This window comes from Rhamphochromis longiceps, linkage group LG13 (assembly GCF_057381845.1).
Source record: "Rhamphochromis longiceps isolate RC_006_pf linkage group LG13, R_longiceps_female_GT1.1, whole genome shotgun sequence".
Classification (NCBI taxonomy): Eukaryota; Metazoa; Chordata; class Actinopteri; order Cichliformes; family Cichlidae; genus Rhamphochromis; species Rhamphochromis longiceps.
Genome location: NC_140569.1, coordinates 33,419,905 through 33,491,993, shown reverse-complemented (window position 1 = coordinate 33,491,993; position 72,089 = coordinate 33,419,905).

Genomic DNA, 72,089 nt, shown 5'->3' with positions numbered 1-72,089 from the left:
AAGCGTTTTTGTACAACTTCATAGAAATAGCTGTAACTTTTGATAGAAGACTCGGATACACATGTTTATGGCTTTATCTTATAGAACTCAAGGTTCCCGTGCTGGGAAAACAGGTTTTGCAGCTGTTTGAGCTAAGATTTCCAAGTTATTCACATAATGAAAACCTATACTTTGTTTCGGTCGAGTTCCCCATTCAAATGCATGTAACAGTGAGAAACGCACTGTCTTGGCGAAAGAAAGCGTTTTTGTACAACTTCATAGAAATAGCTGTAACTTTTGATAGAAAACTCGGATACACATGTTTATGGCTTTATCTTATAGAACTCAAGGTTCCCGTGCTGGGAAAACAGGTTTTGCAGCTGTTTGAGCTAAGATTTCCAAGTTATTCACATAATGAAAACCTATACTTTGTTTCGGTCGAGTTCCCCATTCAAATGCATGTAACAGTGAGAAACGCACTGTCTTGGCGAAAGAAAGCGTTTTTGTACAACTTCATAGAAATAGCTGTAACTTTTGATAGAAGACTCAGACAAACATGTTTATGGCCTTATATTATAGAACTCAAGGTCCCCGTGCTGGGAAAACAGGTTTTGCAGCTGTTTGAGCTAAGATTTTCAAGTTATTCACATAATGAAAACCTATACTTTGTTTCGGTCGAGTTCCCCATTCAAATGCATGTAACAGTGAGAAACGCACTGTCTTGGCGAAAGAAAGCGTTTTTGTACAACTTCATAGAAATAGCTGTAACTTTTGATAGAAGACTCAGACAAACATGTTTATGGCCTTATATTATAGAACTCAAGGTCTCCGTGCTGGGAAAACAGGTTTTGCAGCTGTTTGAGCTAAGATTTCCAAGTTATTCACATAATGAAAACCTATACTTTGTTTCGGTCGAGTTCCCCATTCAAATGCATGTAACAGTGAGAAACGCACTGTCTTGGCGAAAGAAAGCGTTTTTGTACAACTTCATAGAAATAGCTGTAACTTTTGATAGAAGACTCAGACAAACATGTTTATGGCCTTATATTATAGAACTCAAGGTCTCCGTGCTGGGAAAACAGGTTTTGCAGCTGTTTGAGCTAAGATTTCCAAGTTATTCACATAATGAAAACATATACTTTGTTTCGGTCGAGTTCCCCATTCAAATGCATGTAACAGTGAGAAACGCACTGTCTTGGTGAAAGAAAGCGTTTTTGTACAACTTCATAGAAATAGCTGTAACTTTTGATAGAAGACTCAGACAAACATGTTTATGGCCTTATATTATAGAACTCAAGGTCTCCGTGCTGGGAAAACAGGTTTTGCAGCTGTTTGAGCTAAGATTTCCAAGTTATTCACATAATGAAAACATATACTTTGTTTCGGTCGAGTTCCCCATTCAAATGCATGTAACAGTGAGAAACGCACTGTCTTGGCGAAAGAAAGCGTTTTTGTACAACTTCATATAAATAGCTGTAACTTTTGATAGAAGACTCGGATACACATGTTTATGGCTTTATCTTATAGAACTCAAGGTTCCCGTGCTGGGAAAACAAGTTTTGCAGCTGTTTGAGCTAAGATTTCCAAGTTATTCACATAATGAAAACATATACTTTGTTTCGGTCGAGTTCCCCATTCAAATGCATGTAACAGTGAGAAACGCACTGTCTTGGCGAAAGAAAGCGTTTTTGTACAACTTCATAGAAATAGCTGTAACTTTTGATAGAAGACTCAGACAAACATGTTTATGGCCTTATATTATAGAACTCAAGGTCTCCGTGCTGGGAAAACAGGTTTTGCAGCTGTTTGAGCTAAGATTTCCAAGTTATTCACATAATGAAAACTTGTACTTTGTTTCGGTCGAGTTCCCCATTCAAATGCATGTAACAGTGAGAAACGCACTGTCTTGGCGAAAGAAAGCGTTTTTGTACAACTTCATAGAAATAGCTGTAACTTTTGATAGAAGACTCGGATACACATGTTTATGGCTTTATCTTATAGAACTCAAGGTTCCCGTGCTGGGAAAACAGGTTTTGCAGCTGTTTGAGCTAAGATTTCCAAGTTATTCACATAATGAAAACTTGTACTTTGTTTCGGTCGAGTTCCCCATTCAAATGCATGTAACAGTGAGAAACGCACTGTCTTGGCGAAAGAAAGCGTTTTTGTACAACTTCATAGAAATAGCTGTAACTTTTGATAGAAGACTCGGATACACATGTTTATGGCTTTATCTTATAGAACTCAAGGTTCCCGTGCTGGGAAAACAGGTTTTGCAGCTGTTTGAGCTAAGATTTCCAAGTTATTCACATAATGAAAACTTGTACTTTGTTTCGGTCGAGTTCCCCATTCAAATGCATGTAACAGTGAGAAACGCACTGTCTTGGCGAAAGAAAGCGTTTTTGTACAACTTCATAGAAATAGCTGTAACTTTTGATAGAAGACTCGGATACACATGTTTATGGCTTTATCTTATAGAACTCAAGGTTCCCGTGCTGGGAAAACAGGTTTTGCAGCTGTTTGAGCTAAGATTTCCAAGTTATTCACATAATGAAAACTTGTACTTTGTTTCGGTCGAGTTCCCCATTCAAATGCATGTAACAGTGAGAAACGCACTGTCTTGGCGAAAGAAAGCGTTTTTGTACAACTTCATAGAAATAGCTGTAACTTTTGATAGAAGACTCGGATACACATGTTTATGGCTTTATCTTATAGAACTCAAGGTTCCCGTGCTGGGAAAACAGGTTTTGCAGCTGTTTGAGCTAAGATTTCCAAGTTATTCACATAATGAAAACCTATACTTTGTTTCGGTCAAGTTCCCCATTCAAATGCATGTAACAGTGAGAAACGCACTGTCTTGGCGAAAGAAAGCGTTTTTGTACAACTTCATAGAAATAGCTGTAACTTTTGATAGAAAACTCGGATACACATGTTTATGGCTTTATCTTATAGAACTCAAGGTTCCCGTGCTGGGAAAACAGGTTTTGCAGCTGTTTGAGCTAAGATTTCCAAGTTATTCACATAATGAAAACCTATACTTTGTTTCGGTCGAGTTCCCCATTCAAATGCATGTAACAGTGAGAAACGCACTGTCTTGGCGAAAGAAAGCGTTTTTGTACAACTTCATAGAAATAGCTGTAACTTTTGATAGAAGACTCAGACAAACATGTTTATGGCCTTATATTATAGAACTCAAGGTCCCCGTGCTGGGAAAACAGGTTTTGCAGCTGTTTGAGCTAAGATTTTCAAGTTATTCACATAATGAAAACCTATACTTTGTTTCGGTCGAGTTCCCCATTCAAATGCATGTAACAGTGAGAAACGCACTGTCTTGGCGAAAGAAAGCGTTTTTGTACAACTTCATAGAAATAGCTGTAACTTTTGATAGAAGACTCAGACAAACATGTTTATGGCCTTATATTATAGAACTCAAGGTCTCCGTGCTGGGAAAACAGGTTTTGCAGCTGTTTGAGCTAAGATTTCCAAGTTATTCACATAATGAAAACCTATACTTTGTTTCGGTCGAGTTCCCCATTCAAATGCATGTAACAGTGAGAAACGCACTGTCTTGGCGAAAGAAAGCGTTTTTGTACAACTTCATAGAAATAGCTGTAACTTTTGATAGAAGACTCAGACAAACATGTTTATGGCCTTATATTATAGAACTCAAGGTCTCCGTGCTGGGAAAACAGGTTTTGCAGCTGTTTGAGCTAAGATTTCCAAGTTATTCACATAATGAAAACATATACTTTGTTTCGGTCGAGTTCCCCATTCAAATGCATGTAACAGTGAGAAACGCACTGTCTTGGCGAAAGAAAGCGTTTTTGTACAACTTCATAGAAATAGCTGTAACTTTTGATAGAAGACTCAGACAAACATGTTTATGGCCTTATATTATAGAACTCAAGGTCTCCGTGCTGGGAAAACAGGTTTTGCAGCTGTTTGAGCTAAGATTTCCAAGTTATTCACATAATGAAAACATATACTTTGTTTCGGTCGAGTTCCCCATTCAAATGCATGTAACAGTGAGAAACGCACTGTCTTGGCGAAAGAAAGCGTTTTTGTACAACTTCATAGAAATAGCTGTAACTTTTGATAGAAGACTCAGACAAACATGTTTATGGCCTTATATTATAGAACTCAAGGTCTCCGTGCTGGGAAAACAGGTTTTGCAGCTGTTTGAGCTAAGATTTCCAAGTTATTCACATAATGAAAACATATACTTTGTTTCGGTCGAGTTCCCCATTCAAATGCATGTAACAGTGAGAAACGCACTGTCTTGGCGAAAGAAAGCGTTTTTGTACAACTTCATAGAAATAGCTGTAACTTTTGATAGAAGACTCAGACAAACATGTTTATGGCCTTATATTATAGAACTCAAGGTCTCCGTGCTGGGAAAACAGGTTTTGCAGCTGTTTGAGCTAAGATTTCCAAGTTATTCACATAATGAAAACTTATACTTTGTTTCGGTCGAGTTCCCCATTCAAAATGCATGTAACAGTGAGAAACGCACTGTCTTGGCGAAAGAAAGCGTTTTTGTACAACTTCATATAAATAGCTGTAACTTTTGATAGAAGACTCGGATACACATGTTTATGGCTTTATCTTATAGAACTCAAGGTTCCCGTGCTGGGAAAACAAGTTTTGCAGCTGTTTGAGCTAAGATTTCCAAGTTATTCACATAATGAAAACCTATACTTTGTTTCGGTCGAGTTCCCCATTCAAATGCATGTAACAGTGAGAAACGCACTGTCTTGGCGAAAGAAAGCGTTTTTGTACAACTTCATAGAAATAGCTGTAACTTTTGATAGAAGACTCGGATACACATGTTTATGGCTTTATCTTATAGAACTCAAGGTTCCCGTGCTGGGAAAACTGGTTTTGCAGCTGTTTGAGCTAATATTTCCAAGTTATTCACATAATGAAAACCTATACTTTGTTTCGGTCGAGTTCCCCATTCAAATGCATGTAACAGTGAGAAACGCACTGTCTTGGCGAAAGAAAGCGTTTTTGTACAACTTCATAGAAATAGCTGTAACTTTTGATAGAAGACTCGGATACACATGTTTTATGGCTTTATCTTATAGAACTCAAGGTTCCCGTGCTGGGAAAACTGGTTTTGCAGCTGTTTGAGCTAATATTTCCAAGTTATTCACATAATGAAAACCTATACTTTGTTTCGGTCGAGTTCCCCATTCAAATGCATGTAACAGTGAGAAACGCACTGTCTTGGCGAAAGAAAGCGTTTTTGTACAACTTCATAGAAATAGCTGTAACTTTTGATAGAAGACTCGGATACACATGTTTATGGCTTTATCTTATAGAACTCAAGGTTCCCGTGCTGGGAAAACTGGTTTTGCAGCTGTTTGAGCTAATATTTCCAAGTTATTCACATAATGAAAACCTATACTTTGTTTCGGTCGAGTTCCCCATTCAAATGCATGTAACAGTGAGAAACGCACTGTCTTGGCGAAAGAAAGCATTTTTGTACAACTTCATAGAAATAGCTGTAACTTTTGATAGAAGACTCAGACAAACATGTTTATGGCCTTATATTATAGAACTCAAGGTTCCCGTGCTGGGAAAACAGGTTTTGCAGCTGTTTGAGCTAAGATTTCCAAGTTATTCACATAATGAAAACCTATACTTTGTTTCGGTCGAGTTCCCCATTCAAATGCATGTAACAGTGAGAAACGCACTGTCTTGGCGAAAGAAAGCGTTTTTGTACAACTTCATAGAAATAGCTGTAACTTTTGATAGAAGACTCGGATACACATGTTTTATGGCTTTATCTTATAGAACTCAAGGTTCCCGTGCTGGGAAAACTGGTTTTGCAGCTGTTTGAGCTAATATTTCCAAGTTATTCACATAATGAAAACCTATACTTTGTTTCGGTCGAGTTCCCCATTCAAATGCATGTAACAGTGAGAAACGCACTGTCTTGGCGAAAGAAAGCGTTTTTGTACAACTTCATAGAAATAGCTGTAACTTTTGATAGAAGACTCGGATACACATGTTTATGGCTTTATCTTATAGAACTCAAGGTTCCCGTGCTGGGAAAACAGGTTTTGCAGCTGTTTGAGCTAAGATTTCCAAGTTATTCACATAATGAAAACTTGTACTTTGTTTCGGTCGAGTTCCCCATTCAAATGCATGTAACAGTGAGAAACGCACTGTCTTGGCGAAAGAAAGCGTTTTTGTACAACTTCATAGAAATAGCTGTAACTTTTGATAGAAGACTCGGATACACATGTTTATGGCTTTATCTTATAGAACTCAAGGTTCCCGTGCTGGGAAAACAGGTTTTGCAGCTGTTTGAGCTAAGATTTCCAAGTTATTCACATAATGAAAACCTATACTTTGTTTCGGTCGAGTTCCCCATTCAAATGCATGTAACAGTGAGAAACGCACTGTCTTGGCGAAAGAAAGCGTTTTTGTACAACTTCATAGAAATAGCTGTAACTTTTGATAGAAGACTCAGACAAACATGTTTATGGCCTTATATTATAGAACTCAAGGTCCCCGTGCTGGGAAAACAGGTTTTGCAGCTGTTTGAGCTAAGATTTTCAAGTTATTCACATAATGAAAACCTATACTTTGTTTCGGTCGAGTTCCCCATTCAAATGCATGTAACAGTGAGAAACGCACTGTCTTGGCGAAAGAAAGCGTTTTTGTACAACTTCATAGAAATAGCTGTAACTTTTGATAGAAGACTCAGACAAACATGTTTATGGCCTTATATTATAGAACTCAAGGTCTCCGTGCTGGGAAAACAGGTTTTGCAGCTGTTTGAGCTAAGATTTCCAAGTTATTCACATAATGAAAACCTATACTTTGTTTCGGTCGAGTTCCCCATTCAAATGCATGTAACAGTGAGAAACGCACTGTCTTGGCGAAAGAAAGCGTTTTTGTACAACTTCATAGAAATAGCTGTAACTTTTGATAGAAGACTCAGACAAACATGTTTATGGCCTTATATTATAGAACTCAAGGTCTCCGTGCTGGGAAAACAGGTTTTGCAGCTGTTTGAGCTAAGATTTCCAAGTTATTCACATAATGAAAACATATACTTTGTTTCGGTCGAGTTCCCCATTCAAATGCATGTAACAGTGAGAAACGCACTGTCTTGGCGAAAGAAAGCGTTTTTGTACAACTTCATAGAAATAGCTGTAACTTTTGATAGAAGACTCAGACAAACATGTTTATGGCCTTATATTATAGAACTCAAGGTCTCCGTGCTGGGAAAACAGGTTTTGCAGCTGTTTGAGCTAAGATTTCCAAGTTATTCACATAATGAAAACATATACTTTGTTTCGGTCGAGTTCCCCATTCAAATGCATGTAACAGTGAGAAACGCACTGTCTTGGCGAAAGAAAGCGTTTTTGTACAACTTCATAGAAATAGCTGTAACTTTTGATAGAAGACTCAGACAAACATGTTTATGGCCTTATATTATAGAACTCAAGGTCTCCGTGCTGGGAAAACAGGTTTTGCAGCTGTTTGAGCTAAGATTTCCAAGTTATTCACATAATGAAAACCTATACTTTGTTTCGGTCGAGTTCCCCATTCAAATGCATGTAACAGTGAGAAACGCACTGTCTTGGCGAAAGAAAGCGTTTTTGTACAACTTCATAGAAATAGCTGTAACTTTTGATAGAAGACTCGGATACACATGTTTATGGCTTTATCTTATAGAACTCAAGGTTCCCGTGCTGGGAAAACAGGTTTTGCAGCTGTTTGAGCTAAGATTTCCAAGTTATTCACATAATGAAAACTTATACTTTGTTTCGGTCGAGTTCCCCATTCAAAATGCATGTAACAGTGAGAAACGCACTGTCTTGGCGAAAGAAAGCGTTTTTGTACAACTTCATATAAATAGCTGTAACTTTTGATAGAAGACTCGGATACACATGTTTATGGCTTTATCTTATAGAACTCAAGGTTCCCGTGCTGGGAAAACAAGTTTTGCAGCTGTTTGAGCTAAGATTTCCAAGTTATTCACATAATGAAAACCTATACTTTGTTTCGGTCGAGTTCCCCATTCAAATGCATGTAACAGTGAGAAACGCACTGTCTTGGCGAAAGAAAGCGTTTTTGTACAACTTCATAGAAATAGCTGTAACTTTTGATAGAAGACTCGGATACACATGTTTATGGCTTTATCTTATAGAACTCAAGGTTCCCGTGCTGGGAAAACTGGTTTTGCAGCTGTTTGAGCTAATATTTCCAAGTTATTCACATAATGAAAACCTATACTTTGTTTCGGTCGAGTTCCCCATTCAAATGCATGTAACAGTGAGAAACGCACTGTCTTGGCGAAAGAAAGCATTTTTGTACAACTTCATAGAAATAGCTGTAACTTTTGATAGAAGACTCAGACAAACATGTTTATGGCCTTATATTATAGAACTCAAGGTTCCCGTGCTGGGAAAACAGGTTTTGCAGCTGTTTGAGCTAAGATTTCCAAGTTATTCACATAATGAAAACCTATACTTTGTTTCGGTCGAGTTCCCCATTCAAATGCATGTAACAGTGAGAAACGCACTGTCTTGGCGAAAGAAAGCGTTTTTGTACAACTTCATAGAAATAGCTGTAACTTTTGATAGAAGACTCGGATACACATGTTTTATGGCTTTATCTTATAGAACTCAAGGTTCCCGTGCTGGGAAAACTGGTTTTGCAGCTGTTTGAGCTAATATTTCCAAGTTATTCACATAATGAAAACCTATACTTTGTTTCGGTCGAGTTCCCCATTCAAATGCATGTAACAGTGAGAAACGCACTGTCTTGGCGAAAGAAAGCGTTTTTGTACAACTTCATAGAAATAGCTGTAACTTTTGATAGAAGACTCGGATACACATGTTTATGGCTTTATCTTATAGAACTCAAGGTTCCCGTGCTGGGAAAACTGGTTTTGCAGCTGTTTGAGCTAATATTTCCAAGTTATTCACATAATGAAAACCTATACTTTGTTTCGGTCGAGTTCCCCATTCAAATGCATGTAACAGTGAGAAACGCACTGTCTTGGCGAAAGAAAGCATTTTTGTACAACTTCATAGAAATAGCTGTAACTTTTGATAGAAGACTCAGACAAACATGTTTATGGCCTTATATTATAGAACTCAAGGTTCCCGTGCTGGGAAAACAGGTTTTGCAGCTGTTTGAGCTAAGATTTCCAAGTTATTCACATAATGAAAACCTATACTTTGTTTCGGTCGAGTTCCCCATTCAAATGCATGTAACAGTGAGAAACGCACTGTCTTGGCGAAAGAAAGCGTTTTTGTACAACTTCATAGAAATAGCTGTAACTTTTGATAGAAGACTCGGATACACATGTTTTATGGCTTTATCTTATAGAACTCAAGGTTCCCGTGCTGGGAAAACTGGTTTTGCAGCTGTTTGAGCTAATATTTCCAAGTTATTCACATAATGAAAACCTATACTTTGTTTCGGTCGAGTTCCCCATTCAAATGCATGTAACAGTGAGAAACGCACTGTCTTGGCGAAAGAAAGCGTTTTTGTACAACTTCATAGAAATAGCTGTAACTTTTGATAGAAGACTCGGATACACATGTTTATGGCTTTATCTTATAGAACTCAAGGTTCCCGTGCTGGGAAAACAGGTTTTGCAGCTGTTTGAGCTAAGATTTCCAAGTTATTCACATAATGAAAACTTGTACTTTGTTTCGGTCGAGTTCCCCATTCAAATGCATGTAACAGTGAGAAACGCACTGTCTTGGCGAAAGAAAGCGTTTTTGTACAACTTCATAGAAATAGCTGTAACTTTTGATAGAAGACTCGGATACACATGTTTATGGCTTTATCTTATAGAACTCAAGGTTCCCGTGCTGGGAAAACAGGTTTTGCAGCTGTTTGAGCTAAGATTTCCAAGTTATTCACATAATGAAAACCTATACTTTGTTTCGGTCGAGTTCCCCATTCAAATGCATGTAACAGTGAGAAACGCACTGTCTTGGCGAAAGAAAGCGTTTTTGTACAACTTCATAGAAATAGCTGTAACTTTTGATAGAAGACTCAGACAAACATGTTTATGGCCTTATATTATAGAACTCAAGGTCCCCGTGCTGGGAAAACAGGTTTTGCAGCTGTTTGAGCTAAGATTTTCAAGTTATTCACATAATGAAAACCTATACTTTGTTTCGGTCGAGTTCCCCATTCAAATGCATGTAACAGTGAGAAACGCACTGTCTTGGCGAAAGAAAGCGTTTTTGTACAACTTCATAGAAATAGCTGTAACTTTTGATAGAAGACTCAGACAAACATGTTTATGGCCTTATATTATAGAACTCAAGGTCTCCGTGCTGGGAAAACAGGTTTTGCAGCTGTTTGAGCTAAGATTTCCAAGTTATTCACATAATGAAAACCTATACTTTGTTTCGGTCGAGTTCCCCATTCAAATGCATGTAACAGTGAGAAACGCACTGTCTTGGCGAAAGAAAGCGTTTTTGTACAACTTCATAGAAATAGCTGTAACTTTTGATAGAAGACTCGGATACACATGTTTTATGGCTTTATCTTATAGAACTCAAGGTTCCCGTGCTGGGAAAACTGGTTTTGCAGCTGTTTGAGCTAATATTTCCAAGTTATTCACATAATGAAAACCTATACTTTGTTTCGGTCGAGTTCCCCATTCAAATGCATGTAACAGTGAGAAACGCACTGTCTTGGCGAAAGAAAGCGTTTTTGTACAACTTCATAGAAATAGCTGTAACTTTTGATAGAAGACTCGGATACACATGTTTATGGCTTTATCTTATAGAACTCAAGGTTCCCGTGCTGGGAAAACAGGTTTTGCAGCTGTTTGAGCTAAGATTTCCAAGTTATTCACATAATGAAAACTTATACTTTGTTTCGGTCGAGTTCCCCATTCAAATGCATGTAACAGTGAGAAACGCACTGTCTTGGCGAAAGAAAGCGTTTTTGTACAACTTCATAGAAATAGCTGTAACTTTTGATAGAAGACTCGGATACACATGTTTATGGCTTTATCTTATAGAACTCAAGGTTCCCGTGCTGGGAAAACAGGTTTTGCAGCTGTTTGAGCTAAGATTTCCAAGTTATTCACATAATGAAAACCTATACTTTGTTTCGGTCGAGTTCCCCATTCAAATGCATGTAACAGTGAGAAACGCACTGTCTTGGCGAAAGAAAGCGTTTTTGTACAACTTCATAGAAATAGCTGTAACTTTTGATAGAAGACTCAGACAAACATGTTTATGGCCTTATATTATAGAACTCAAGGTCCCCGTGCTGGGAAAACAGGTTTTGCAGCTGTTTGAGCTAAGATTTTCAAGTTATTCACATAATGAAAACCTATACTTTGTTTCGGTCGAGTTCCCCATTCAAATGCATGTAACAGTGAGAAACGCACTGTCTTGGCGAAAGAAAGCGTTTTTGTACAACTTCATAGAAATAGCTGTAACTTTTGATAGAAGACTCAGACAAACATGTTTATGGCCTTATATTATAGAACTCAAGGTCTCCGTGCTGGGAAAACAGGTTTTGCAGCTGTTTGAGCTAAGATTTCCAAGTTATTCACATAATGAAAACCTATACTTTGTTTCGGTCGAGTTCCCCATTCAAATGCATGTAACAGTGAGAAACGCACTGTCTTGGCGAAAGAAAGCGTTTTTGTACAACTTCATAGAAATAGCTGTAACTTTTGATAGAAGACTCAGACAAACATGTTTATGGCCTTATATTATAGAACTCAAGGTCTCCGTGCTGGGAAAACAGGTTTTGCAGCTGTTTGAGCTAAGATTTCCAAGTTATTCACATAATGAAAACATATACTTTGTTTCGGTCGAGTTCCCCATTCAAATGCATGTAACAGTGAGAAACGCACTGTCTTGGCGAAAGAAAGCGTTTTTGTACAACTTCATAGAAATAGCTGTAACTTTTGATAGAAGACTCGGATACACATGTTTATGGCTTTATCTTATAGAACTCAAGGTTCCCGTGCTGGGAAAACAGGTTTTGCAGCTGTTTGAGCTAAGATTTCCAAGTTATTCGCATAATGAAAACCTATACTTTGTTTCGGTCGAGTTCCCCATTCAAATGCATGTAACAGTGAGAAACGCACTGTCTTGGCGAAAGAAAGCGTTTTTGTACAACTTCATAGAAATAGCTGTAACTTTTGATAGAAGACTCGGATACACATGTTTATGGCTTTATCTTATAGAACTCAAGGTTCCCGTGCTGGGAAAACAGGTTTTGCAGCTGTTTGAGCTAAGATTTCCAAGTTATTCGCATAATGAAAACCTATACTTTGTTTCGGTCGAGTTCCCCATTCAAATGCATGTAACAGTGAGAAACGCACTGTCTTGGCGAAAGAAAGCGTTTTTGTACAACTTCATAGAAATAGCTGTAACTTTTGATAGAAGACTCGGATACACATGTTTATGGCCTTATATTATAGAACTCAAGGTTCCCGTGCTGGGCAAACAGGTTTTGCAGCTGTTTGAGCTAAGATTTTCAAGTTATTCACATAATGAAAACCTATACTTTGTTTCGGTCGAGTTCCCCATTCAAATGCATGTAACAGTGAGAAACGCACTGTCTTGGCGAAAGAAAGCGTTTTTGTACAACTTCATAGAAATAGCTGTAACTTTTGATAGAAGACTCAGACAAACATGTTTATGCCCTTATATTATAGAACTCAAGGTCTCCGTGCTGGGAAAACAGGTTTTGCAGCTGTTTGAGCTAAGATTTCCAAGTTATTCACATAATGAAAACCTATACTTTGTTTCGGTCGAGTTCCCCATTCAAATGCATGTAACAGTGAGAAACGCACTGTCTTGGCGAAAGAAAGCGTTTTTGTACAACTTCATAGAAATAGCTGTAACTTTTGATAGAAGACTCGGATACACATGTTTATGGCTTTATCTTATAGAACTCAAGGTTCCCGTGCTGGGAAAACAGGTTTTGCAGCTGTTTGAGCTAAGATTTCCAAGTTATTCACATAATGAAAACCTATACTTTGTTTCGGTCGAGTTCCCCATTCAAATGCATGTAACAGTGAGAAACGCACTGTCTTGGCGAAAGAAAGCGTTTTTGTACAACTTCATAGAAATAGCTGTAACTTTTGATAGAAGACTCAGACAAACATGTTTATGGCCTTATATTATAGAACTCAAGGTCTCCGTGCTGGGAAAACAGGTTTTGCAGCTGTTTGAGCTAAGATTTCCAAGTTATTCACATAATGAAAACATATACTTTGTTTCGGTCGAGTTCCCCATTCAAATGCATGTAACAGTGAGAAACGCACTGTCTTGGCGAAAGAAAGCGTTTTTGTACAACTTCATAGAAATAGCTGTAACTTTTGATAGAAGACTCAGACAAACATGTTTATGGCCTTATATTATAGAACTCAAGGTCTCCGTGCTGGGAAAACAGGTTTTGCAGCTGTTTGAGCTAAGATTTCCAAGTTATTCACATAATGAAAACATATACTTTGTTTCGGTCGAGTTCCCCATTCAAATGCATGTAACAGTGAGAAACGCACTGTCTTGGCGAAAGAAAGCGTTTTTGTACAACTTCATAGAAATAGCTGTAACTTTTGATAGAAGACTCAGACAAACATGTTTATGGCCTTATATTATAGAACTCAAGGTCTCCGTGCTGGGAAAACAGGTTTTGCAGCTGTTTGAGCTAAGATTTCCAAGTTATTCACATAATGAAAACATATACTTTGTTTCGGTCGAGTTCCCCATTCAAATGCATGTAACAGTGAGAAACGCACTGTCTTGGCGAAAGAAAGCGTTTTTGTACAACTTCATAGAAATAGCTGTAACTTTTGATAGAAGACTCAGACAAACATGTTTATGGCCTTATATTATAGAACTCAAGGTCTCCGTGCTGGGAAAACAGGTTTTGCAGCTGTTTGAGCTAAGATTTCCAAGTTATTCACATAATGAAAACTTATACTTTGTTTCGGTCGAGTTCCCCATTCAAAATGCATGTAACAGTGAGAAACGCACTGTCTTGGCGAAAGAAAGCGTTTTTGTACAACTTCATATAAATAGCTGTAACTTTTGATAGAAGACTCGGATACACATGTTTATGGCTTTATCTTATAGAACTCAAGGTTCCCGTGCTGGGAAAACAAGTTTTGCAGCTGTTTGAGCTAAGATTTCCAAGTTATTCACATAATGAAAACCTATACTTTGTTTCGGTCGAGTTCCCCATTCAAATGCATGTAACAGTGAGAAACGCACTGTCTTGGCGAAAGAAAGCGTTTTTGTACAACTTCATAGAAATAGCTGTAACTTTTGATAGAAGACTCAGACAAACATGTTTATGGCCTTATATTATAGAACTCAAGGTCTCCGTGCTGGGAAAACAGGTTTTGCAGCTGTTTGAGCTAAGATTTCCAAGTTATTCACATAATGAAAACATATACTTTGTTTCGGTCGAGTTCCCCATTCAAATGCATGTAACAGTGAGAAACGCACTGTCTTGGCGAAAGAAAGCGTTTTTGTACAACTTCATAGAAATAGCTGTAACTTTTGATAGAAGACTCAGACAAACATGTTTATGGCCTTATATTATAGAACTCAAGGTCTCCGTGCTGGGAAAACAGGTTTTGCAGCTGTTTGAGCTAAGATTTCCAAGTTATTCACATAATGAAAACTTATACTTTGTTTCGGTCGAGTTCCCCATTCAAAATGCATGTAACAGTGAGAAACGCACTGTCTTGGCGAAAGAAAGCGTTTTTGTACAACTTCATATAAATAGCTGTAACTTTTGATAGAAGACTCGGATACACATGTTTATGGCTTTATCTTATAGAACTCAAGGTTCCCGTGCTGGGAAAACAAGTTTTGCAGCTGTTTGAGCTAAGATTTCCAAGTTATTCACATAATGAAAACCTATACTTTGTTTCGGTCGAGTTCCCCATTCAAATGCATGTAACAGTGAGAAACGCACTGTCTTGGCGAAAGAAAGCGTTTTTGTACAACTTCATAGAAATAGCTGTAACTTTTGATAGAAGACTCGGATACACATGTTTATGGCTTTATCTTATAGAACTCAAGGTTCCCGTGCTGGGAAAACTGGTTTTGCAGCTGTTTGAGCTAATATTTCCAAGTTATTCACATAATGAAAACCTATACTTTGTTTCGGTCGAGTTCCCCATTCAAATGCATGTAACAGTGAGAAACGCACTGTCTTGGCGAAAGAAAGCATTTTTGTACAACTTCATAGAAATAGCTGTAACTTTTGATAGAAGACTCAGACAAACATGTTTATGGCCTTATATTATAGAACTCAAGGTTCCCGTGCTGGGAAAACAGGTTTTGCAGCTGTTTGAGCTAAGATTTCCAAGTTATTCACATAATGAAAACTTATACTTTGTTTCGGTCGAGTTCCCCATTCAAATGCATGTAACAGTGAGAAACGCACTGTCTTGGCGAAAGAAAGCGTTTTTGTACAACTTCATAGAAATAGCTGTAACTTTTGATAGAAGACTCGGATACACATGTTTATGGCTTTATCTTATAGAACTCAAGGTTCCCGTGCTGGGAAAACAGGTTTTGCAGCTGTTTGAGCTAAGATTTCCAAGTTATTCACATAATGAAAACCTATACTTTGTTTCGGTCGAGTTCCCCATTCAAATGCATGTAACAGTGAGAAACGCACTGTCTTGGCGAAAGAAAGCGTTTTTGTACAACTTCATAGAAATAGCTGTAACTTTTGATAGAAGACTCGGATACACATGTTTATGGCTTTATCTTATAGAACTCAAGGTTCCCGTGCTGGGAAAACAGGTTTTGCAGCTGTTTGAGCTAAGATTTCCAAGTTATTCACATAATGAAAACCTATACTTTGTTTCGGTCGAGTTCCCCATTCAAATGCATGTAACAGTGAGAAACGCACTGTCTTGGCGAAAGAAAGCATTTTTGTACAACTTCATAGAAATAGCTGTAACTTTTGATAGAAGACTCAGACAAACATGTTTATGGCCTTATATTATAGAACTCAAGGTTCCCGTGCTGGGAAAACAGGTTTTGCAGCTGTTTGAGCTAAGATTTCCAAGTTATTCACATAATGAAAACCTATACTTTGTTTCGGTCGAGTTCCCCATTCAAATGCATGTAACAGTGAGAAACGCACTGTCTTGGCGAAAGAAAGCGTTTTTGTACAACTTCATAGAAATAGCTGTAACTTTTGATAGAAGACTCGGATACACATGTTTTATGGCTTTATCTTATAGAACTCAAGGTTCCCGTGCTGGGAAAACTGGTTTTGCAGCTGTTTGAGCTAATATTTCCAAGTTATTCACATAATGAAAACCTATACTTTGTTTCGGTCGAGTTCCCCATTCAAATGCATGTAACAGTGAGAAACGCACTGTCTTGGCGAAAGAAAGCGTTTTTGTACAACTTCATAGAAATAGCTGTAACTTTTGATAGAAGACTCGGATACACATGTTTATGGCTTTATCTTATAGAACTCAAGGTTCCCGTGCTGGGAAAACAGGTTTTGCAGCTGTTTGAGCTAAGATTTCCAAGTTATTCACATAATGAAAACCTATACTTTGTTTCGGTCGAGTTCCCCATTCAAATGCATGTAACAGTGAGAAACGCACTGTCTTGGCGAAAGAAAGCGTTTTTGTACAACTTCATAGAAATAGCTGTAACTTTTGATAGAAGACTCAGACAAACATGTTTATGCCCTTATATTATAGAACTCAAGGTCTCCGTGCTGGGAAAACAGGTTTTGCAGCTGTTTGAGCTAAGATTTTCAAGTTATTCACATAATGAAAACCTATACTTTGTTTCGGTCGAGTTCCCCATTCAAATGCATGTAACAGTGAGAAACGCACTGTCTTGGCGAAAGAAAGCGTTTTTGTACAACTTCATAGAAATAGCTGTAACTTTTGATAGAAGACTCAGACAAACATGTTTATGCCCTTATATTATAGAACTCAAGGTCTCCGTGCTGGGAAAACAGGTTTTGCAGCTGTTTGAGCTAAGATTTCCAAGTTATTCACATAATGAAAACTTGTACTTTGTTTCGGTCGAGTTCCCCATTCAAATGCATGTAACAGTGAGAAACGCACTGTCTTGGCGAAAGAAAGCGTTTTTGTACAACTTCATAGAAATAGCTGTAACTTTTGATAGAAGACTCGGATACACATGTTTATGGCTTTATCTTATAGAACTCAAGGTTCCCGTGCTGGGAAAACAGGTTTTGCAGCTGTTTGAGCTAAGATTTCCAAGTTATTCACATAATGAAAACCTATACTTTGTTTCGGTCGAGTTCCCCATTCAAATGCATGTAACAGTGAGAAACGCACTGTCTTGGCGAAAGAAAGCGTTTTTGTACAACTTCATAGAAATAGCTGTAACTTTTGATAGAAGACTCGGATACACATGTTTATGGCTTTATCTTATAGAACTCAAGGTTCCCGTGCTGGGAAAACAGGTTTTGCAGCTGTTTGAGCTAAGATTTCCAAGTTATTCACATAATGAAAACCTATACTTTGTTTCGGTCGAGTTCCCCATTCAAATGCATGTAACAGTGAGAAACGCACTGTCTTGGCGAAAGAAAGCGTTTTTGTACAACTTCATAGAAATAGCTGTAACTTTTGATAGAAGACTCAGACAAACATGTTTATGCCCTTATATTATAGAACTCACGGTCTCCGTGCTGGGAAAACAGGTTTTGCAGCTGTTTGAGCTAAGATTTCCAAGTTATTCACATAATGAAAACCTATACTTTGTTTCGGTCGAGTTCCCCATTCAAATGCATGTAACAGTGAGAAACGCACTGTCTTGGCGAAAGAAAGCGTTTTTGTACAACTTCATAGAAATAGCTCTAACTTTTGATAGAAGACTCGGATACACATGTTTATGGCTTTATCTTATAGAACTCAAGGTTCCCGTGCTGGGAAAACAGGTTTTGCAGCTGTTTGAGCTAAGATTTTCAAGTTATTCACATAATGAAAACCTATACTTTGTTTCGGTCGAGTTCCCCATTCAAATGCATGTAACAGTGAGAAACGCACTGTCTTGGCGAAAGAAAGCGTTTTTGTACAACTTCATAGAAATAGCTGTAACTTTTGATAGAAGACTCAGACAAACATGTTTATGCCCTTATATTATAGAACTCAAGGTCTCCGTGCTGGGAAAACAGGTTTTGCAGCTGTTTGAGCTAAGATTTCCAAGTTATTCACATAATGAAAACTTGTACTTTGTTTCGGTCGAGTTCCCCATTCAAATGCATGTAACAGTGAGAAACGCACTGTCTTGGCGAAAGAAAGCGTTTTTGTACAACTTCATAGAAATAGCTGTAACTTTTGATAGAAGACTCGGATACACATGTTTATGGCTTTATCTTATAGAACTCAAGGTCCCCGTGCTGGGAAAACAGGTTTTGCAGCTGTTTGAGCTAAGATTTCCAAGTTATTCACATAATGAAAACTTGTACTTTGTTTCGGTCGAGTTCCCCATTCAAATGCATGTAACAGTGAGAAACGCACTGTCTTGGCGAAAGAAAGCGTTTTTGTACAACTTCATAGAAATAGCTGTAACTTTTGATAGAAAACTCGGATACACATGTTTATGGCTTTATCTTATAGAACTCAAGGTTCCCGTGCTGGGAAAACAGGTTTTGCAGCTGTTTGAGCTAAGATTTCCAAGTTATTCACATAATGAAAACCTATACTTTGTTTCGGTCGAGTTCCCCATTCAAATGCATGTAACAGTGAGAAACGCACTGTCTTGGCGAAAGAAAGCGTTTTTGTACAACTTCATATAAATAGCTGTAACTTTTGATAGAAGACTCGGATACACATGTTTATGGCTTTATCTTATAGAACTCAAGGTTCCCGTGCTGGGAAAACAGGTTTTGCAGCTGTTTGAGCTAAGATTTCCAAGTTATTCACATAATGAAAACCTATACTTTGTTTCGGTCGAGTTCCCCATTCAAATGCATGTAACAGTGAGAAACGCACTGCCTTGGTGAAAGAAAGCGTTTTTGTACAACTTCATAGAAATAGCTGTAACTTTTGATAGAAGACTCGGATACACATGTTTATGGCTTTATCTTATAGAACTCAAGGTTCCCGTGCTGGGAAAACAGGTTTTGAAGCTGTTTGAGCTAAGATTTCCAAGTTATTCACATAATGAAAACCTATACTTTGTTTCGGTCGAGTTCCCCATTCAAATGCATGTAACAGTGAGAAACGCACTGTCTTGGCGAAAGAAAGCGTTTTTGTACAACTTCATAGAAATAGCTGTAACTTTTGATAGAAGACTCAGACAAACATGTTTATGGCCTTATATTATAGAACTCAAGGTCCCCGTGCTGGGAAAACAGGTTTTGCAGCTGTTTGAGCTAAGATTTCCAAGTTATTCACATAATGAAAACTTGTACTTTGTTTCGGTCGAGTTCCCCATTCAAATGCATGTAACAGTGAGAAACGCACTGTCTTGGCGAAAGAAAGCGTTTTTGTACAACTTCATAGAAATAGCTGTAACTTTTGATAGAAAACTCGGATACACATGTTTATGGCTTTATCTTATAGAACTCAAGGTTCCCGTGCTGGGAAAACAGGTTTTGCAGCTGTTTGAGCTAAGATTTCCAAGTTATTCACATAATGAAAACCTATACTTTGTTTCGGTCGAGTTCCCCATTCAAATGCATGTAACAGTGAGAAACGCACTGTCTTGGCGAAAGAAAGCGTTTTTGTACAACTTCATAGAAATAGCTGTAACTTTTGATAGAAGACTCGGATACACATGTTTATGGCTTTATCTTATAGAACTCAAGGTTCCCGTGCTGGGAAAACAGGTTTTGCAGCTGTTTGAGCTAAGATTTCCAAGTTATTCACATAATGAAAACCTATACTTTGTTTCGGTCGAGTTCCCCATTCAAATGCATGTAACAGTGAGAAACGCACTGTCTTGGCGAAAGAAAGCGTTTTTGTACAACTTCATAGAAATAGCTGTAACTTTTGATAGAAGACTCAGACAAACATGTTTATGCCCTTATATTATAGAACTCAAGGTCCCCGTGCTGGGAAAACAGGTTTTGCAGCTGTTTGATCTAAGATTTCCAAGTTATTCACGTAATGAAAACCTATACTTTGTTTCGGTCGAGTTCCCCATTCAAATGCATGTAACAGTGAGAAACGCACTGTCTTGGCGAAAGAAAGCGTTTTTGTACAACTTCATAGAAATAGCTGTAACTTTTGATAGAAGACTCAGACAAACATGTTTATGGCCTTATATTATAGAACTCAAGGTCTCCGTGCTGGGAAAACAGGTTTTGCAGCTGTTTGAGCTAAGATTTCCAAGTTATTCACATAATGAAAACTTGTACTTTGTTTCGGTCGAGTTCCCCATTCAAATGCATGTAACAGTGAGAAACGCACTGTCTTGGCGAAAGAAAGCGTTTTTGTACAACTTCATAGAAATAGCTGTAACTTTTGATAGAAGACTCGGATACACATGTTTATGGCTTTATCTTATAGAACTCAAGGTTCCCGTGCTGGGAAAACAGGTTTTGCAGCTGTTTGAGCTAAGATTTCCAAGTTATTCACATAATGAAAACCTATACTTTGTTTCGGTCGAGTTCCCCATTCAAATGCATGTAACAGTGAGAAACGCACTGTCTTGGCGAAAGAAAGCGTTTTTGTACAACTTCATAGAAATAGCTGTAACTTTTGATAGAAGACTCAGACAAACATGTTTATGCCCTTATATTATAGAACTCAAGGTCTCCGTGCTGGGAAAACAGGTTTTGCAGCTGTTTGAGCTAAGATTTCCAAGTTATTCACATAATGAAAACTTGTACTTTGTTTCGGTCGAGTTCCCCATTCAAATGCATGTAACAGTGAGAAACGCACTGTCTTGGCGAAAGAAAGCGTTTTTGTACAACTTCATAGAAATAGCTGTAACTTTTGATAGAAGACTCGGATACACATGTTTATGGCTTTATCTTATAGAACTCAAGGTTCCCGTGCTGGGAAAACAGGTTTTGCAGCTGTTTGAGCTAAGATTTCCAAGTTATTCACATAATGAAAACCTATACTTTGTTTCGGTCGAGTTCCCCATTCAAATGCATGTAACAGTGAGAAACGCACTGTCTTGGCGAAAGAAAGCGTTTTTGTACAACTTCATAGAAATAGCTGTAACTTTTGATAGAAGACTCGGATACACATGTTTATGGCTTTATCTTATAGAACTCAAGGTTCCCGTGCTGGGAAAACAGGTTTTGAAGCTGTTTGAGCTAAGATTTCCAAGTTATTCACATAATGAAAACCTATACTTTGTTTCGGTCGAGTTCCCCATTCAAATGCATGTAACAGTGAGAAACGCACTGTCTTGGCGAAAGAAAGCGTTTTTGTACAACTTCATAGAAATAGCTGTAACTTTTGATAGAAGACTCAGACAAACATGTTTATGGCCTTATATTATAGAACTCAAGGTCCCCGTGCTGGGAAAACAGGTTTTGCAGCTGTTTGAGCTAAGATTTCCAAGTTATTCACATAATGAAAACTTGTACTTTGTTTCGGTCGAGTTCCCCATTCAAATGCATGTAACAGTGAGAAACGCACTGTCTTGGCGAAAGAAAGCGTTTTTGTACAACTTCATAGAAATAGCTGTAACTTTTGATAGAAGACTCGGATACACATGTTTATGGCTTTATCTTATAGAACTCAAGGTTCCCGTGCTGGGAAAACAGGTTTTGCAGCTGTTTGAGCTAAGATTTCCAAGTTATTCACATAATGAAAACCTATACTTTGTTTCGGTCGAGTTCCCCATTCAAATGCATGTAACAGTGAGAAACGCACTGTCTTGGCGAAAGAAAGCGTTTTTGTACAACTTCATAGAAATAGCTGTAACTTTTGATAGAAGACTCAGACAAACATGTTTATGCCCTTATATTATAGAACTCAAGGTCTCCGTGCTGGGAAAACAGGTTTTGCAGCTGTTTGAGCTAAGATTTCCAAGTTATTCACATAATGAAAACTTGTACTTTGTTTCGGTCGAGTTCCCCATTCAAATGCATGTAACAGTGAGAAACGCACTGTCTTGGTGAAAGAAAGCGTTTTTGTACAACTTCATAGAAATAGCTGTAACTTTTGATAGAAGACTCGGATACACATGTTTATGGCTTTATCTTATAGAACTCAAGGTTCCCGTGCTGGGAAAACAGGTTTTGCTGCTGTTTGAGCTAAGATTTCCAAGTTATTCACATAATGAAAACCTATACTTTGTTTCGGTCGAGTTCCCCATTCAAATGCATGTAACAGTGAGAAACGCACTGTCTTGGCGAAAGAAAGCGTTTTTGTACAACTTCATAGAAATAGCTGTAACTTTTGATAGAAGACTCGGATACACATGTTTATGGCTTTATCTTATAGAACTCAAGGTTCCCGTGCTGGGAAAACAGGTTTTGAAGCTGTTTGAGCTAAGATTTCCAAGTTATTCACATAATGAAAACCTATACTTTGTTTCGGTCGAGTTCCCCATTCAAATGCATGTAACAGTGAGAAACGCACTGTCTTGGCGAAAGAAAGCATTTTTGTACAACTTCATAGAAATAGCTGTAACTTTTGATAGAAGACTCAGACAAACATGTTTATGGCCTTATATTATAGAACTCAAGGTTCCCGTGCTGGGAAAACAGGTTTTGCAGCTGTTTGAGCTAAGATTTCCAAGTTATTCACATAATGAAAACCTATACTTTGTTTCGGTCGAGTTCCCCATTCAAATGCATGTAACAGTGAGAAACGCACTGTCTTGGCGAAAGAAAGCGTTTTTGTACAACTTCATAGAAATAGCTGTAACTTTTGATAGAAGACTCGGATACACATGTTTTATGGCTTTATCTTATAGAACTCAAGGTTCCCGTGCTGGGAAAACTGGTTTTGCAGCTGTTTGAGCTAATATTTCCAAGTTATTCACATAATGAAAACCTATACTTTGTTTCGGTCGAGTTCCCCATTCAAATGCATGTAACAGTGAGAAACGCACTGTCTTGGCGAAAGAAAGCGTTTTTGTACAACTTCATAGAAATAGCTGTAACTTTTGATAGAAGACTCGGATACACATGTTTATGGCTTTATCTTATAGAACTCAAGGTTCCTGTGCTGGGAAAACAGGTTTTGCAGCTGTTTGAGCTAAGATTTCCAAGTTATTCACATAATGAAAACCTATACTTTGTTTCGGTCGAGTTCCCCATTCAAATGCATGTAACAGTGAGAAACGCACTGTCTTGGCGAAAGAAAGCGTTTTTGTACAACTTCATAGAAATAGCTGTAACTTTTGATAGAAGACTCAGACAAACATGTTTATGCCCTTATATTATAGAACTCAAGGTCTCCGTGCTGGGAAAACAGGTTTTGCAGCTGTTTGAGCTAAGATTTTCAAGTTATTCACATAATGAAAACCTATACTTTGTTTCGGTCGAGTTCCCCATTCAAATGCATGTAACAGTGAGAAACGCACTGTCTTGGCGAAAGAAAGCGTTTTTGTACAACTTCATAGAAATAGCTGTAACTTTTGATAGAAGACTCAGACAAACATGTTTATGCCCTTATATTATAGAACTCAAGGTCTCCGTGCTGGGAAAACAGGTTTTGCAGCTGTTTGAGCTAAGATTTCCAAGTTATTCACATAATGAAAACTTGTACTTTGTTTCGGTCGAGTTCCCCATTCAAATGCATGTAACAGTGAGAAACGCACTGTCTTGGCGAAAGAAAGCGTTTTTGTACAACTTCATAGAAATAGCTGTAACTTTTGATAGAAGACTCGGATACACATGTTTATGGCTTTATCTTATAGAACTCAAGGTTCCCGTGCTGGGAAAACAGGTTTTGCAGCTGTTTGAGCTAAGATTTCCAAGTTATTCACATAATGAAAACCTATACTTTGTTTCGGTCGAGTTCCCCATTCAAATGCATGTAACAGTGAGAAACGCACTGTCTTGGCGAAAGAAAGCGTTTTTGTACAACTTCATAGAAATAGCTGTAACTTTTGATAGAAGACTCGGATACACATGTTTATGGCTTTATCTTATAGAACTCAAGGTTCCCGTGCTGGGAAAACAGGTTTTGCAGCTGTTTGAGCTAAGATTTCCAAGTTATTCACATAATGAAAACCTATACTTTGTTTCGGTCGAGTTCCCCATTCAAATGCATGTAACAGTGAGAAACGCACTGTCTTGGCGAAAGAAAGCGTTTTTGTACAACTTCATAGAAATAGCTGTAACTTTTGATAGAAGACTCAGACAAACATGTTTATGCCCTTATATTATAGAACTCACGGTCTCCGTGCTGGGAAAACAGGTTTTGCAGCTGTTTGAGCTAAGATTTCCAAGTTATTCACATAATGAAAACCTATACTTTGTTTCGGTCGAGTTCCCCATTCAAATGCATGTAACAGTGAGAAACGCACTGTCTTGGCGAAAGAAAGCGTTTTTGTACAACTTCATAGAAATAGCTCTAACTTTTGATAGAAGACTCGGATACACATGTTTATGGCTTTATCTTATAGAACTCAAGGTTCCCGTGCTGGGAAAACAGGTTTTGCAGCTGTTTGAGCTAAGATTTTCAAGTTATTCACATAATGAAAACCTATACTTTGTTTCGGTCGAGTTCCCCATTCAAATGCATGTAACAGTGAGAAACGCACTGTCTTGGCGAAAGAAAGCGTTTTTGTACAACTTCATAGAAATAGCTGTAACTTTTGATAGAAGACTCAGACAAACATGTTTATGCCCTTATATTATAGAACTCAAGGTCTCCGTGCTGGGAAAACAGGTTTTGCAGCTGTTTGAGCTAAGATTTCCAAGTTATTCACATAATGAAAACTTGTACTTTGTTTCGGTCGAGTTCCCCATTCAAATGCATGTAACAGTGAGAAACGCACTGTCTTGGCGAAAGAAAGCGTTTTTGTACAACTTCATAGAAATAGCTGTAACTTTTGATAGAAGACTCGGATACACATGTTTATGGCTTTATCTTATAGAACTCAAGGTCCCCGTGCTGGGAAAACAGGTTTTGCAGCTGTTTGAGCTAAGATTTCCAAGTTATTCACATAATGAAAACTTGTACTTTGTTTCGGTCGAGTTCCCCATTCAAATGCATGTAACAGTGAGAAACGCACTGTCTTGGCGAAAGAAAGCGTTTTTGTACAACTTCATAGAAATAGCTGTAACTTTTGATAGAAAACTCGGATACACATGTTTATGGCTTTATCTTATAGAACTCAAGGTTCCCGTGCTGGGAAAACAGGTTTTGCAGCTGTTTGAGCTAAGATTTCCAAGTTATTCACATAATGAAAACCTATACTTTGTTTCGGTCGAGTTCCCCATTCAAATGCATGTAACAGTGAGAAACGCACTGTCTTGGCGAAAGAAAGCGTTTTTGTACAACTTCATATAAATAGCTGTAACTTTTGATAGAAGACTCGGATACACATGTTTATGGCTTTATCTTATAGAACTCAAGGTTCCCGTGCTGGGAAAACAGGTTTTGCAGCTGTTTGAGCTAAGATTTCCAAGTTATTCACATAATGAAAACCTATACTTTGTTTCGGTCGAGTTCCCCATTCAAATGCATGTAACAGTGAGAAACGCACTGCCTTGGTGAAAGAAAGCGTTTTTGTACAACTTCATAGAAATAGCTGTAACTTTTGATAGAAGACTCGGATACACATGTTTATGGCTTTATCTTATAGAACTCAAGGTTCCCGTGCTGGGAAAACAGGTTTTGAAGCTGTTTGAGCTAAGATTTCCAAGTTATTCACATAATGAAAACCTATACTTTGTTTCGGTCGAGTTCCCCATTCAAATGCATGTAACAGTGAGAAACGCACTGTCTTGGCGAAAGAAAGCGTTTTTGTACAACTTCATAGAAATAGCTGTAACTTTTGATAGAAGACTCAGACAAACATGTTTATGGCCTTATATTATAGAACTCAAGGTCCCCGTGCTGGGAAAACAGGTTTTGCAGCTGTTTGAGCTAAGATTTCCAAGTTATTCACATAATGAAAACTTGTACTTTGTTTCGGTCGAGTTCCCCATTCAAATGCATGTAACAGTGAGAAACGCACTGTCTTGGCGAAAGAAAGCGTTTTTGTACAACTTCATAGAAATAGCTGTAACTTTTGATAGAAAACTCGGATACACATGTTTATGGCTTTATCTTATAGAACTCAAGGTTCCCGTGCTGGGAAAACAGGTTTTGCAGCTGTTTGAGCTAAGATTTCCAAGTTATTCACATAATGAAAACCTATACTTTGTTTCGGTCGAGTTCCCCATTCAAATGCATGTAACAGTGAGAAACGCACTGTCTTGGCGAAAGAAAGCGTTTTTGTACAACTTCATAGAAATAGCTGTAACTTTTGATAGAAGACTCGGATACACATGTTTATGGCTTTATCTTATAGAACTCAAGGTTCCCGTGCTGGGAAAACAGGTTTTGCAGCTGTTTGAGCTAAGATTTCCAAGTTATTCACATAATGAAAACCTATACTTTGTTTCGGTCGAGTTCCCCATTCAAATGCATGTAACAGTGAGAAACGCACTGTCTTGGCGAAAGAAAGCGTTTTTGTACAACTTCATAGAAATAGCTGTAACTTTTGATAGAAGACTCAGACAAACATGTTTATGCCCTTATATTATAGAACTCAAGGTCCCCGTGCTGGGAAAACAGGTTTTGCAGCTGTTTGATCTAAGATTTCCAAGTTATTCACGTAATGAAAACCTATACTTTGTTTCGGTCGAGTTCCCCATTCAAATGCATGTAACAGTGAGAAACGCACTGTCTTGGCGAAAGAAAGCGTTTTTGTACAACTTCATAGAAATAGCTGTAACTTTTGATAGAAGACTCAGACAAACATGTTTATGGCCTTATATTATAGAACTCAAGGTCTCCGTGCTGGGAAAACAGGTTTTGCAGCTGTTTGAGCTAAGATTTCCAAGTTATTCACATAATGAAAACTTGTACTTTGTTTCGGTCGAGTTCCCCATTCAAATGCATGTAACAGTGAGAAACGCACTGTCTTGGCGAAAGAAAGCGTTTTTGTACAACTTCATAGAAATAGCTGTAACTTTTGATAGAAGACTCGGATACACATGTTTATGGCTTTATCTTATAGAACTCAAGGTTCCCGTGCTGGGAAAACAGGTTTTGCAGCTGTTTGAGCTAAGATTTCCAAGTTATTCACATAATGAAAACCTATACTTTGTTTCGGTCGAGTTCCCCATTCAAATGCATGTAACAGTGAGAAACGCACTGTCTTGGCGAAAGAAAGCGTTTTTGTACAACTTCATAGAAATAGCTGTAACTTTTGATAGAAGACTCAGACAAACATGTTTATGCCCTTATATTATAGAACTCAAGGTCTCCGTGCTGGGAAAACAGGTTTTGCAGCTGTTTGAGCTAAGATTTCCAAGTTATTCACATAATGAAAACTTGTACTTTGTTTCGGTCGAGTTCCCCATTCAAATGCATGTAACAGTGAGAAACGCACTGTCTTGGCGAAAGAAAGCGTTTTTGTACAACTTCATAGAAATAGCTGTAACTTTTGATAGAAGACTCGGATACACATGTTTATGGCTTTATCTTATAGAACTCAAGGTTCCCGTGCTGGGAAAACAGGTTTTGCAGCTGTTTGAGCTAAGATTTCCAAGTTATTCACATAATGAAAACCTATACTTTGTTTCGGTCGAGTTCCCCATTCAAATGCATGTAACAGTGAGAAACGCACTGTCTTGGCGAAAGAAAGCGTTTTTGTACAACTTCATAGAAATAGCTGTAACTTTTGATAGAAGACTCGGATACACATGTTTATGGCTTTATCTTATAGAACTCAAGGTTCCCGTGCTGGGAAAACAGGTTTTGAAGCTGTTTGAGCTAAGATTTCCAAGTTATTCACATAATGAAAACCTATACTTTGTTTCGGTCGAGTTCCCCATTCAAATGCATGTAACAGTGAGAAACGCACTGTCTTGGCGAAAGAAAGCGTTTTTGTACAACTTCATAGAAATAGCTGTAACTTTTGATAGAAGACTCAGACAAACATGTTTATGGCCTTATATTATAGAACTCAAGGTCCCCGTGCTGGGAAAACAGGTTTTGCAGCTGTTTGAGCTAAGATTTCCAAGTTATTCACATAATGAAAACTTGTACTTTGTTTCGGTCGAGTTCCCCATTCAAATGCATGTAACAGTGAGAAACGCACTGTCTTGGCGAAAGAAAGCGTTTTTGTACAACTTCATAGAAATAGCTGTAACTTTTGATAGAAGACTCGGATACACATGTTTATGGCTTTATCTTATAGAACTCAAGGTTCCCGTGCTGGGAAAACAGGTTTTGCAGCTGTTTGAGCTAAGATTTCCAAGTTATTCACATAATGAAAACCTATACTTTGTTTCGGTCGAGTTCCCCATTCAAATGCATGTAACAGTGAGAAACGCACTGTCTTGGCGAAAGAAAGCGTTTTTGTACAACTTCATAGAAATAGCTGTAACTTTTGATAGAAGACTCAGACAAACATGTTTATGCCCTTATATTATAGAACTCAAGGTCTCCGTGCTGGGAAAACAGGTTTTGCAGCTGTTTGAGCTAAGATTTCCAAGTTATTCACATAATGAAAACTTGTACTTTGTTTCGGTCGAGTTCCCCATTCAAATGCATGTAACAGTGAGAAACGCACTGTCTTGGTGAAAGAAAGCGTTTTTGTACAACTTCATAGAAATAGCTGTAACTTTTGATAGAAGACTCGGATACACATGTTTATGGCTTTATCTTATAGAACTCAAGGTTCCCGTGCTGGGAAAACAGGTTTTGCTGCTGTTTGAGCTAAGATTTCCAAGTTATTCACATAATGAAAACCTATACTTTGTTTCGGTCGAGTTCCCCATTCAAATGCATGTAACAGTGAGAAACGCACTGTCTTGGCGAAAGAAAGCGTTTTTGTACAACTTCATAGAAATAGCTGTAACTTTTGATAGAAGACTCGGATACACATGTTTATGGCTTTATCTTATAGAACTCAAGGTTCCCGTGCTGGGAAAACAGGTTTTGAAGCTGTTTGAGCTAAGATTTCCAAGTTATTCACATAATGAAAACCTATACTTTGTTTCGGTCGAGTTCCCCATTCAAATGCATGTAACAGTGAGAAACGCACTGTCTTGGCGAAAGAAAGCGTTTTTGTACAACTTCATAGAAATAGCTGTAACTTTTGATAGAAGACTCAGACAAACATGTTTATGGCCTTATATTATAGAACTCAAGGTTCCCGTGCTGGGAAAACAGGTTTTGCAGCTGTTTGAGCTAAGATTTCCAAGTTATTCACATAATGAAAACCTATACTTTGTTTCGGTCGAGTTCCCCATTCAAATGCATGTAACAGTGAGAAACGCACTGTCTTGGCGAAAGAAAGCGTTTTTGTACAACTTCATAGAAATAGCTGTAACTTTTGATAGAAGACTCGGATACACATGTTTATGGCTTTATCTTATAGAACTCAAGGTTCCCGTGCTGGGAAAACAGGTTTTGCAGCTGTTTGAGCTAAGATTTCCAAGTTATTCACATAATGAAAACCTATACTTTGTTTCGGTCGAGTTCCCCATTCAAATGCATGTAACAGTGAGAAACGCACTGTCTTGGCGAAAGAAAGCGTTTTTGTACAACTTCATAGAAATAGCTGTAACTTTTGATAGAAGACTCGGATACACATGTTTATGGCTTTATCTTATAGAACTCAAGGTTCCCGTGCTGGGAAAACAGGTTTTGCAGCTGTTTGAGCTAAGATTTCCAAGTTATTCACATAATGAAAACCTATACTTTGTTTCGGTCGAGTTCCCCATTCAAATGCATGTAACAGTGAGAAACGCACTGTCTTGGCGAAAGAAAGCGTTTTTGTACAACTTCATAGAAATAGCTGTAACTTTTGATAGAAGACTCAGACAAACATGTTTATGCCCTTATATTATAGAACTCAAGGTCTCCGTGCTGGGAAAACAGGTTTTGCAGCTGTTTGAGCTAAGATTTCCAAGTTATTCACATAATGAAAACTTGTACTTTGTTTCGGTCGAGTTCCCCATTCAAATGCATGTAACAGTGAGAAACGCACTGTCTTGGTGAAAGAAAGCGTTTTTGTACAACTTCATAGAAATAGCTGTAACTTTTGATAGAAGACTCGGATACACATGTTTATGGCTTTATCTTATAGAACTCAAGGTTCCCGTGCTGGGAAAACAGGTTTTGCAGCTGTTTGAGCTAAGATTTCCAAGTTATTCACATAATGAAAACCTATACTTTGTTTCGGTCGAGTTCCCCATTCAAATGCATGTAACAGTGAGAAACGCACTGTCTTGGCGAAAGAAAGCGTTTTTGTACAACTTCATAGAAATAGCTGTAACTTTTGATAGAAGACTCGGATACACATGTTTATGGCTTTATCTTATAGAACTCAAGGTTCCCGTGCTGGGAAAACAGGTTTTGAAGCTGTTTGAGCTAAGATTTCCAAGTTATTCACATAATGAAAACCTATACTTTGTTTCGGTCGAGTTCCCCATTCAAATGCATGTAACAGTGAGAAACGCACTGTCTTGGCGAAAGAAAGCGTTTTTGTACAACTTCATAGAAATAGCTGTAACTTTTGATAGAAGACTCAGACAAACATGTTTATGGCCTTATATTATAGAACTCAAGGTTCCCGTGCTGGGAAAACAGGTTTTGCAGCTGTTTGAGCTAAGATTTCCAAGTTATTCACATAATGAAAACCTATACTTTGTTTCGGTCGAGTTCCCCATTCAAATGCATGTAACAGTGAGAAACGCACTGTCTTGGCGAAAGAAAGCGTTTTTGTACAACTTCATAGAAATAGCTGTAACTTTTGATAGAAGACTCGGATACACATGTTTATGGCTTTATCTTATAGAACTCAAGGTTCCCGTGCTGGGAAAACAGGTTTTGCAGCTGTTTGAGCTAAGATTTCCAAGTTATTCACATAATGAAAACCTATACTTTGTTTCGGTCGAGTTCCCCATTCAAATGCATGTAACAGTGAGAAACGCACTGTCTTGGCGAAAGAAAGCGTTTTTGTACAACTTCATAGAAATAGCTGTAACTTTTGATAGAAGACTCGGATACACATGTTTATGGCTTTATCTTATAGAACTCAAGGTTCCCGTGCTGGGAAAACAGGTTTTGCAGCTGTTTGAGCTAAGATTTCCAAGTTATTCACATAATGAAAACCTATACTTTGTTTCGGTCGAGTTCCCCATTCAAATGCATGTAACAGTGAGAAACGCACTGTCTTGGCGAAAGAAAGCGTTTTTGTACAACTTCATGGAAATAGCTGTAACTTTTGATAGAAGACTCGGATACACATGTTTATGGCTTTATCTTATAGAACTCAAGGTTCCCGTGCTGGGAAAACAGGTTTTGAAGCTGTTTGAGCTAAGATTTCCAAGTTATTCACATAATGAAAACCTATACTTTGTTTCGGTCGAGTTCCCCATTCAAATGCATGTAACAGTGAGAAACGCACTGTCTTGGCGAAAGAAAGCGTTTTTGTACAACTTCATAGAAATAGCTGTAACTTTTGATAGAAGACTCAGACAAACATGTTTATGGCCTTATATTATAGACCTCAAGGTCCCCGTGCTGGGAAAACAGGTTTTGCAGCTGTTTGAGCTAAGATTTCCAAGTTATTCACATAATGAAAACCTATACTTTGTTTCGGTCGAGTTCCCCATTCAAATGCATGTAACAGTGAGAAACGCACTGTCTTGGCGAAAGAAAGCGTTTTTGTACAACTTCATAGAAATAGCTGTAACTTTTGATAGAAGACTCAGACAAACATGTTTATGCCCTTATATTATAGAACTCAAGGTCTCCGTGCTGGGAAAACAGGTTTTGCAGCTGTTTGAGCTAAGATTTCCAAGTTATTCACATAATGAAAACTTGTACTTTGTTTCGGTCGAGTTCCCCATTCAAATGCATGTAACAGTGAGAAACGCACTGTCTTGGCGAAAGAAAGCGTTTTTGTACAACTTCATAGAAATAGCTGTAACTTTTGATAGAAGACTCGGATACACATGTTTATGGCTTTATCTTATAGAACTCAAGTTTCCCGTGCTGGGAAAACAGGTTTTGCAGCTGTTTGAGCTAAGATTTCCAAGTTATTCACATAATGAAAACCTATACTTTGTTTCGGTCGAGTTCCCCATTCAAATGCATGTAACAGTGAGAAACGCACTGTCTTGGCGAAAGAAAGCGTTTTTGTACAACTTCATAGAAATAGCTGTAACTTTTGATAGAAGACTCAGACAAACATGTTTATGCCCTTATATTATAGAACTCAAGGTCTCCGTGCTGGGAAAACAGGTTTTGCAGCTGTTTGAGCTAAGATTTCCAAGTTATTCACATAATGAAAACCTATACTTTGTTTCGGTCGAGTTCCCCATTCAAATGCATGTAACAGTGAGAAACGCACTGTCTTGGCGAAAGAAAGCGTTTTTGTACAACTTCATAGAAATAGCTGTAACTTTTGATAGAAGACTCGGATACACATGTTTATGGCTTTATCTTATAGAACTCAAGGTTCCCGTGCTGGGAAAACAGGTTTTGAAGCTGTTTGAGCTAAGATTTCCAAGTTATTCACATAATGAAAACCTATACTTTGTTTCGGTCGAGTTCCCCATTCAAATGCATGTAACAGTGAGAAACGCACTGTCTTGGCGAAAGAAAGCGTTTTTGTACAACTTCATAGAAATAGCTGTAACTTTTGATAGAAGACTCAGACAAACATGTTTATGCCCTTATATTATAGAACTCAAGGTCTCCGTGCTGGGAAAACAGGTTTTGCAGCTGTTTGAGCTAAGATTTCCAAGTTATTCACATAATGAAAACCTATACTTTGTTTCGGTCGAGTTCCCCATTCAAATGCATGTAACAGTGAGAAACGCACTGTCTTGGCGAAAGAAAGCGTTTTTGTACAACTTCATAGAAATAGCTGTAACTTTTGATAGAAGACTCGGATAAACATGTTTATGGCTTTATCTTATAGAACTCAAGGTTCCCGTGCTGGGAAAACAGGTTTTGAAGCTGTTTGAGCTAAGATTTCCAAGTTATTCACATAATGAAAACCTATACTTTGTTTCGGTCGAGTTCCCCATTCAAATGCATGTAACAGTGAGAAACGCACTGTCTTGGCGAAAGAAAGCGTTTTTGTACAACTTCATAGAAATAGCTGTAACTTTTGATAGAAGACTCAGACAAACATGTTTATGGCCTTATATTATAGAACTCAAGGTCCCCGTGCTGGGAAAACAGGTTTTGCAGCTGTTTGAGCTAAGATTTCCAAGTTATTCACATAATGAAAACTTGTACTTTGTTTCGGTCGAGTTCCCCATTCAAATGCATGTAACAGTGAGAAACGCACTGTCTTGGCGAAAGAAAGCGTTTTTGTACAACTTCATAGAAATAGCTGTAACTTTTGATAGAAGACTCAGACAAACATGTTTATGCCCTTATATTATAGAACTCAAGGTTCCCGTGCTGGGAAAACAGGTTTTGCAGCTGTTTGAGCTAAGATTTCCAAGTTATTCACATAATGAAAACCTATACTTTGTTTCGGTCGAGTTCCCCATTCAAATGCATGTAACAGTGAGAAACGCACTGTCTTGGCGAAAGAAAGCGTTTTTGTACAACTTCATAGAAATAGCTGTAACTTTTGATAGAAGACTCAGACAAACATGTTTATGCCCTTATATTATAGAACTCAAGGTCTCCGTGCTGGGAAAACAGGTTTTGCAGCTGTTTGAGCTAAGATTTCCAAGTTATTCACATAATGAAAACTTGTACTTTGTTTCGGTCGAGTTCCCCATTCAAATGCATGTAACAGTGAGAAACGCACTGTCTTGGCGAAAGAAAGCGTTTTTGTACAACTTCATAGAAATAGCTGTAACTTTTGATAGAAGACTCGGATACACATGTTTATGGCTTTATCTTATAGACCTCAAGGTTCCCGTGCTGGGAAAACAGGTTTTGCAGCTGTTTGAGCTAAGATTTCCAAGTTATTCACATAATGAAAACCTATACTTTGTTTCGGTCGAGTTCCCCATTCAAATGCATGTAACAGTGAGAAACGCACTGTCTTGGCGAAAGAAAGCGTTTTTGTACAACTTCATAGAAATAGCTGTAACTTTTGATAGAAGACTCAGACAAACATGTTTATGCCCTTATATTATAGAACTCAAGGTCTCCGTGCTGGGAAAACAGGTTTTGCAGCTGTTTGAGCTAAGATTTCCAAGTTATTCACATAATGAAAACTTGTACTTTGTTTCGGTCGAGTTCCCCATTCAAATGCATGTAACAGTGAGAAACGCACTGTCTTGGCGAAAGAAAGCGTTTTTGTACAACTTCATAGAAATAGCTGTAACTTTTGATAGAAGACTCAGACAAACATGTTTATGCCCTTATATTATAGAACTCAAGGTTCCCGTGCTGGGAAAACAGGTTTTGCAGCTGTTTGAGCTAAGATTTCCAAGTTATTCACATAATGAAAACCTATACTTTGTTTCGGTCGAGTTCCCCATTCAAATGCATGTAACAGTGAGAAACGCACTGTCTTGGCGAAAGAAAGCGTTTTTGTACAACTTCATAGAAATAGCTGTAACTTTTGATAGAAGACTCAGACAAACATGTTTATGCCCTTATATTATAGAACTCAAGGTCTCCGTGCTGGGAAAACAGGTTTTGCAGCTGTTTGAGCTAAGATTTCCAAGTTATTCACATAATGAAAACTTGTACTTTGTTTCGGTCGAGTTCCCCATTCAAATGCATGTAACAGTGAGAAACGCACTGTCTTGGCGAAAGAAAGCGTTTTTGTACAACTTCATAGAAATAGCTGTAACTTTTGATAGAAGACTCGGATACACATGTTTATGGCTTTATCTTATAGACCTCAAGGTTCCCGTGCTGGGAAAACAGGTTTTGCAGCTGTTTGAGCTAAGATTTCCAAGTTATTCACATAATGAAAACCTATACTTTGTTTCGGTCGAGTTCCCCATTCAAATGCATGTAACAGTGAGAAACGCACTGTCTTGGCGAAAGAAAGCGTTTTTGTACAACTTCATAGAAATAGCTGTAACTTTTGATAGAAGACTCAGACAAACATGTTTATGCCCTTATATTATAGAACTCAAGGTCTCCGTGCTGGGAAAACAGGTTTTGCAGCTGTTTGAGCTAAGATTTCCAAGTTATTCACATAATGAAAACTTGTACTTTGTTTCGGTCGAGTTCCCCATTCAAATGCATGTAACAGTGAGAAACGCACTGTCTTGGCGAAAGAAAGCGTTTTTGTACAACTTCATAGAAATAGCTGTAACTTTTGATAGAAGACTCGGATACACATGTTTATGGCTTTATCTTATAGAACTCAAGGTTCCCGTGCTGGGAAAACAGGTTTTGCAGCTGTTTGAGCTAAGATTTCCAAGTTATTCACATAATGAAAACCTATACTTTGTTTCGGTCGAGTTCCCCATTCAAATGCATGTAACAGTGAGAAACGCACTGTCTTGGCGAAAGAAAGCGTTTTTGTACAACTTCATAGAAATAGCTGTAACTTTTGATAGAAGACTCAGACAAACATGTTTATGCCCTTATATTATAGAACTCAAGGTCTCCGTGCTGGGAAAACAGGTTTTGCAGCTGTTTGAGCTAAGATTTCCAAGTTATTCACATAATGAAAACTTGTACTTTGTTTCGGTCGAGTTCCCCATTCAAATGCATGTAACAGTGAGAAACGCACTGTCTTGGCGAAAGAAAGCGTTTTTGTACAACTTCATAGAAATAGCTGTAACTTTTGATAGAAGACTCGGATACACATGTTTATGGCTTTATCTTATAGAACTCAAGTTTCCCGTGCTGGGCAAACAGGTTTTGCAGCTGTTTGAGCTAAGATTTCCAAGTTATTCACATAATGAAAACCTATACTTTGTTTCGGTCGAGTTCCCCATTCAAATGCATGTAACAGTGAGAAACGCACTGTCTTGGCGAAAGAAAGCGTTTTTGTACAACTTCATAGAAATAGCTGTAACTTTTGATAGAAGACTCAGACAAACATGTTTATGCCCTTATATTATAGAACTCAAGGTCTCCGTGCTGGGAAAACAGGTTTTGCAGCTGTTTGAGCTAAGATTTCCAAGTTATTCACATAATGAAAACTTGTACTTTGTTTCGGTCGAGTTCCCCATTCAAATGCATGTAACAGTGAGAAACGCACTGTCTTGGCGAAAGAAAGCGTTTTTGTACAACTTCATAGAAATAGCTGTAACTTTTGATAGAAGACTCAGACAAACATGTTTATGCCCTTATATTATAGAACTCAAGGTCTCCGTGCTGGGAAAACAGGTTTTGCAGCTGTTTGAGCTAAGATTTCCAAGTTATTCACATAATGAAAACCTATACTTTGTTTCGGTCGAGTTCCCCATTCAAATGCATGTAACAGTGAGAAACGCACTGTCTTGGCGAAAGAAAGCGTTTTTGTACAACTTCATAGAAATAGCTGTAACTTTTGATAGAAGACTCGGATACACATGTTTATGGCTTTATCTTATAGAACTCAAGGTTCCCGTGCTGGGAAAACAGGTTTTGCAGCTGTTTGAGCTAAGATTTCCAAGTTATTCACATAATGAAAACCTATACTTTGTTTCGGTCGAGTTCCCCATTCAAATGCATGTAACAGTGAGAAACGCACTGTCTTGGCGAAAGAAAGCGTTTTTGTACAACTTCATAGAAATAGCTGTAACTTTTGATAGAAGACTCGGATACACATGTTTATGGCTTTATCTTATAGAACTCAAGGTTCCCGTGCTGGGAAAACAGGTTTTGAAGCTGTTTGAGCTAAGATTTCCAAGTTATTCACATAATGAAAACCTATACTTTGTTTCGGTCGAGTTCCCCATTCAAATGCATGTAACAGTGAGAAACGCACTGTCTTGGCGAAAGAAAGCGTTTTTGTACAACTTCATAGAAATAGCTGTAACTTTTGATAGAAGACTCAGACAAACATGTTTATGGCCTTATATTATAGAACTCAAGGTCCCCGTGCTGGGAAAACAGGTTTTGCAGCTGTTTGAGCTAAGATTTCCAAGTTATTCACATAATGAAAACCTATACTTTGTTTCGGTCGAGTTCCCCATTCAAATGCATGTAACAGTGAGAAACGCACTGTCTTGGCGAAAGAAAGCGTTTTTGTACAACTTCATAGAAATAGCTGTAACTTTTGATAGAAGACTCAGACAAACATGTTTATGCCCTTATATTATAGAACTCAAGGTCTCCGTGCTGGGAAAACAGGTTTTGCAGCTGTTTGAGCTAAGATTTCCAAGTTATTCACATAATGAAAACTTGTACTTTGTTTCGGTCGAGTTCCCCATTCAAATGCATGTAACAGTGAGAAACGCACTGTCTTGGCGAAAGAAAGCGTTTTTGTACAACTTCATAGAAATAGCTGTAACTTTTGATAGAAGACTCGGATACACATGTTTATGGCTTTATCTTATAGAACTCAAGGTCTCCGTGCTGGGCAAACAGGTTTTGCAGCTGTTTGAGCTAAGATTTCCAAGTTATTCACATAATGAAAACCTATACTTTGTTTCGGTCGAGTTCCCCATTCAAATGCATGTAACAGTGAGAAACGCACTGTCTTGGCGAAAGAAAGCGTTTTTGTACAACTTCATAGAAATAGCTGTAACTTTTGATAGAAGACTCGGATACACATGTTTATGGCTTTATCTTATAGAACTCAAGGTTCCCGTGCTGGGAAAACAGGTTTTGAAGCTGTTTGAGCTAAGATTTCCAAGTTATTCACATAATGAAAACCTATACTTTGTTTCGGTCGAGTTCCCCATTCAAATGCATGTAACAGTGAGAAACGCACTGTCTTGGCGAAAGAAAGCGTTTTTGTACAACTTCATAGAAATAGCTGTAACTTTTGATAGAAGACTCGGACAAACATGTTTATGGCTTTATCTTATAGAACTCAAGGTTCCCGTGCTGGGAAAACAGGTTTTGCAGCTGTTTGAGCTAAGATTTCCAAGTTATTCACATAATGAAAACCTATACTTTGTTTCGGTCGAGTTCCCCATTCAAATGCATGTAACAGTGAGAAACGCACTGTCTTGGCGAAAGAAAGCGTTTTTGTACAACTTCATAGAAATAGCTGTAACTTTTGATAGAAGACTCAGACAAATATGTTTATGGCCTTATATTATAGAACTCAAGGTCCCCGTGCTGGGAAAACAGGTTTTGCAGCTGTTTGAGCTAAGATTTTCAAGTTATTCACATAATGAAAACCTATACTTTGTTTCGGTCGAGTTCCCCATTCAAATGCATGTAACAGTGAGAAACGCACTGTCTTGGCGAAAGAAAGCGTTTTTGTACAACTTCATAGAAATAGCTGTAACTTTTGATAGAAGACTCAGACAAACATGTTTATGCCCTTATATTATAGAACTCAAGGTCTCCGTGCTGGGAAAACAGGTTTTGCAGCTGTTTGAGCTAAGATTTCCAAGTTATTCACATAATGAAAACTTGTACTTTGTTTCGGTCGAGTTCCCCATTCAAATGCATGTAACAGTGAGAAACGCACTGTCTTGGCGAAAGAAAGCGTTTTTGTACAACTTCATAGAAATAGCTGTAACTTTTGATAGAAGACTCGGATACACATGTTTATGGCTTTATCTTATAGAACTCAAGGTTCCCGTGCTGGGAAAACAGGTTTTGCAGCTGTTTGAGCTAAGATTTCCAAGTTATTCACATAATGAAAACCTATACTTTGTTTCGGTCGAGTTCCCCATTCAAATGCATGTAACAGTGAGAAACGCACTGTCTTGGCGAAAGAAAGCGTTTTTGTACAACTTCATAGAAATAGCTGTAACTTTTGATAGAAGACTCAGACAAACATGTTTATGCCCTTATATTATAGAACTCAAGGTCTCCGTGCTGGGAAAACAGGTTTTGCAGCTGTTTGAGCTAAGATTTCCAAGTTATTCACATAATGAAAACCTATACTTTGTTTCGGTCGAGTTCCCCATTCAAATGCATGTAACAGTGAGAAACGCACTGTCTTGGCGAAAGAAAGCGTTTTTGTACAACTTCATAGAAATAGCTGTAACTTTTGATAGAAGACTCGGATACACATGTTTATGGCTTTATCTTATAGAACTCAAGGTTCCCGTGCTGGGAAAACAGGTTTTGCAGCTGTTTGAGCTAAGATTTCCAAGTTATTCACATAATGAAAACCTATACTTTGTTTCGGTCGAGTTCCCCATTCAAATGCATGTAACAGTGAGAAACGCACTGTCTTGGCGAAAGAAAGCGTTTTTGTACAACTTCATAGAAATAGCTGTAACTTTTGATAGAAGACTCGGATACACATGTTTATGGCTTTATCTTATAGAACTCAAGGTTCCCGTGCTGGGAAAACAGGTTTTGAAGCTGTTTGAGCTAAGATTTCCAAGTTATTCACATAATGAAAACTTGTACTTTGTTTCGGTCGAGTTCCCCATTCAAATGCATGTAACAGTGAGAAACGCACTGTCTTGGCGAAAGAAAGCGTTTTTGTACAACTTCATAGAAATAGCTGTAACTTTTGATAGAAGACTCGGATACACATGTTTATGGCTTTATCTTATAGAACTCAAGGTTCCCGTGCTGGGAAAACAGGTTTTGCAGCTGTTTGAGCTAAGATTTCCAAGTTATTCACATAATGAAAACCTATACTTTGTTTCGGTCGAGTTCCCCATTCAAATGCATGTAACAGTGAGAAACGCACTGTCTTGGCGAAAGAAAGCGTTTTTGTACAACTTCATAGAAATAGCTGTAACTTTTGATAGAAGACTCAGACAAACATGTTTATGCCCTTATATTATAGAACTCAAGGTCCCCGTGCTGGGAAAACAGGTTTTGAAGCTGTTTGAGCTAAGATTTCCAAGTTATTCACATAATGAAAACCTATACTTTGTTTCGGTCGAGTTCCCCATTCAAATGCATGTAACAGTGAGAAACGCACTGTCTTGGCGAAAGAAAGCGTTTTTGTACAACTTCATAGAAATAGCTGTAACTTTTGATAGAAGACTCGGATACACATGTTTATGGCTTTATCTTATAGAACTCAAGGTTCCCGTGCTGGGAAAACAGGTTTTGCAGCTGTTTGAGCTAAGATTTCCAAGTTATTCACATAATGAAAACCTATACTTTGTTTCGGTCGAGTTCCCCATTCAAATGCATGTAACAGTGAGAAACGCACTGTCTTGGCGAAAGAAAGCATTTTTGTACAACTTCATAGAAATAGCTGTAACTTTTGATAGAAGACTCAGACAAACATGTTTATGGCCTTATATTATAGAACTCAAGGTCCCCGTGCTGGGAAAACAGGTTTTGCAGCTGTTTGAGCTAAGATTTCCAAGTTATTCACATAATGAAAACCTATACTTTGTTTCGGTCGAGTTCCCCATTCAAATGCATGTAACAGTGAGAAACGCACTGTCTTGGCGAAAGAAAGCGTTTTTGTACAACTTCATAGAAATAGCTGTAACTTTTGATAGAAGACTCGGATACACATGTTTTATGGCTTTATCTTATAGAACTCAAGGTTCCCGTGCTGGGAAAACTGGTTTTGCAGCTGTTTGAGCTAATATTTCCAAGTTATTCACATAATGAAAACCTATACTTTGTTTCGGTCGAGTTCCCCATTCAAATGCATGTAACAGTGAGAAACGCACTGTCTTGGCGAAAGAAAGCGTTTTTGTACAACTTCATAGAAATAGCTGTAACTTTTGATAGAAGACTCGGATACACATGTTTATGGCTTTATCTTATAGAACTCAAGGTTCCCGTGCTGGGAAAACAGGTTTTGCAGCTGTTTGAGCTAAGATTTCCAAGTTATTCACATAATGAAAACCTATACTTTGTTTCGGTCGAGTTCCCCATTCAAATGCATGTAACAGTGAGAAACGCACTGTCTTGGCGAAAGAAAGCGTTTTTGTACAACTTCATAGAAATAGCTGTAACTTTTGATAGAAGACTCGGATACACATGTTTATGGCTTTATCTTATAGAACTCGAGGTTCCCGTGCTGGGAAAACAGGTTTTGCAGCTGTTTGAGCTAAGATTTCCAAGTTATTCGCATAATGAAAACCTATACTTTGTTTCGGTCGAGTTCCCCATTCAAATGCATGTAACAGTGAGAAACGCACTGTCTTGGCGAAAGAAAGCGTTTTTGTACAACTTCATAGAAATAGCTGTAACTTTTGATAGAAGACTCGGATACACATGTTTATGGCTTTATCTTATAGAACTCAAGGTTCCCGTGCTGGGAAAACAGGTTTTGCAGCTGTTTGAGCTAAGATTTCCAAGTTATTCGCATAATGAAAACCTATACTTTGTTTCGGTCGAGTTCCCCATTCAAATGCATGTAACAGTGAGAAACGCCCTGTCTTGGCGAAAGAAAGCGTTTTTGTACAACTTCATAGAAATAGCTGTAACTTTTGATAGAAGACTCAGACAAACATGTTTATGGCCTTATATTATAGAACTCAAGGTCCCCGTGCTGGGAAAACAGGTTTTGCAGCTGTTTGAGCTAAGATTTTCAAGTTATTCACATAATGAAAACCTATACTTTGTTTCGGTCGAGTTCCCCATTCAAATGCATGTAACAGTGAGAAACGCACTGTCTTGGCGAAAGAAAGCGTTTTTGTACAACTTCATAGAAATAGCTGTAACTTTTGATAGAAGACTCAGACAAACATGTTTATGGCCTTATATTATAGAACTCAAGGTCTCCGTGCTGGGAAAACAGGTTTTGCAGCTGTTTGAGCTAAGATTTCCAAGTTATTCACATAATGAAAACATATACTTTGTTTCGGTCGAGTTCCCCATTCAAATGCATGTAACAGTGAGAAACGCACTGTCTTGGCGAAAGAAAGCGTTTTTGTACAACTTCATAGAAATAGCTGTAACTTTTGATAGAAGACTCAGACAAACATGTTTATGGCCTTATATTATAGAACTCAAGGTCTCCGTGTTGGGAAAACAGGTTTTGCAGCTGTTTGAGCTAAGATTTCCAAGTTATTCACATAATGAAAACATATACTTTGTTTCGGTCGAGTTCCCCATTCAAATGCATGTAACAGTGAGAAACGCACTGTCTTGGCGAAAGAAAGCGTTTTTGTACAACTTCATATAAATAGCTGTAACTTTTGATAGAAGACTCGGATACACATGTTTATGGCTTTATCTTATAGAACTCAAGGTTCCCGTGCTGGGAAAACAAGTTTTGCAGCTGTTTGAGCTAAGATTTCCAAGTTATTCACATAATGAAAACCTATACTTTGTTTCGGTCGAGTTCCCCATTCAAATGCATGTAACAGTGAGAAACGCACTGTCTTGGCGAAAGAAAGCGTTTTTGTACAACTTCATAGAAATAGCTGTAACTTTTGATAGAAGACTCGGATACACATGTTTATGGCTTTATCTTATAGAACTCAAGGTTCCCGTGCTGGGAAAACTGGTTTTGCAGCTGTTTGAGCTAATATTTCCAAGTTATTCACATAATGAAAACCTATACTTTGTTTCGGTCGAGTTCCCCATTCAAATGCATGTAACAGTGAGAAACGCACTGTCTTGGCGAAAGAAAGCGTTTTTGTACAACTTCATAGAAATAGCTGTAACTTTTGATAGAAGACTCGGATACACATGTTTATGGCTTTATCTTATAGAACTCAAGGTTCCCGTGCTGGGAAAACAGGTTTTGCAGCTGTTTGAGCTAAGATTTCCAAGTTATTCACATAATGAAAACCTATACTTTGTTTCGGTCGAGTTCCCCATTCAAATGCATGTAACAGTGAGAAACGCACTGTCTTGGCGAAAGAAAGCATTTTTGTACAACTTCATAGAAATAGCTGTAACTTTTGATAGAAGACTCAGACAAACATGTTTATGGCCTTATATTATAGAACTCAAGGTTCCCGTGCTGGGAAAACAGGTTTTGCAGCTGTTTGAGCTAAGATTTCCAAGTTATTCACATAATGAAAACCTATACTTTGTTTCGGTCGAGTTCCCCATTCAAATGCATGTAACAGTGAGAAACGCACTGTCTTGGCGAAAGAAAGCGTTTTTGTACAACTTCATAGAAATAGCTGTAACTTTTGATAGAAGACTCGGATACACATGTTTTATGGCTTTATCTTATAGAACTCAAGGTTCCCGTGCTGGGAAAACTGGTTTTGCAGCTGTTTGAGCTAATATTTCCAAGTTATTCACATAATGAAAACCTATACTTTGTTTCGGTCGAGTTCCCCATTCAAATGCATGTAACAGTGAGAAACGCACTGTCTTGGCGAAAGAAAGCGTTTTTGTACAACTTCATAGAAATAGCTGTAACTTTTGATAGAAGACTCGGATACACATGTTTATGGCTTTATCTTATAGAACTCAAGGTTCCCGTGCTGGGAAAACAGGTTTTGCAGCTGTTTGAGCTAAGATTTCCAAGTTATTCACATAATGAAAACCTATACTTTGTTTCGGTCGAGTTCCCCATTCAAATGCATGTAACAGTGAGAAACGCACTGTCTTGGCGAAAGAAAGCGTTTTTGTACAACTTCATAGAAATAGCTGTAACTTTTGATAGAAGACTCAGACAAACATGTTTATGCCCTTATATTATAGAACTCAAGGTCTCCGTGCTGGGAAAACAGGTTTTGCAGCTGTTTGAGCTAAGATTTTCAAGTTATTCACATAATGAAAACCTATACTTTGTTTCGGTCGAGTTCCCCATTCAAATGCATGTAACAGTGAGAAACGCACTGTCTTGGCGAAAGAAAGCGTTTTTGTACAACTTCATAGAAATAGCTGTAACTTTTGATAGAAGACTCAGACAAACATGTTTATGCCCTTATATTATAGAACTCAAGGTCTCCGTGCTGGGAAAACAGGTTTTGCAGCTGTTTGAGCTAAGATTTCCAAGTTATTCACATAATGAAAACTTGTACTTTGTTTCGGTCGAGTTCCCCATTCAAATGCATGTAACAGTGAGAAACGCACTGTCTTGGCGAAAGAAAGCGTTTTTGTACAACTTCATAGAAATAGCTGTAACTTTTGATAGAAGACTCGGATACACATGTTTATGGCTTTATCTTATAGAACTCAAGGTTCCCGTGCTGGGAAAACAGGTTTTGAAGCTGTTTGAGCTAAGATTTCCAAGTTATTCACATAATGAAAACCTATACTTTGTTTCGGTCGAGTTCCCCATTCAAATGCATGTAACAGTGAGAAACGCACTGTCTTGGCGAAAGAAAGCGTTTTTGTACAACTTCATAGAAATAGCTGTAACTTTTGATAGAAGACTCGGATACACATGTTTATGGCTTTATCTTATAGAACTCAAGGTTCCCGTGCTGGGAAAACAGGTTTTGCAGCTGTTTGAGCTAAGATTTCCAAGTTATTCACATAATGAAAACCTATACTTTGTTTCGGTCGAGTTCCCCATTCAAATGCATGTAACAGTGAGAAACGCACTGTCTTGGCGAAAGAAAGCGTTTTTGTACAACTTCATAGAAATAGCTGTAACTTTTGATAGAAGACTCGGATACACATGTTTATGGCTTTATCTTATAGAACTCAAGGTTCCCGTGCTGGGAAAACAGGTTTTGCAGCTGTTTGAGCTAAGATTTCCAAGTTATTCGCATAATGAAAACCTATACTTTGTTTCGGTCGAGTTCCCCATTCAAATGCATGTAACAGTGAGAAACGCACTGTCTTGGCGAAAGAAAGCGTTTTTGTACAACTTCATAGAAATAGCTGTAACTTTTGATAGAAGACTCGGATACACATGTTTATGGCTTTATCTTATAGAACTCAAGGTTCCCGTGCTGGGAAAACAGGTTTTGCAGCTGTTTGAGCTAAGATTTCCAAGTTATTCGCATAATGAAAACCTATACTTTGTTTCGGTCGAGTTCCCCATTCAAATGCATGTAACAGTGAGAAATGCACTGTCTTGGCGAAAGAAAGCGTTTTTGTACAACTTCATAGAAATAGCTGTAACTTTTGATAGAAGACTCGGATACACATGTTTATGGCCTTATATTATAGAACTCATGGTTCCCGTGCTGGGCAAACAGGTTTTGCAGCTGTTTGAGCTAAGATTTTCAAGTTATTCACATAATGAAAACCTATACTTTGTTTCGGTCGAGTTCCCCATTCAAATGCATGTAACAGTGAGAAACGCACTGTCTTGGCGAAAGAAAGCGTTTTTGTACAACTTCATAGAAATAGCTGTAACTTTTGATAGAAGACTCAGACAAACATGTTTATGCCCTTATATTATAGAACTCACGGTCTCCGTGCTGGGAAAACAGGTTTTGCAGCTGTTTGAGCTAAGATTTCCAAGTTATTCACATAATGAAAACCTATACTTTGTTTCGGTCGAGTTCCCCATTCAAATGCATGTAACAGTGAGAAACGCACTGTCTTGGCGAAAGAAAGCGTTTTTGTACAACTTCATAGAAATAGCTGTAACTTTTGATAGAAGACTCGGATACACATGTTTATGGCTTTATCTTATAGAACTCAAGGTTCCCGTGCTGGGAAAACAGGTTTTGAAGCTGTTTGAGCTAAGATTTCCAAGTTATTCACATAATGAAAACCTATACTTTGTTTCGGTCGAGTTCCCCATTCAAATGCATGTAACAGTGAGAAACGCACTGTCTTGGCGAAAGAAAGCGTTTTTGTACAACTTCATAGAAATAGCTGTAACTTTTGATAGAAGACTCGGATACACATGTTTATGGCTTTATCTTATAGAACTCAAGGTTCCCGTGCTGGGAAAACAGGTTTTGAAGCTGTTTGAGCTAAGATTTCCAAGTTATTCACATAATGAAAACCTATACTTTGTTTCGGTCGAGTTCCCCATTCAAATGCATGTAACAGTGAGAAACGCACTGTCTTGGCGAAAGAAAGCGTTTTTGTACAACTTCATAGAAATAGCTGTAACTTTTGATAGAAGACTCAGACAAACATGTTTATGGCCTTATATTATAGAACTCAAGGTCCCCGTGCTGGGAAAACAGGTTTTGCAGCTGTTTGAGCTAAGATTTCCAAGTTATTCACATAATGAAAACTTGTACTTTGTTTCGGTCGAGTTCCCCATTCAAATGCATGTAACAGTGAGAAACGCACTGTCTTGGCGAAAGAAAGCGTTTTTGTACAACTTCATAGAAATAGCTGTAACTTTTGATAGAAGACTCGGATACACATGTTTATGGCTTTATCTTATAGAACTCAAGGTTCCCGTGCTGGGAAAACAGGTTTTGCAGCTGTTTGAGCTAAGATTTCCAAGTTATTCACATAATGAAAACCTATACTTTGTTTCGGTCGAGTTCCCCATTCAAATGCATGTAACAGTGAGAAACGCACTGTCTTGGCGAAAGAAAGCGTTTTTGTACAACTTCATAGAAATAGCTGTAACTTTTGATAGAAGACTCAGACAAACATGTTTATGCCCTTATATTATAGAACTCAAGGTCTCCGTGCTGGGAAAACAGGTTTTGCAGCTGTTTGAGCTAAGATTTCCAAGTTATTCACATAATGAAAACTTGTACTTTGTTTCGGTCGAGTTCCCCATTCAAATGCATGTAACAGTGAGAAACGCACTGTCTTGGCGAAAGAAAGCGTTTTTGTACAACTTCATAGAAATAGCTGTAACTTTTGATAGAAGACTCGGATACACATGTTTATGGCTTTATCTTATAGAACTCAAGGTTCCCGTGCTGGGAAAACAGGTTTTGCAGCTGTTTGAGCTAAGATTTCCAAGTTATTCACATAATGAAAACCAAACTTTGTTTCGGTCGAGTTCCCCATTCAAATGCATGTAACAGTGAGAAACGCACTGTCTTGGCGAAAGAAAGCGTTTTTGTACAACTTCATAGAAATAGCTGTAACTTTTGATAGAAGACTCGGATACACATGTTTATGGCTTTATCTTATAGAACTCAAGGTTCCCGTGCTGGGAAAACAGGTTTTGAAGCTGTTTGAGCTAAGATTTCCAAGTTATTCACATAATGAAAACCTATACTTTGTTTCGGTCGAGTTCCCCATTCAAATGCATGTAACAGTGAGAAACGCACTGTCTTGGCGAAAGAAAGCGTTTTTGTACAACTTCATAGAAATAGCTGTAACTTTTGATAGAAGACTCGGATACACATGTTTATGGCTTTATCTTATAGAACTCAAGGTTCCCGTGCTGGGAAAACAGGTTTTGCAGCTGTTTGAGCTAAGATTTCCAAGTTATTCACATAATGAAAACCTATACTTTGTTTCGGTCGAGTTCCCCATTCAAATGCATGTAACAGTGAGAAACGCACTGTCTTGGCGAAAGAAAGCGTTTTTGTACAACTTCATAGAAATAGCTGTAACTTTTGATAGAAGACTCGGATACACATGTTTATGGCTTTATCTTATAGAACTCAAGGTTCCCGTGCTGGGAAAACAGGTTTTGCAGCTGTTTGAGCTAAGATTTCCAAGTTATTCACATAATGAAAACCTATACTTTGTTTCGGTCGAGTTCCCCATTCAAATGCATGTAACAGTGAGAAACGCACTGTCTTGGCGAAAGAAAGCGTTTTTGTACAACTTCATAGAAATAGCTGTAACTTTTGATAGAAGACTCGGATACACATGTTTATGGCTTTATCTTATAGAACTCAAGGTTCCCGTGCTGGGAAAACAGGTTTTGCAGCTGTTTGAGCTAAGATTTCCAAGTTATTCACATAATGAAAACCTATACTTTGTTTCGGTCGAGTTCCCCATTCAAATGCATGTAACAGTGAGAAACGCACTGTCTTGGCGAAAGAAAGCGTTTTTGTACAACTTCATAGAAATAGCTGTAACTTTTGATAGAAGACTCGGATACACATGTTTATGGCTTTATCTTATAGAACTCAAGGTTCCCGTGCTGGGAAAACAGGTTTTGAAGCTGTTTGAGCTAAGATTTCCAAGTTATTCACATAATGAAAACCTATACTTTGTTTCGGTCGAGTTCCCCATTCAAATGCATGTAACAGTGAGAAACGCACTGTCTTGGCGAAAGAAAGCGTTTTTGTACAACTTCATAGAAATAGCTGTAACTTTTGATAGAAGACTCAGACAAACATGTTTATGGCCTTATATTATAGAACTCAAGGTCCCCGTGCTGGGAAAACAGGTTTTGCAGCTGTTTGAGCTAAGATTTCCAAGTTATTCACATAATGAAAACCTATACTTTGTTTCGGTCGAGTTCCCCATTCAAATGCATGTAACAGTGAGAAACGCACTGTCTTGGCGAAAGAAAGCGTTTTTGTACAACTTCATAGAAATAGCTGTAACTTTTGATAGAAGACTCGGATACACATGTTTATGGCTTTATCTTATAGAACTCAAGGTTCCCGTGCTGGGAAAACAGGTTTTGAAGCTGTTTGAGCTAAGATTTCCAAGTTATTCACATAATGAAAACCTATACTTTGTTTCGGTCGAGTTCCCCATTCAAATGCATGTAACAGTGAGAAACGCACTGTCTTGGCGAAAGAAAGCGTTTTTGTACAACTTCATAGAAATAGCTGTAACTTTTGATAGAAGACTCGGATACACATGTTTATGGCTTTATCTTATAGAACTCAAGGTTCCCGTGCTGGGAAAACAGGTTTTGCAGCTGTTTGAGCTAAGATTTCCAAGTTATTCACATAATGAAAACCTATACTTTGTTTCGGTCGAGTTCCCCATTCAAATGCATGTAACAGTGAGAAACGCACTGTCTTGGCGAAAGAAAGCGTTTTTGTACAACTTCATAGAAATAGCTGTAACTTTTGATAGAAGACTCGGATACACATGTTTATGGCTTTATCTTATAGAACTCAAGGTTCCCGTGCTGGGAAAACAGGTTTTGCAGCTGTTTGAGCTAAGATTTCCAAGTTATTCACATAATGAAAACCTATACTTTGTTTCGGTCGAGTTCCCCATTCAAATGCATGTAACAGTGAGAAACGCACTGTCTTGGCGAAAGAAAGCGTTTTTGTACAACTTCATAGAAATAGCTGTAACTTTTGATAGAAGACTCGGATACACATGTTTATGGCTTTATCTTATAGAACTCAAGGTTCCCGTGCTGGGAAAACAGGTTTTGAAGCTGTTTGAGCTAAGATTTCCAAGTTATTCACATAATGAAAACCTATACTTTGTTTCGGTCGAGTTCCCCATTCAAATGCATGTAACAGTGAGAAACGCACTGTCTTGGCGAAAGAAAGCGTTTTTGTACAACTTCATAGAAATAGCTGTAACTTTTGATAGAAGACTCAGACAAACATGTTTATGGCCTTATATTATAGAACTCAAGGTCCCCGTGCTGGGAAAACAGGTTTTGCAGCTGTTTGAGCTAAGATTTCCAAGTTATTCACATAATGAAAACCTATACTTTGTTTCGGTCGAGTTCCCCATTCAAATGCATGTAACAGTGAGAAACGCACTGTCTTGGCGAAAGAAAGCGTTTTTGTACAACTTCATAGAAATAGCTGTAACTTTTGATAGAAGACTCGGATACACATGTTTATGGCTTTATCTTATAGAACTCAAGGTTCCCGTGCTGGGAAAACAGGTTTTGAAGCTGTTTGAGCTAAGATTTCCAAGTTATTCACATAATGAAAACCTATACTTTGTTTCGGTCGAGTTCCCCATTCAAATGCATGTAACAGTGAGAAACGCACTGTCTTGGCGAAAGAAAGCGTTTTTGTACAACTTCATAGAAATAGCTGTAACTTTTGATAGAAGACTCAGACAAACATGTTTATGCCCTTATATTATAGAACTCAAGGTCTCCGTGCTGGGAAAACAGGTTTTGCAGCTGTTTGAGCTAAGATTTCCAAGTTATTCACATAATGAAAACTTGTACTTTGTTTCGGTCGAGTTCCCCATTCAAATGCATGTAACAGTGAGAAACGCACTGTCTTGGCGAAAGAAAGCGTTTTTGTACAACTTCATAGAAATAGCTGTAACTTTTGATAGAAGACTCGGATACACATGTTTATGGCTTTATCTTATAGAACTCAAGGTTCCCGTGCTGGGAAAACAGGTTTTGCAGCTGTTTGAGCTAAGATTTCCAAGTTATTCACATAATGAAAACCAAACTTTGTTTCGGTCGAGTTCCCCATTCAAATGCATGTAACAGTGAGAAACGCACTGTCTTGGCGAAAGAAAGCGTTTTTGTACAACTTCATAGAAATAGCTGTAACTTTTGATAGAAGACTCGGATACACATGTTTATGGCTTTATCTTATAGAACTCAAGGTTCCCGTGCTGGGAAAACAGGTTTTGCAGCTGTTTGAGCTAAGATTTCCAAGTTATTCACATAATGAAAACCTATACTTTGTTTCGGTCGAGTTCCCCATTCAAATGCATGTAACAGTGAGAAACGCACTGTCTTGGCGAAAGAAAGCGTTTTTGTACAACTTCATAGAAATAGCTGTAACTTTTGATAGAAGACTCGGATACACATGTTTATGGCTTTATCTTATAGAACTCAAGGTTCCCGTGCTGGGAAAACAGGTTTTGCAGCTGTTTGAGCTAAGATTTCCAAGTTATTCACATAATGAAAACCTATACTTTGTTTCGGTCGAGTTCCCCATTCAAATGCATGTAACAGTGAGAAACGCACTGTCTTGGCGAAAGAAAGCGTTTTTGTACAACTTCATAGAAATAGCTGTAACTTTTGATAGAAGACTCGGATACACATGTTTATGGCTTTATCTTATAGAACTCAAGGTTCCCGTGCTGGGAAAACAGGTTTTGCAGCTGTTTGAGCTAAGATTTCCAAGTTATTCACATAATGAAAACCTATACTTTGTTTCGGTCGAGTTCCCCATTCAAATGCATGTAACAGTGAGAAACGCACTGTCTTGGCGAAAGAAAGCGTTTTTGTACAACTTCATAGAAATAGCTGTAACTTTTGATAGAAGACTCGGATACACATGTTTATGGCTTTATCTTATAGAACTCAAGGTTCCCGTGCTGGGAAAACAGGTTTTGAAGCTGTTTGAGCTAAGATTTCCAAGTTATTCACATAATGAAAACCTATACTTTGTTTCGGTCGAGTTCCCCATTCAAATGCATGTAACAGTGAGAAACGCACTGTCTTGGCGAAAGAAAGCGTTTTTGTACAACTTCATAGAAATAGCTGTAACTTTTGATAGAAGACTCAGACAAACATGTTTATGCCCTTATATTATAGAACTCAAGGTCTCCGTGCTGGGAAAACAGGTTTTGCAGCTGTTTGAGCTAAGATTTCCAAGTTATTCACATAATGAAAACTTGTACTTTGTTTCGGTCGAGTTCCCCATTCAAATGCATGTAACAGTGAGAAACGCACTGTCTTGGCGAAAGAAAGCGTTTTTGTACAACTTCATAGAAATAGCTGTAACTTTTGATAGAAGACTCGGATACACATGTTTATGGCTTTATCTTATAGACCTCAAGGTTCCCGTGCTGGGAAAACAGGTTTTGCAGCTGTTTGAGCTAAGATTTCCAAGTTATTCACATAATGAAAACCTATACTTTGTTTCGGTCGAGTTCCCCATTCAAATGCATGTAACAGTGAGAAACGCACTGTCTTGGCGAAAGAAAGCGTTTTTGTACAACTTCATAGAAATAGCTGTAACTTTTGATAGAAGACTCAGACAAACATGTTTATGCCCTTATATTATAGAACTCAAGGTCTCCGTGCTGGGAAAACAGGTTTTGCAGCTGTTTGAGCTAAGATTTCCAAGTTATTCACATAATGAAAACTTGTACTTTGTTTCGGTCGAGTTCCCCATTCAAATGCATGTAACAGTGAGAAACGCACTGTCTTGGCGAAAGAAAGCGTTTTTGTACAACTTCATAGAAATAGCTGTAACTTTTGATAGAAGACTCGGATACACATGTTTATGGCTTTATCTTATAGAACTCAAGGTTCCCGTGCTGGGAAAACAGGTTTTGCAGCTGTTTGAGCTAAGATTTCCAAGTTATTCACATAATGAAAACCTATACTTTGTTTCGGTCGAGTTCCCCATTCAAATGCATGTAACAGTGAGAAACGCACTGTCTTGGCGAAAGAAAGCGTTTTTGTACAACTTCATAGAAATAGCTGTAACTTTTGATAGAAGACTCGGATACACATGTTTATGGCTTTATCTTATAGAACTCAAGGTTCCCGTGCTGGGAAAACAGGTTTTGAAGCTGTTTGAGCTAAGATTTCCAAGTTATTCACATAATGAAAACCTATACTTTGTTTCGGTCGAGTTCCCCATTCAAATGCATGTAACAGTGAGAAACGCACTGTCTTGGCGAAAGAAAGCGTTTTTGTACAACTTCATAGAAATAGCTGTAACTTTTGATAGAAGACTCAGACAAACATGTTTATGGCCTTATATTATAGAACTCAAGGTCCCCGTGCTGGGAAAACAGGTTTTGCAGCTGTTTGAGCTAAGATTTCCAAGTTATTCACATAATGAAAACTTGTACTTTGTTTCGGTCGAGTTCCCCATTCAAATGCATGTAACAGTGAGAAACGCACTGTCTTGGCGAAAGAAAGCGTTTTTGTACAACTTCATAGAAATAGCTGTAACTTTTGATAGAAGACTCAGACAAACATGTTTATGCCCTTATATTATAGAACTCAAGGTCTCCGTGCTGGGAAAACAGGTTTTGCAGCTGTTTGAGCTAAGATTTCCAAGTTATTCACATAATGAAAACTTGTACTTTGTTTCGGTCGAGTTCCCCATTCAAATGCATGTAACAGTGAGAAACGCACTGTCTTGGCGAAAGAAAGCGTTTTTGTACAACTTCATAGAAATAGCTGTAACTTTTGATAGAAGACTCGGATACACATGTTTATGGCTTTATCTTATAGACCTCAAGGTTCCCGTGCTGGGAAAACAGGTTTTGCAGCTGTTTGAGCTAAGATTTCCAAGTTATTCACATAATGAAAACCTATACTTTGTTTCGGTCGAGTTCCCCATTCAAATGCATGTAACAGTGAGAAACGCACTGTCTTGGCGAAAGAAAGCGTTTTTGTACAACTTCATAGAAATAGCTGTAACTTTTGATAGAAGACTCAGACAAACATGTTTATGCCCTTATATTATAGAACTCAAGGTCTCCGTGCTGGGAAAACAGGTTTTGCAGCTGTTTGAGCTAAGATTTCCAAGTTATTCACATAATGAAAACTTGTACTTTGTTTCGGTCGAGTTCCCCATTCAAATGCATGTAACAGTGAGAAACGCACTGTCTTGGCGAAAGAAAGCGTTTTTGTACAACTTCATAGAAATAGCTGTAACTTTTGATAGAAGACTCGGATACACATGTTTATGGCTTTATCTTATAGAACTCAAGTTTCCCGTGCTGGGAAAACAGGTTTTGCAGCTGTTTGAGCTAAGATTTCCAAGTTATTCACATAATGAAAACCTATACTTTGTTTCGGTCGAGTTCCCCATTCAAATGCATGTAACAGTGAGAAACGCACTGTCTTGGCGAAAGAAAGCGTTTTTGTACAACTTCATAGAAATAGCTGTAACTTTTGATAGAAGACTCAGACAAACATGTTTATGCCCTTATATTATAGAACTCAAGGTCTCCGTGCTGGGAAAACAGGTTTTGCAGCTGTTTGAGCTAAGATTTCCAAGTTATTCACATAATGAAAACTTGTACTTTGTTTCGGTCGAGTTCCCCATTCAAATGCATGTAACAGTGAGAAACGCACTGTCTTGGCGAAAGAAAGCGTTTTTGTACAACTTCATAGAAATAGCTGTAACTTTTGATAGAAGACTCGGATACACATGTTTATGGCTTTATCTTATAGAACTCAAGTTTCCCGTGCTGGGAAAACAGGTTTTGCAGCTGTTTGAGCTAAGATTTCCAAGTTATTCACATAATGAAAACCTATACTTTGTTTCGGTCGAGTTCCCCATTCAAATGCATGTAACAGTGAGAAACGCACTGTCTTGGCGAAAGAAAGCGTTTTTGTACAACTTCATAGAAATAGCTGTAACTTTTGATAGAAGACTCGGATACACATGTTTATGGCTTTATCTTATAGAACTCAAGGTTCCCGTGCTGGGAAAACAGGTTTTGCAGCTGTTTGAGCTAAGATTTCCAAGTTATTCACATAATGAAAACCTATACTTTGTTTCGGTCGAGTTCCCCATTCAAATGCATGTAACAGTGAGAAACGCACTGTCTTGGCGAAAGAAAGCGTTTTTGTACAACTTCATAGAAATAGCTGTAACTTTTGATAGAAGACTCGGATACACATGTTTATGGCTTTATCTTATAGAACTCAAGGTTCCCGTGCTGGGAAAACAGGTTTTGAAGCTGTTTGAGCTAAGATTTCCAAGTTATTCACATAATGAAAACCTATACTTTGTTTCGGTCGAGTTCCCCATTCAAATGCATGTAACAGTGAGAAACGCACTGTCTTGGCGAAAGAAAGCGTTTTTGTACAACTTCATAGAAATAGCTGTAACTTTTGATAGAAGACTCAGACAAACATGTTTATGGCCTTATATTATAGAACTCAAGGTCCCCGTGCTGGGAAAACAGGTTTTGCAGCTGTTTGAGCTAAGATTTCCAAGTTATTCACATAATGAAAACCTATACTTTGTTTCGGTCGAGTTCCCCATTCAAATGCATGTAACAGTGAGAAACGCACTGTCTTGGCGAAAGAAAGCGTTTTTGTACAACTTCATAGAAATAGCTGTAACTTTTGATAGAAGACTCGGATACACATGTTTATGGCTTTATCTTATAGAACTCAAGGTTCCCGTGCTGGGAAAACAGGTTTTGAAGCTGTTTGAGCTAAGATTTCCAAGTTATTCACATAATGAAAACCTATACTTTGTTTCGGTCGAGTTCCCCATTCAAATGCATGTAACAGTGAGAAACGCACTGTCTTGGCGAAAGAAAGCGTTTTTGTACAACTTCATAGAAATAGCTGTAACTTTTGATAGAAGACTCAGACAAACATGTTTATGCCCTTATATTATAGAACTCAAGGTCTCCGTGCTGGGAAAACAGGTTTTGCAGCTGTTTGAGCTAAGATTTCCAAGTTATTCACATAATGAAAACTTGTACTTTGTTTCGGTCGAGTTCCCCATTCAAATGCATGTAACAGTGAGAAACGCACTGTCTTGGCGAAAGAAAGCGTTTTTGTACAACTTCATAGAAATAGCTGTAACTTTTGATAGAAGACTCGGATACACATGTTTATGGCTTTATCTTATAGAACTCAAGGTTCCCGTGCTGGGAAAACAGGTTTTGCAGCTGTTTGAGCTAAGATTTCCAAGTTATTCACATAATGAAAACCAAACTTTGTTTCGGTCGAGTTCCCCATTCAAATGCATGTAACAGTGAGAAACGCACTGTCTTGGCGAAAGAAAGCGTTTTTGTACAACTTCATAGAAATAGCTGTAACTTTTGATAGAAGACTCGGATACACATGTTTATGGCTTTATCTTATAGAACTCAAGGTTCCCGTGCTGGGAAAACAGGTTTTGAAGCTGTTTGAGCTAAGATTTCCAAGTTATTCACATAATGAAAACCTATACTTTGTTTCGGTCGAGTTCCCCATTCAAATGCATGTAACAGTGAGAAACGCACTGTCTTGGCGAAAGAAAGCGTTTTTGTACAACTTCATAGAAATAGCTGTAACTTTTGATAGAAGACTCGGATACACATGTTTATGGCTTTATCTTATAGAACTCAAGGTTCCCGTGCTGGGAAAACAGGTTTTGCAGCTGTTTGAGCTAAGATTTCCAAGTTATTCACATAATGAAAACCTATACTTTGTTTCGGTCGAGTTCCCCATTCAAATGCATGTAACAGTGAGAAACGCACTGTCTTGGCGAAAGAAAGCGTTTTTGTACAACTTCATAGAAATAGCTGTAACTTTTGATAGAAGACTCGGATACACATGTTTATGGCTTTATCTTATAGAACTCAAGGTTCCCGTGCTGGGAAAACAGGTTTTGCAGCTGTTTGAGCTAAGATTTCCAAGTTATTCACATAATGAAAACCTATACTTTGTTTCGGTCGAGTTCCCCATTCAAATGCATGTAACAGTGAGAAACGCACTGTCTTGGCGAAAGAAAGCGTTTTTGTACAACTTCATAGAAATAGCTGTAACTTTTGATAGAAGACTCGGATACACATGTTTATGGCTTTATCTTATAGAACTCAAGGTTCCCGTGCTGGGAAAACAGGTTTTGCAGCTGTTTGAGCTAAGATTTCCAAGTTATTCACATAATGAAAACCTATACTTTGTTTCGGTCGAGTTCCCCATTCAAATGCATGTAACAGTGAGAAACGCACTGTCTTGGCGAAAGAAAGCGTTTTTGTACAACTTCATAGAAATAGCTGTAACTTTTGATAGAAGACTCGGATACACATGTTTATGGCTTTATCTTATAGAACTCAAGGTTCCCGTGCTGGGAAAACAGGTTTTGAAGCTGTTTGAGCTAAGATTTCCAAGTTATTCACATAATGAAAACCTATACTTTGTTTCGGTCGAGTTCCCCATTCAAATGCATGTAACAGTGAGAAACGCACTGTCTTGGCGAAAGAAAGCGTTTTTGTACAACTTCATAGAAATAGCTGTAACTTTTGATAGAAGACTCAGACAAACATGTTTATGGCCTTATATTATAGAACTCAAGGTCCCCGTGCTGGGAAAACAGGTTTTGCAGCTGTTTGAGCTAAGATTTCCAAGTTATTCACATAATGAAAACTTGTACTTTGTTTCGGTCGAGTTCCCCATTCAAATGCATGTAACAGTGAGAAACGCACTGTCTTGGCGAAAGAAAGCGTTTTTGTACAACTTCATAGAAATAGCTGTAACTTTTGATAGAAGACTCAGACAAACATGTTTATGCCCTTATATTATAGAACTCAAGGTTCCCGTGCTGGGAAAACAGGTTTTGCAGCTGTTTGAGCTAAGATTTCCAAGTTATTCACATAATGAAAACCTATACTTTGTTTCGGTGGAGTTCCCCATTCAAATGCATGTAACAGTGAGAAACGCACTGTCTTGGCGAAAGAAAGCGTTTTTGTACAACTTCATAGAAATAGCTGTAACTTTTGATAGAAGACTCAGACAAACATGTTTATGCCCTTATATTATAGAACTCAAGGTCTCCGTGCTGGGAAAACAGGTTTTGCAGCTGTTTGAGCTAAGATTTCCAAGTTATTCACATAATGAAAACTTGTACTTTGTTTCGGTCGAGTTCCCCTTTCAAATGCATGTAACAGTGAGAAACGCACTGTCTTGGCGAAAGAAAGCGTTTTTGTACAACTTCATAGAAATAGCTGTAACTTTTGATAGAAGACTCGGATACACATGTTTATGGCTTTATCTTATAGACCTCAAGGTTCCCGTGCTGGGAAAACAGGTTTTGCAGCTGTTTGAGCTAAGATTTCCAAGTTATTCACATAATGAAAACCTATACTTTGTTTCGGTCGAGTTCCCCATTCAAATGCATGTAACAGTGAGAAACGCACTGTCTTGGCGAAAGAAAGCGTTTTTGTACAACTTCATAGAAATAGCTGTAACTTTTGATAGAAGACTCAGACAAACATGTTTATGCCCTTATATTATAGAACTCAAGGTCTCCGTGCTGGGAAAACAGGTTTTGCAGCTGTTTGAGCTAAGATTTCCAAGTTATTCACATAATGAAAACTTGTACTTTGTTTCGGTCGAGTTCCCCATTCAAATGCATGTAACAGTGAGAAACGCACTGTCTTGGCGAAAGAAAGCGTTTTTGTACAACTTCATAGAAATAGCTGTAACTTTTGATAGAAGACTCGGATACACATGTTTATGGCTTTATCTTATAGAACTCAAGTTTCCCGTGCTGGGAAAACAGGTTTTGCAGCTGTTTGAGCTAAGATTTCCAAGTTATTCACATAATGAAAACCTATACTTTGTTTCGGTCGAGTTCCCCATTCAAATGCATGTAACAGTGAGAAACGCACTGTCTTGGCGAAAGAAAGCGTTTTTGTACAACTTCATAGAAATAGCTGTAACTTTTGATAGAAGACTCAGACAAACATGTTTATGCCCTTATATTATAGAACTCAAGGTCTCCGTGCTGGGAAAACAGGTTTTGCAGCTGTTTGAGCTAAGATTTTCAAGTTATTCACATAATGAAAACTTGTACTTTGTTTCGGTCGAGTTCCCCATTCAAATGCATGTAACAGTGAGAAACGCACTGTCTTGGCGAAAGAAAGCGTTTTTGTACAACTTCATAGAAATAGCTGTAACTTTTGATAGAAGACTCGGATACACATGTTTATGGCTTTATCTTATAGAACTCAAGTTTCCCGTGCTGGGAAAACAGGTTTTGCAGCTGTTTGAGCTAAGATTTCCAAGTTATTCACATAATGAAAACCTATACTTTGTTTCGGTCGAGTTCCCCATTCAAATGCATGTAACAGTGAGAAACGCACTGTCTTGGCGAAAGAAAGCGTTTTTGTACAACTTCATAGAAATAGCTGTAACTTTTGATAGAAGACTCAGACAAACATGTTTATGCCCTTATATTATAGAACTCAAGGTCTCCGTGCTGGGAAAACAGGTTTTGCAGCTGTTTGAGCTAAGATTTCCAAGTTATTCACATAATGAAAACCTATACTTTGTTTCGGTCGAGTTCCCCATTCAAATGCATGTAACAGTGAGAAACGCACTGTCTTGGCGAAAGAAAGCGTTTTTGTACAACTTCATAGAAATAGCTGTAACTTTTGATAGAAGACTCGGATACACATGTTTATGGCTTTATCTTATAGAACTCAAGGTTCCCGTGCTGGGAAAACAGGTTTTGCAGCTGTTTGAGCTAAGATTTCCAAGTTATTCACATAATGAAAACCTATACTTTGTTTCGGTCGAGTTCCCCATTCAAATGCATGTAACAGTGAGAAACGCACTGTCTTGGCGAAAGAAAGCGTTTTTGTACAACTTCATAGAAATAGCTGTAACTTTTGATAGAAGACTCGGATACACATGTTTATGGCTTTATCTTATAGAACTCAAGGTTCCCGTGCTGGGAAAACAGGTTTTGAAGCTGTTTGAGCTAAGATTTCCAAGTTATTCACATAATGAAAACCTATACTTTGTTTCGGTCGAGTTCCCCATTCAAATGCATGTAACAGTGAGAAACGCACTGTCTTGGCGAAAGAAAGCGTTTTTGTACAACTTCATAGAAATAGCTGTAACTTTTGATAGAAGACTCAGACAAACATGTTTATGCCCTTATATTATAGAACTCAAGGTCTCCGTGCTGGGAAAACAGGTTTTGCAGCTGTTTGAGCTAAGATTTCCAAGTTATTCACATAATGAAAACTTGTACTTTGTTTCGGTCGAGTTCCCCATTCAAATGCATGTAACAGTGAGAAACGCACTGTCTTGGCGAAAGAAAGCGTTTTTGTACAACTTCATAGAAATAGCTGTAACTTTTGATAGAAGACTCGGATACACATGTTTATGGCTTTATCTTATAGAACTCAAGGTTCCCGTGCTGGGAAAACAGGTTTTGCAGCTGTTTGAGCTAAGATTTCCAAGTTATTCACATAATGAAAACCAAACTTTGTTTCGGTCGAGTTCCCCATTCAAATGCATGTAACAGTGAGAAACGCACTGTCTTGGCGAAAGAAAGCGTTTTTGTACAACTTCATAGAAATAGCTGTAACTTTTGATAGAAGACTCGGATACACATGTTTATGGCTTTATCTTATAGAACTCAAGGTTCCCGTGCTGGGAAAACAGGTTTTGAAGCTGTTTGAGCTAAGATTTCCAAGTTATTCACATAATGAAAACCTATACTTTGTTTCGGTCGAGTTCCCCATTCAAATGCATGTAACAGTGAGAAACGCACTGTCTTGGCGAAAGAAAGCGTTTTTGTACAACTTCATAGAAATAGCTGTAACTTTTGATAGAAGACTCGGATACACATGTTTATGGCTTTATCTTATAGAACTCAAGGTTCCCGTGCTGGGAAAACAGGTTTTGCAGCTGTTTGAGCTAAGATTTCCAAGTTATTCACATAATGAAAACCTATACTTTGTTTCGGTCGAGTTCCCCATTCAAATGCATGTAACAGTGAGAAACGCACTGTCTTGGCGAAAGAAAGCGTTTTTGTACAACTTCATAGAAATAGCTGTAACTTTTGATAGAAGACTCGGATACACATGTTTATGGCTTTATCTTATAGAACTCAAGGTTCCCGTGCTGGGAAAACAGGTTTTGCAGCTGTTTGAGCTAAGATTTCCAAGTTATTCACATAATGAAAACCTATACTTTGTTTCGGTCGAGTTCCCCATTCAAATGCATGTAACAGTGAGAAACGCACTGTCTTGGCGAAAGAAAGCGTTTTTGTACAACTTCATAGAAATAGCTGTAACTTTTGATAGAAGACTCGGATACACATGTTTATGGCTTTATCTTATAGAACTCAAGGTTCCCGTGCTGGGAAAACAGGTTTTGCAGCTGTTTGAGCTAAGATTTCCAAGTTATTCACATAATGAAAACCTATACTTTGTTTCGGTCGAGTTCCCCATTCAAATGCATGTAACAGTGAGAAACGCACTGTCTTGGCGAAAGAAAGCGTTTTTGTACAACTTCATAGAAATAGCTGTAACTTTTGATAGAAGACTCGGATACACATGTTTATGGCTTTATCTTATAGAACTCAAGGTTCCCGTGCTGGGAAAACAGGTTTTGAAGCTGTTTGAGCTAAGATTTCCAAGTTATTCACATAATGAAAACCTATACTTTGTTTCGGTCGAGTTCCCCATTCAAATGCATGTAACAGTGAGAAACGCACTGTCTTGGCGAAAGAAAGCGTTTTTGTACAACTTCATAGAAATAGCTGTAACTTTTGATAGAAGACTCAGACAAACATGTTTATGGCCTTATATTATAGAACTCAAGGTCCCCGTGCTGGGAAAACAGGTTTTGCAGCTGTTTGAGCTAAGATTTCCAAGTTATTCACATAATGAAAACTTGTACTTTGTTTCGGTCGAGTTCCCCATTCAAATGCATGTAACAGTGAGAAACGCACTGTCTTGGCGAAAGAAAGCGTTTTTGTACAACTTCATAGAAATAGCTGTAACTTTTGATAGAAGACTCAGACAAACATGTTTATGCCCTTATATTATAGAACTCAAGGTTCCCGTGCTGGGAAAACAGGTTTTGCAGCTGTTTGAGCTAAGATTTCCAAGTTATTCACATAATGAAAACCTATACTTTGTTTCGGTCGAGTTCCCCATTCAAATGCATGTAACAGTGAGAAACGCACTGTCTTGGCGAAAGAAAGCGTTTTTGTACAACTTCATAGAAATAGCTGTAACTTTTGATAGAAGACTCAGACAAACATGTTTATGCCCTTATATTATAGAACTCAAGGTCTCCGTGCTGGGAAAACAGGTTTTGCAGCTGTTTGAGCTAAGATTTCCAAGTTATTCACATAATGAAAACTTGTACTTTGTTTCGGTCGAGTTCCCCATTCAAATGCATGTAACAGTGAGAAACGCACTGTCTTGGCGAAAGAAAGCGTTTTTGTACAACTTCATAGAAATAGCTGTAACTTTTGATAGAAGACTCGGATACACATGTTTATGGCTTTATCTTATAGACCTCAAGGTTCCCGTGCTGGGAAAACAGGTTTTGCAGCTGTTTGAGCTAAGATTTCCAAGTTATTCACATAATGAAAACCTATACTTTGTTTCGGTCGAGTTCCCCATTCAAATGCATGTAACAGTGAGAAACGCACTGTCTTGGCGAAAGAAAGCGTTTTTGTACAACTTCATAGAAATAGCTGTAACTTTTGATAGAAGACTCAGACAAACATGTTTATGCCCTTATATTATAGAACTCAAGGTCTCCGTGCTGGGAAAACAGGTTTTGCAGCTGTTTGAGCTAAGATTTCCAAGTTATTCACATAATGAAAACTTGTACTTTGTTTCGGTCGAGTTCCCCATTCAAATGCATGTAACAGTGAGAAACGCACTGTCTTGGCGAAAGAAAGCGTTTTTGTACAACTTCATAGAAATAGCTGTAACTTTTGATAGAAGACTCGGATACACATGTTTATGGCTTTATCTTATAGAACTCAAGTTTCCCGTGCTGGGAAAACAGGTTTTGCAGCTGTTTGAGCTAAGATTTCCAAGTTATTCACATAATGAAAACCTATACTTTGTTTCGGTCGAGTTCCCCATTCAAATGCATGTAACAGTGAGAAACGCACTGTCTTGGCGAAAGAAAGCGTTTTTGTACAACTTCATAGAAATAGCTGTAACTTTTGATAGAAGACTCAGACAAACATGTTTATGCCCTTATATTATAGAACTCAAGGTCTCCGTGCTGGGAAAACAGGTTTTGCAGCTGTTTGAGCTAAGATTTCCAAGTTATTCACATAATGAAAACTTGTACTTTGTTTCGGTCGAGTTCCCCATTCAAATGCATGTAACAGTGAGAAACGCACTGTCTTGGCGAAAGAAAGCGTTTTTGTACAACTTCATAGAAATAGCTGTAACTTTTGATAGAAGACTCGGATACACATGTTTATGGCTTTATCTTATAGAACTCAAGTTTCCCGTGCTGGGAAAACAGGTTTTGCAGCTGTTTGAGCTAAGATTTCCAAGTTATTCACATAATGAAAACCTATACTTTGTTTCGGTCGAGTTCCCCATTCAAATGCATGTAACAGTGAGAAACGCACTGTCTTGGCGAAAGAAAGCGTTTTTGTACAACTTCATAGAAATAGCTGTAACTTTTGATAGAAGACTCAGACAAACATGTTTATGCCCTTATATTATAGAACTCAAGGTCTCCGTGCTGGGAAAACAGGTTTTGCAGCTGTTTGAGCTAAGATTTCCAAGTTATTCACATAATGAAAACTTGTACTTTGTTTCGGTCGAGTTCCCCATTCAAATGCATGTAACAGTGAGAAACGCACTGTCTTGGCGAAAGAAAGCGTTTTTGTACAACTTCATAGAAATAGCTGTAACTTTTGATAGAAGACTCAGACAAACATGTTTATGCCCTTATATTATAGAACTCAAGGTCTCCGTGCTGGGAAAACAGGTTTTGCAGCTGTTTGAGCTAAGATTTCCAAGTTATTCACATAATGAAAACCTATACTTTGTTTCGGTCGAGTTCCCCATTCAAATGCATGTAACAGTGAGAAACGCACTGTCTTGGCGAAAGAAAGCGTTTTTGTACAACTTCATAGAAATAGCTGTAACTTTTGATAGAAGACTCGGATACACATGTTTATGGCTTTATCTTATAGAACTCAAGGTTCCCGTGCTGGGAAAACAGGTTTTGCAGCTGTTTGAGCTAAGATTTCCAAGTTATTCACATAATGAAAACCTATACTTTGTTTCGGTCGAGTTCCCCATTCAAATGCATGTAACAGTGAGAAACGCACTGTCTTGGCGAAAGAAAGCGTTTTTGTACAACTTCATAGAAATAGCTGTAACTTTTGATAGAAGACTCGGATACACATGTTTATGGCTTTATCTTATAGAACTCAAGGTTCCCGTGCTGGGAAAACAGGTTTTGAAGCTGTTTGAGCTAAGATTTCCAAGTTATTCACATAATGAAAACCTATACTTTGTTTCGGTCGAGTTCCCCATTCAAATGCATGTAACAGTGAGAAACGCACTGTCTTGGCGAAAGAAAGCGTTTTTGTACAACTTCATAGAAATAGCTGTAACTTTTGATAGAAGACTCAGACAAACATGTTTATGGCCTTATATTATAGAACTCAAGGTCCCCGTGCTGGGAAAACAGGTTTTGCAGCTGTTTGAGCTAAGATTTCCAAGTTATTCACATAATGAAAACCTATACTTTGTTTCGGTCGAGTTCCCCATTCAAATGCATGTAACAGTGAGAAACGCACTGTCTTGGCGAAAGAAAGCGTTTTTGTACAACTTCATAGAAATAGCTGTAACTTTTGATAGAAGACTCAGACAAACATGTTTATGGCCTTATATTATAGAACTCAAGGTCCCCGTGCTGGGAAAACAGGTTTTGCAGCTGTTTGAGCTAAGATTTCCAAGTTATTCACATAATGAAAACCTATACTTTGTTTCGGTCGAGTTCCCCATTCAAATGCATGTAACAGTGAGAAACGCACTGTCTTGGCGAAAGAAAGCGTTTTTGTACAACTTCATAGAAATAGCTGTAACTTTTGATAGAAGACTCGGATACACATGTTTATGGCTTTATCTTATAGAACTCAAGGTTCCCGTGCTGGGAAAACAGGTTTTGAAGCTGTTTGAGCTAAGATTTCCAAGTTATTCACATAATGAAAACCTATACTTTGTTTCGGTCGAGTTCCCCATTCAAATGCATGTAACAGTGAGAAACGCACTGTCTTGGCGAAAGAAAGCGTTTTTGTACAACTTCATAGAAATAGCTGTAACTTTTGATAGAAGACTCAGACAAACATGTTTATGCCCTTATATTATAGAACTCAAGGTCTCCGTGCTGGGAAAACAGGTTTTGCAGCTGTTTGAGCTAAGATTTCCAAGTTATTCACATAATGAAAACTTGTACTTTGTTTCGGTCGAGTTCCCCATTCAAATGCATGTAACAGTGAGAAACGCACTGTCTTGGCGAAAGAAAGCGTTTTTGTACAACTTCATAGAAATAGCTGTAACTTTTGATAGAAGACTCGGATACACATGTTTATGGCTTTATCTTATAGAACTCAAGGTTCCCGTGCTGGGAAAACAGGTTTTGCAGCTGTTTGAGCTAAGATTTCCAAGTTATTCACATAATGAAAACCAAACTTTGTTTCGGTCGAGTTCCCCATTCAAATGCATGTAACAGTGAGAAACGCACTGTCTTGGCGAAAGAAAGCGTTTTTGTACAACTTCATAGAAATAGCTGTAACTTTTGATAGAAGACTCGGATACACATGTTTATGGCTTTATCTTATAGAACTCAAGGTTCCCGTGCTGGGAAAACAGGTTTTGAAGCTGTTTGAGCTAAGATTTCCAAGTTATTCACATAATGAAAACCTATACTTTGTTTCGGTCGAGTTCCCCATTCAAATGCATGTAACAGTGAGAAACGCACTGTCTTGGCGAAAGAAAGCGTTTTTGTACAACTTCATAGAAATAGCTGTAACTTTTGATAGAAGACTCGGATACACATGTTTATGGCTTTATCTTATAGAACTCAAGGTTCCCGTGCTGGGAAAACAGGTTTTGCAGCTGTTTGAGCTAAGATTTCCAAGTTATTCACATAATGAAAACCTATACTTTGTTTCGGTCGAGTTCCCCATTCAAATGCATGTAACAGTGAGAAACGCACTGTCTTGGCGAAAGAAAGCGTTTTTGTACAACTTCATAGAAATAGCTGTAACTTTTGATAGAAGACTCGGATACACATGTTTATGGCTTTATCTTATAGAACTCAAGGTTCCCGTGCTGGGAAAACAGGTTTTGCAGCTGTTTGAGCTAAGATTTCCAAGTTATTCACATAATGAAAACCTATACTTTGTTTCGGTCGAGTTCCCCATTCAAATGCATGTAACAGTGAGAAACGCACTGTCTTGGCGAAAGAAAGCGTTTTTGTACAACTTCATAGAAATAGCTGTAACTTTTGATAGAAGACTCGGATACACATGTTTATGGCTTTATCTTATAGAACTCAAGGTTCCCGTGCTGGGAAAACAGGTTTTGCAGCTGTTTGAGCTAAGATTTCCAAGTTATTCACATAATGAAAACCTATACTTTGTTTCGGTCGAGTTCCCCATTCAAATGCATGTAACAGTGAGAAACGCACTGTCTTGGCGAAAGAAAGCGTTTTTGTACAACTTCATAGAAATAGCTGTAACTTTTGATAGAAGACTCGGATACACATGTTTATGGCTTTATCTTATAGAACTCAAGGTTCCCGTGCTGGGAAAACAGGTTTTGAAGCTGTTTGAGCTAAGATTTCCAAGTTATTCACATAATGAAAACCTATACTTTGTTTCGGTCGAGTTCCCCATTCAAATGCATGTAACAGTGAGAAACGCACTGTCTTGGCGAAAGAAAGCGTTTTTGTACAACTTCATAGAAATAGCTGTAACTTTTGATAGAAGACTCAGACAAACATGTTTATGGCCTTATATTATAGAACTCAAGGTCCCCGTGCTGGGAAAACAGGTTTTGCAGCTGTTTGAGCTAAGATTTCCAAGTTATTCACATAATGAAAACTTGTACTTTGTTTCGGTCGAGTTCCCCATTCAAATGCATGTAACAGTGAGAAACGCACTGTCTTGGCGAAAGAAAGCGTTTTTGTACAACTTCATAGAAATAGCTGTAACTTTTGATAGAAGACTCAGACAAACATGTTTATGCCCTTATATTATAGAACTCAAGGTTCCCGTGCTGGGAAAACAGGTTTTGCAGCTGTTTGAGCTAAGATTTCCAAGTTATTCACATAATGAAAACCTATACTTTGTTTCGGTGGAGTTCCCCATTCAAATGCATGTAACAGTGAGAAACGCACTGTCTTGGCGAAAGAAAGCGTTTTTGTACAACTTCATAGAAATAGCTGTAACTTTTGATAGAAGACTCAGACAAACATGTTTATGCCCTTATATTATAGAACTCAAGGTCTCCGTGCTGGGAAAACAGGTTTTGCAGCTGTTTGAGCTAAGATTTCCAAGTTATTCACATAATGAAAACTTGTACTTTGTTTCGGTCGAGTTCCCCTTTCAAATGCATGTAACAGTGAGAAACGCACTGTCTTGGCGAAAGAAAGCGTTTTTGTACAACTTCATAGAAATAGCTGTAACTTTTGATAGAAGACTCGGATACACATGTTTATGGCTTTATCTTATAGACCTCAAGGTTCCCGTGCTGGGAAAACAGGTTTTGCAGCTGTTTGAGCTAAGATTTCCAAGTTATTCACATAATGAAAACCTATACTTTGTTTCGGTCGAGTTCCCCATTCAAATGCATGTAACAGTGAGAAACGCACTGTCTTGGCGAAAGAAAGCGTTTTTGTACAACTTCATAGAAATAGCTGTAACTTTTGATAGAAGACTCAGACAAACATGTTTATGCCCTTATATTATAGAACTCAAGGTCTCCGTGCTGGGAAAACAGGTTTTGCAGCTGTTTGAGCTAAGATTTCCAAGTTATTCACATAATGAAAACTTGTACTTTGTTTCGGTCGAGTTCCCCATTCAAATGCATGTAACAGTGAGAAACGCACTGTCTTGGCGAAAGAAAGCGTTTTTGTACAACTTCATAGAAATAGCTGTAACTTTTGATAGAAGACTCGGATACACATGTTTATGGCTTTATCTTATAGAACTCAAGTTTCCCGTGCTGGGAAAACAGGTTTTGCAGCTGTTTGAGCTAAGATTTCCAAGTTATTCACATAATGAAAACCTATACTTTGTTTCGGTCGAGTTCCCCATTCAAATGCATGTAACAGTGAGAAACGCACTGTCTTGGCGAAAGAAAGCGTTTTTGTACAACTTCATAGAAATAGCTGTAACTTTTGATAGAAGACTCAGACAAACATGTTTATGCCCTTATATTATAGAACTCAAGGTCTCCGTGCTGGGAAAACAGGTTTTGCAGCTGTTTGAGCTAAGATTTTCAAGTTATTCACATAATGAAAACTTGTACTTTGTTTCGGTCGAGTTCCCCATTCAAATGCATGTAACAGTGAGAAACGCACTGTCTTGGCGAAAGAAAGCGTTTTTGTACAACTTCATAGAAATAGCTGTAACTTTTGATAGAAGACTCGGATACACATGTTTATGGCTTTATCTTATAGAACTCAAGTTTCCCGTGCTGGGAAAACAGGTTTTGCAGCTGTTTGAGCTAAGATTTCCAAGTTATTCACATAATGAAAACCTATACTTTGTTTCGGTCGAGTTCCCCATTCAAATGCATGTAACAGTGAGAAACGCACTGTCTTGGCGAAAGAAAGCGTTTTTGTACAACTTCATAGAAATAGCTGTAACTTTTGATAGAAGACTCAGACAAACATGTTTATGCCCTTATATTATAGAACTCAAGGTCTCCGTGCTGGGAAAACAGGTTTTGCAGCTGTTTGAGCTAAGATTTCCAAGTTATTCACATAATGAAAACCTATACTTTGTTTCGGTCGAGTTCCCCATTCAAATGCATGTAACAGTGAGAAACGCACTGTCTTGGCGAAAGAAAGCGTTTTTGTACAACTTCATAGAAATAGCTGTAACTTTTGATAGAAGACTCGGATACACATGTTTATGGCTTTATCTTATAGAACTCAAGGTTCCCGTGCTGGGAAAACAGGTTTTGCAGCTGTTTGAGCTAAGATTTCCAAGTTATTCACATAATGAAAACCTATACTTTGTTTCGGTCGAGTTCCCCATTCAAATGCATGTAACAGTGAGAAACGCACTGTCTTGGCGAAAGAAAGCGTTTTTGTACAACTTCATAGAAATAGCTGTAACTTTTGATAGAAGACTCGGATACACATGTTTATGGCTTTATCTTATAGAACTCAAGGTTCCCGTGCTGGGAAAACAGGTTTTGAAGCTGTTTGAGCTAAGATTTCCAAGTTATTCACATAATGAAAACCTATACTTTGTTTCGGTCGAGTTCCCCATTCAAATGCATGTAACAGTGAGAAACGCACTGTCTTGGCGAAAGAAAGCGTTTTTGTACAACTTCATAGAAATAGCTGTAACTTTTGATAGAAGACTCAGACAAACATGTTTATGCCCTTATATTATAGAACTCAAGGTCTCCGTGCTGGGAAAACAGGTTTTGCAGCTGTTTGAGCTAAGATTTCCAAGTTATTCACATAATGAAAACTTGTACTTTGTTTCGGTCGAGTTCCCCATTCAAATGCATGTAACAGTGAGAAACGCACTGTCTTGGCGAAAGAAAGCGTTTTTGTACAACTTCATAGAAATAGCTGTAACTTTTGATAGAAGACTCGGATACACATGTTTATGGCTTTATCTTATAGAACTCAAGGTTCCCGTGCTGGGAAAACAGGTTTTGAAGCTGTTTGAGCTAAGATTTCCAAGTTATTCACATAATGAAAACCTATACTTTGTTTCGGTCGAGTTCCCCATTCAAATGCATGTAACAGTGAGAAACGCACTGTCTTGGCGAAAGAAAGCGTTTTTGTACAACTTCATAGAAATAGCTGTAACTTTTGATAGAAGACTCGGATACACATGTTTATGGCTTTATCTTATAGAACTCAAGGTTCCCGTGCTGGGAAAACAGGTTTTGCAGCTGTTTGAGCTAAGATTTCCAAGTTATTCACATAATGAAAACCTATACTTTGTTTCGGTCGAGTTCCCCATTCAAATGCATGTAACAGTGAGAAACGCACTGTCTTGGCGAAAGAAAGCGTTTTTGTACAACTTCATAGAAATAGCTGTAACTTTTGATAGAAGACTCGGATACACATGTTTATGGCTTTATCTTATAGAACTCAAGGTTCCCGTGCTGGGAAAACAGGTTTTGCAGCTGTTTGAGCTAAGATTTCCAAGTTATTCACATAATGAAAACCTATACTTTGTTTCGGTCGAGTTCCCCATTCAAATGCATGTAACAGTGAGAAACGCACTGTCTTGGCGAAAGAAAGCGTTTTTGTACAACTTCATAGAAATAGCTGTAACTTTTGATAGAAGACTCGGATACACATGTTTATGGCTTTATCTTATAGAACTCAAGGTTCCCGTGCTGGGAAAACAGGTTTTGCAGCTGTTTGAGCTAAGATTTCCAAGTTATTCACATAATGAAAACCTATACTTTGTTTCGGTCGAGTTCCCCATTCAAATGCATGTAACAGTGAGAAACGCACTGTCTTGGCGAAAGAAAGCGTTTTTGTACAACTTCATAGAAATAGCTGTAACTTTTGATAGAAGACTCGGATACACATGTTTATGGCTTTATCTTATAGAACTCAAGGTTCCCGTGCTGGGAAAACAGGTTTTGAAGCTGTTTGAGCTAAGATTTCCAAGTTATTCACATAATGAAAACCTATACTTTGTTTCGGTCGAGTTCCCCATTCAAATGCATGTAACAGTGAGAAACGCACTGTCTTGGCGAAAGAAAGCGTTTTTGTACAACTTCATAGAAATAGCTGTAACTTTTGATAGAAGACTCAGACAAACATGTTTATGGCCTTATATTATAGAACTCAAGGTCCCCGTGCTGGGAAAACAGGTTTTGCAGCTGTTTGAGCTAAGATTTCCAAGTTATTCACATAATGAAAACTTGTACTTTGTTTCGGTCGAGTTCCCCATTCAAATGCATGTAACAGTGAGAAACGCACTGTCTTGGCGAAAGAAAGCGTTTTTGTACAACTTCATAGAAATAGCTGTAACTTTTGATAGAAGACTCAGACAAACATGTTTATGCCCTTATATTATAGAACTCAAGGTTCCCGTGCTGGGAAAACAGGTTTTGCAGCTGTTTGAGCTAAGATTTCCAAGTTATTCACATAATGAAAACCTATACTTTGTTTCGGTCGAGTTCCCCATTCAAATGCATGTAACAGTGAGAAACGCACTGTCTTGGCGAAAGAAAGCGTTTTTGTACAACTTCATAGAAATAGCTGTAACTTTTGATAGAAGACTCAGACAAACATGTTTATGCCCTTATATTATAGAACTCAAGGTCTCCGTGCTGGGAAAACAGGTTTTGCAGCTGTTTGAGCTAAGATTTCCAAGTTATTCACATAATGAAAACTTGTACTTTGTTTCGGTCGAGTTCCCCATTCAAATGCATGTAACAGTGAGAAACGCACTGTCTTGGCGAAAGAAAGCGTTTTTGTACAACTTCATAGAAATAGCTGTAACTTTTGATAGAAGACTCGGATACACATGTTTATGGCTTTATCTTATAGACCTCAAGGTTCCCGTGCTGGGAAAACAGGTTTTGCAGCTGTTTGAGCTAAGATTTCCAAGTTATTCACATAATGAAAACCTATACTTTGTTTCGGTCGAGTTCCCCATTCAAATGCATGTAACAGTGAGAAACGCACTGTCTTGGCGAAAGAAAGCGTTTTTGTACAACTTCATAGAAATAGCTGTAACTTTTGATAGAAGACTCAGACAAACATGTTTATGCCCTTATATTATAGAACTCAAGGTCTCCGTGCTGGGAAAACAGGTTTTGCAGCTGTTTGAGCTAAGATTTCCAAGTTATTCACATAATGAAAACTTGTACTTTGTTTCGGTCGAGTTCCCCATTCAAATGCATGTAACAGTGAGAAACGCACTGTCTTGGCGAAAGAAAGCGTTTTTGTACAACTTCATAGAAATAGCTGTAACTTTTGATAGAAGACTCGGATACACATGTTTATGGCTTTATCTTATAGAACTCAAGTTTCCCGTGCTGGGAAAACAGGTTTTGCAGCTGTTTGAGCTAAGATTTCCAAGTTATTCACATAATGAAAACCTATACTTTGTTTCGGTCGAGTTCCCCATTCAAATGCATGTAACAGTGAGAAACGCACTGTCTTGGCGAAAGAAAGCGTTTTTGTACAACTTCATAGAAATAGCTGTAACTTTTGATAGAAGACTCAGACAAACATGTTTATGCCCTTATATTATAGAACTCAAGGTCTCCGTGCTGGGAAAACAGGTTTTGCAGCTGTTTGAGCTAAGATTTCCAAGTTATTCACATAATGAAAACTTGTACTTTGTTTCGGTCGAGTTCCCCATTCAAATGCATGTAACAGTGAGAAACGCACTGTCTTGGCGAAAGAAAGCGTTTTTGTACAACTTCATAGAAATAGCTGTAACTTTTGATAGAAGACTCGGATACACATGTTTATGGCTTTATCTTATAGAACTCAAGTTTCCCGTGCTGGGAAAACAGGTTTTGCAGCTGTTTGAGCTAAGATTTCCAAGTTATTCACATAATGAAAACCTATACTTTGTTTCGGTCGAGTTCCCCATTCAAATGCATGTAACAGTGAGAAACGCACTGTCTTGGCGAAAGAAAGCGTTTTTGTACAACTTCATAGAAATAGCTG